Source organism: Eleutherodactylus coqui, chromosome 13 (genome assembly GCF_035609145.1).
Source record: "Eleutherodactylus coqui strain aEleCoq1 chromosome 13, aEleCoq1.hap1, whole genome shotgun sequence".
NCBI lineage: Eukaryota > Metazoa > Chordata > Amphibia > Anura > Eleutherodactylidae > Eleutherodactylus > Eleutherodactylus coqui.
This window is the reverse complement of record NC_089849.1, coordinates 57,476,657-57,548,745: the sequence shown is the minus strand read 5'-3', so window position 1 is coordinate 57,548,745 and position 72,089 is coordinate 57,476,657. Positions and strand designations below refer to the sequence as shown.

The 72,089-nt window shown below is 44.7% G+C and overlaps 1 protein-coding gene and 1 long non-coding RNA gene across 2 annotated transcripts; both read right to left on the bottom strand.

The window, feature by feature from the left end:
* Positions 1 to 19,096: 19,096 nt before the first annotated feature.
* On the bottom strand, positions 19,097 to 21,680 carry LOC136587812 (uncharacterized). The gene is made up of 2 exons (XR_010787496.1): positions 21,057 to 21,680; positions 19,097 to 20,452 (listed from the first exon to the last, which is right to left on the bottom strand). It is a non-coding gene; the product is annotated as an uncharacterized lncRNA (long non-coding RNA).
* Positions 21,681 to 22,058: 378 nt separating this feature from the next.
* On the bottom strand, positions 22,059 to 64,709 carry SAMHD1 (SAM and HD domain containing deoxynucleoside triphosphate triphosphohydrolase 1). Its single transcript, XM_066586824.1, has 16 exons — positions 64,454 to 64,709; positions 52,504 to 52,570; positions 51,546 to 51,618; positions 46,146 to 46,306; positions 43,344 to 43,459; positions 43,189 to 43,259; positions 42,387 to 42,563; positions 40,562 to 40,662; positions 39,676 to 39,784; positions 32,356 to 32,447; positions 31,671 to 31,786; positions 29,523 to 29,662; positions 29,327 to 29,422; positions 28,860 to 28,964; positions 27,385 to 27,522; positions 22,059 to 26,389 (listed from the first exon to the last, which is right to left on the bottom strand). The coding sequence occupies exons 1-16, from the start codon at positions 64,638 to 64,640 to the stop codon at positions 26,264 to 26,266; spliced, it is 1,875 nt and encodes a 624-aa protein (XP_066442921.1). The 5' UTR covers positions 64,641 to 64,709; the 3' UTR covers positions 22,059 to 26,263.
* Between the last annotated feature and the right edge of the window lie 7,380 nt (positions 64,710 to 72,089).

Here is a 72,089-nt window from a genome sequence, read left to right as displayed (position 1 = left end):
GAACCCCCTCCAGTACCGCAACATCCCTCCTGAGCACCGGTGTCCAGAATTGTACGCAGTATTCCATGTGAGGCCTGACAAGTGCCTTATATAATGGAAGGATGATGCTCTCGTCCTTCGCCCCTATACCTCTTTTAATGCACCCCAAGACTTTATTTGCCTTTGCAGCAGCTGACTGGCATTGGTTACTCCAGTTTAGTCTATTATCCACTAATACCCCCAGATCCTTTTCCATATCACTTTTCCCTAGTGGTACCCCAATAAGTGAATATTGGTGACATCCGTTTCTCCTGCCCACGTGCATAGTCTTACATTTTTCAACATTGAACTTCATTTGCCATTTTTCTCCCCAAGCCCCCAGCTTATCCAGGTCCGTTTGTAGCCGCACATTGTCCTCCGTTGTATTAATTATATTGTATACTTTTGTGTCATCTGCAAATATTGATATTTTGCTGTGCAGCCCCTCTACCAGGTCATTGATAAATATGTTGAACAGAGTGGGGCCCAAAACTGAACCCTGTGGCACCCCACTAGCGACTATGGTCCAATCAGAGTACGCACCATTTATTACCACCCTCTGCTTTCTATCATTGAACCAATTTTTTACCCACTTACACACGTTTTCGCCCAGTCCGAGCTGCGTCATTTTGTATATTAGCCTATTATGTGGCACGGTGTCAAAGGCTTTAGAGAAGTCCAGATATACAAGATCAATAGATTCTCCCTGGTCCAGCTTAGAGCTTACTTCATCGTAGAAACTGATCAGATTTGTCTGACATGAGCGACCCTTCATGAATCCATGCTGGTGAGGAGTTATTCCCTTGTTTTCCTTGAGGTACTCATCGATGGCGTCTCTCAGAATCCCCTCGAAAATTTTTCCCGTTACTGAAGTGAGACTTACTGGCCTGTAGTTTCCAGGCTCACTTTTGCTCCCTTTTTTGTAAATTGGAACCACGTTGGCAATGCGCCAATCCAATGGTACTATACCGGTCTTGATAGTGTCTAGAAAGATTAGGTATAGCGGCCTAGCTATCTCATCACTTAGTTCCTTTAGTATCCTTGGGTGTAATCCATCTGGGCCCGGCGATTTATCAATTTTAGTTTTCTTTAGACGCTTCCGCACCTCCTCCTGTGTTAGGTATGAGATATTTTGTGAGGGGTTCGTTTTATTCCCCTGTATCTCGTGTGGCATTTCCTTTTCTTTTGTGAATACACTTGAGAAGAAACTGTTTACTAGATTTGCTTTCCCTTCGTCATCATCAATGATTTCTCCTGCATTGTTTTTTAGCGGGCCAGTGCTCTCCCTGCAAATCCTTTTGCTGTTAATGTAGTTGAAAAATAGCTTCGGGTTGTTTCTGCTCTCTTTGGCGATCCGTCTTTCTGCTTCCTCCTTGGCAGTTTTGATCGTATCTTTGCATATTTTGTTTTTTTCCCTGTACGATTTTAGCGCTTCTTCGCTGCCTTGTTGCTTTAGTAGTTTGAACGCTTTCTTCTTTTCGTTTATTGGCCCTCGTACCGTCTTGTCGAGCCACGTTGGTTTCCTTTTAGCTGAGTTTCTTTTATTTTTAAAGGGAATGAACTGCTCACATGAGGCGATTAGGATCCTTTTGAACTTTTCCCATTTTTCCTCCGTACTGATATTTTTGAGGATGTTGTCCCAATTAATGTTACCGATAGTAGTTCTAAGCTCATCAAATTTTGCTTTACTAAAGTTTAGTTTCTTTGTCGCTCCCTGATAAGGCTTCCTATAGATTGACAGCTGGAAGTTGATTATATTGTGGTCACTGTTCCCCAGGTGCCCCTCAACCTGCACCCCCTTTATTCGGTCCGGTTTGTTAGTTAGTACTAGGTCCAGAATGGCCCTCCCTCTAGTTGGTTCCTGCACAAGTTGGTTCAGGTAATTGTCTTTAATTACTCTCAAGAATTTGTCACCCCTGTGAGATTTGCAGGTTTCCTTCTCCCATGTTATATCTGGATAATTAAAGTCCCCCATGATAATTACTTCATTGCGGTTTGACACCTCTTCTATCTGCCTTAGTAGTAAGTTTTCAGTTTCTTCTGTTGCTTTTGGTGGTCTATAGAAGACCCCTGGTCACCTTAGTGCATGCTAGCCTGATAGCAGAAGGCTTCATACCGGGTAAGCACATAAGTGTGTATACACGTTGATACCAGGGTGTATCCTATGGTGCAGTGTAATTTTGAGACCCTTGTCGGAACTGTAATCTACGATGTAGGTGTTGTCAAAGGCTTAATGCACAGTGTAATAGTGGGACGCGATTTCCCTGTATTTTGGGACTTGTGGGGGAAAAAGATAATCCCTTCTAAAGAGACTGATGCAAACCCAGCTGACCTTACACCTCCACAGGATAGTGGGGTAAATCTGGAGGATGCGCCTAGGAACTTTGGGACAGCCCAGTTAGGGGATCCCACGCTTATCAATGCAAAAGAAAATGTCGTAGTGATAAATGGTGTGTTACAGGAACCAATTTCTGACCAACAGTTCCCCTATTTTGCCATGAATAATAGCTTGTTGTATAGAGTAAGTGGTAGAACAGGTGGTTGTGCCGAAGCCGTACAGGCGCAAGGTGCTAGACTTAGCACATAATCATGTATTAGGACGACATTTAGGAACTGACAAAACGCAGGATAGAATTCTTCAAAGGTTCTTCTGGCCAGGGGTATACAAGGACATAAAAGAGTACTGTGAGTTGTGCCCCACCTGTCAGATCACCACTCCTGTGTCACACTTCCCCAATCCTTTAGTGCCTCTCCTGATTATAGAGGTTCCCTTTGAAAGAATTGAAATGGATTAAGTAGGTCCCATAGTCAAGTCGGCTAGAGAACATCAATACATTTTGGTCGTGTTAAATTATGCCACTCGATACCCTGAGGCAACCCCTTTAAAAAGCCCTACTGCCAAAAACACTGCACGAGAGTTGTCCCTTATGTTCTCCAGAATAGGTCTTCCCAAGGAAATCCTCACAGACCAAGGGACCCCCTTCATGTCCAAAGTAATGAAAGAATTGGGCCAACTTTTTAAAATTGATCAAATATGAACCTCAGTATACCACCCTCAGACGGATGGGTTGGTGGAGAGGTTCAATAAGACCCTGAAGCAAATGCTAAAGTGGGTGGTAGAGAAAGATGGTCAGGACTGGGACCGTCTGTTACATTATCTCATGTTCTCCATACGGGAAGTACCACAGGCTTCCCACCATTTGAGTTGCTACATGGTCAGCACCCCAGAGGGTTGTTGGATATAGACAGAGAAACCTGGGAGACTGAATCTATTTCCTATAGGAGCGTCATAGAGCACGTGGCTCAGATGCAGGACCGCATTAATACTGTAATGCCCATTGTCAGGGAACACTTGCAGAGGGCACAAGTCCTGGTGACCGAGTTCTCCTCTTGGTGCCTACTGTAGAGAGTAAATTCCTCGCTAGATGGCAGGATCCCTACAAAATCATTGAAAAGGTAGGATACGTAAACTATAGAGTGCACCAGCCGGGAAAAAGGAAGCTGTATCAGGTGTACCATGTTAACTTAATAAAACTCTAGAAGGATGGAGAAGCTTTGGCTACCTCAAGCATCAGGAGGCATGTGCCGCAGCCCTCCCTGCCCGATGTTAGAGTAGGTGAGGCCCTCTCGGTGTGCCAACGGCAGGAGGCAAAAGAGTTCCTGCAAAGAAACAGAGACAAATTCTCTGACCTGCCAGGTCGTACGCATGTCATAACAAAAAGTGAGTGGTCAAGTCCCATTGCGTTAGTCCCCAAACAAGACGGTACTTGGAGGTTTTCCAATGATTTCAGGAAGTTAAACGAAATCTCCAAATTTGATGTGTATTCCGTGCCCAGTGTAGGCAGTTGAAGGGTGAAGTTGTGGATGGAGTATATCTCCCTTAGTCTGGACAGGGTGGTGGTCCAGTCCACAACTTCACACTAGTCCTTAGGAAGCTCAGCTGTAGGCACTGACCCCGTTACTGAGGCATAAAAGGCTGCAGCTCCCAAGTAGTCAGTGTCTGACAGCCTGAGGTGGGAATACCACTTTAAAACAGGACCTGGAGAAACCTCAGCGCACCCTGTGTGGTGCAGCATTGCATATGTTATATTGCATGGACTTTTGTGTTGCTGTTTTGTTGCCTGGAAGCGTATGTAAAATAAAGACTGAAGTAAATTTTTATGCACTTTTGAGTCCAGTGTGTCGTTGCCGCCCCCACCCCTGGAGGACACTGTTACATTTGGTGTTTGGACGCGGGCACTATTCCTGACTGCTGATCGCAACAGGACGGCACCTGGTGAATGTCCTGGGTAAAGCCTGCAATTGCGATGCAAGCACCAACCCCAGCTATGGAGGAGCTGTTGGCGTGGATAGACCGGCTAATGGATGTCCTCCTAAAACATCCTGCCTTGAGGAAGGATGGAGCTCCTTCCCCTGGAGGATACTGTTACACTATATACTAATACAAAGATACTCAGGGGCAGGTATACTCATCACTTCCCAGCAGAATGCAGACAGACAGATTGCTATATAGAGGAGCATTGCACAAGTGTAAGTCACTGATGAACAATCGCTCACACAACTCTCACGTATTGGGGGATTGCTTAGTATTACACTTGCTATAAAATAAGACATATAAAGGATGCCAATTTCCAATGATACGTGTAGTGCACCATGCAGGCTTATAACCTATTAATGACGCCACATTTGATTAAGCCTGGTATATTGCCCTGCACTTCAAAGTGAACCACAGTTGACCAAAACATTTATGTGCAAGTACAATACTAAGCAGACCCTTCCCCAATATGTGCGAGTGGTTGTTCATCAGTGACTTGCACTTATGTAATCCTCCTCCATATAGCAATGTGTGTCTGTATTCTGCTGGGAAGTGGTGTATACCTGACCTTGTTTATCTTTGCATTAGTATATATGTGAATATGGCTGCTGGCAGTGACACTAGGGGCTCATGTCCACAGGCGTGTTTTCATTGCGTATTATGCATGCGATGTACACACGCAGTGAATGGAGTCAATGAAAGTAAATGGACTCTTATTAATCCATTCACATGAGCGTGTTGATATGCGTGGGGAAAAAAAAAAAATCGCAGCATGCCCTAAACTATATTCTAAAAATTTTATTAATTTTTTTTATGATAGCAGGGAGAGAAAAACGCATCAATTCTGCCATAGATTTTTGTTTTCTTTTTTCACAGCGTTAATCATGCAGCATAAATGACACAATACATTTTTTTCTGTGGGTCGGTGCGATTACTACAATACCAAAATTCTTATATATTTTTTAGGTTTTTCCACTTTTCTGCAATAAAAATTTTTTTGGGGGGAAATCTTTTTTAAAAGTCCTAAGCGGTATACATACCTATAATCAATACTCTAACCACATTAAATAATGCAAGGTTCTTGGTATATAATTTGATCAAATCATATTGGCCCATCTACCAATGTCCAGGTGATCAAGCTTTCAGATGGGTCCTAACACTAATATCAGGTGGTTTTACCAAATGCTGACCTATTTTATCCTTTTTTTTCTACAAATGTTGTGGAGTCGTGGCTGCCTTCACCTGGCTGTGCAGGCCTGCTGCGCATTTACCTCCTGTCCCTCCTATTGGACCATATAAATGGTATCCTACCTTGCCTGGTTTTATTTGTAGGCTTAGTCCCAAGAGAGGAGCATTCTGAGAGGTAGGTACCCATCTTTCCCAGGTTAAGATTAAACCACCTGATATTAGCTTTAGGACCCATCTGAAAGCTTGGTCACCTGGACGTTGGTAGATGGGCCAATATGATTTGATCAAATTATATACCAAGAACCTTGCATTATTTAATGTGGTTACAGTGTTTATTATAGGTATGTATACCTCTGACAGGAAATGTATTATGAGTGCTGTTGCCATTCTTTGGTTTCTGCTTCTATTGTATGTTGCAGCCATGGTTTAACATGCACCTATAGATTTCTATTGGGAAGTGCTGACCTATTTTATCCTTTTACCTGCATAGCTCCGATGTGTGATGAGGTCTGACATGTTTCTAACAGTATACCAGACAGCGGTCTGATGTCAGATGCTGCTCTGTGCATAAATGTCATGCATTATTTAAGAAGTACAAAAATTCAGATAGGACTATATATGTATTCCAGGAAATGCTCAATCCCCTCCCGCTTCCCAAGAACACGGTGTGTCCATGAACGTTTAACCTCTTAAATAACAACTCTAACACACATTTTAATACTTTCACATCTTCCCTCTTTTGGATTACACTTTTATTCCAAAACGGTGCATATCCCATGGGCTAGTCCCACAGGTGAGAATTCAGCGTTTCACCTTCCTGGAGCTAGCCTCTAAGGAGGACTTGTCTTCACTCCATTCCCCAATTTGAAAGCTCCTCGGGGTTCGAGAAGCCTTGAGTGCTGAATGATGTAGAGTTTAGTTGTAACAGAGGAGGAGTATCTTCACATGGGTGTTCCCTAGGAAGTACAACTTAATGCCCTTCATTAAGCTGTCGCTGATCTTTCAGCATGCTGAAAGATCAGCTATCAGGGATTCACAGCGGGGTACAGTTGATACTATTGTTTCAGCTGTATCTCGCTCCCTGATGACAGGTGGGGTATGAAGAACAGAGCGGTCCAGCTCTGTTCTCCCTACCCCGCTGGGAGCGCTCGGCTGTATAACAGCCGGGTGCTGTGAGCGGGAAACAGCTGGATGCAGAAGACAAGCAGGGCCACCCTGCTTATCTTCTGCATCCTCCGCTCGGAGTGCAAGGTGATCGCTCAACGTTTGAGTGATTACCTTGCGCTGTAAAAAGAACAAAGCAATTATCGCTCGAAAATCGCTCAAAAGATTTTTTAAGGGATAATCGTTGTGTCTAAACTAGCCTTTACGTAACTCATTTGATGTGTTTCTTACACATTGTAAGCAGATAAAGTATACAAACCATTACGATTTTAAATGCAGCACAAACAGCTTAGCATAGCAATAATATTTGGAACACAGCTTGAACTACACCCAACACTATAAAATCTGGTCATCTAGATAATCAATGGCTTCTACTAATTCATCCCACATTTGCATAAGCATTAGATAGAATTCAGAAACAAACAGCACAAAGGTAAAGATAGTTTAAAGGGGTTGTCCCGCGAAACAAAGTTGGGGTTATACACTTCTGTATGGCCATATTAATGCACTTTGTAATGTACATTGTGCATTAATTATGAGCCATACAGAAGTTATTCACTTACCTGTTCCGTTGCTAGCGTCCCCGTCTCCATGGTGCCGTCTAATTTCAGCGTCTAATCGCCCGATTAGACGCGCTTGCGCAGTCCGGTCTTCTCCGTGTTGAATGGGGCTGCTCGTGCTGGAGAGCTGCTCCTCGTAGCTCCGCCCCGTCACGTGTGCCGATTCCAGCCAATCAGGAGGCTGGAATCGGCAATGGACCGCACAGAAGACCTGCGGTCCACCGAGGGTGAAGATCCCGGCGGCCATCTTCGCAAGGTAAGTAAGAAGTCACCGGAGTGCGGGGATTCGGGTAAGTACTATCCGTTTTTTTTTTTCAACACATGCATTGGGTTTGTCTCACGCCGAACGGGGGGGCTATTGAGAAAAAAGAAAAAGTTTCGGCGCGGGACAACCCCTTTAACATTGATTTCTCGTCTTATAATGTTATTAAATGCCCCGGTCCTTGTGTAACCATTGTTTGTGCATAGCCTCTGATGAGTAAAGGCCTAATGACCCTTATCCTCTGGATGATGAAGATAAAAGTCTTATGTTGTCTATTTGGAATACACTGCTTTGTTGGATAAGATTGCCATATCAGACACACTCTCTGATCGTCTTAAGGCCCATTTAGACACAACGATTATCGCTCAAAAGCCGTCTTTTGAGCGATAACCGTTGTGTGTAATTGCACTGACATTGTGCAGTTTTCATTACGCTGTCGCTTGATCATTGTTTTTCAGCATGCTGAAAGACAACGATCAGCCTTATCAGGGATTCACAGCGGGATACAGCTCATACTATTGTTTCAGCTGTATTCCGCTCCCTGATGACAGGCTGGGTATGAAGAACAGAGTAGTCCAGCTCTGTTCTCCATACCCTGCAAGGGACGCTCGGCTGCATAACAGCCAGGCGCTCCGCGCAGAAAACAGGAGGACACTCCGCTTGTCTTCGCATCCTTCGCTCGGACCCAATTTCATAGTGTTTGACTATAAATCGCAATTAAATGCAAGAGATTTATACCATTCTTCTGTGCATACCTTGTGTCTGTTGTGGGAGACACAGCTCTGTACCAGAGGCCTGGCCAAACAAAATCTCAAAGGATTGAATGACATCTTTCCATGGAGTATAAAGTAAAGGCCCTTTTACATGCAACAATTATTATTTGAATGACCAAATAAATTAACAGCTTTTTTGCATAAAATACTGAACATTTAAACATACAGATAATTATCCTCTAAAATCCTCTCCATTTACACTAACGTAAACACTGTATCTGTTGTTTGGTCAGGTGGACATGTGTTTATGGGATGAAAACGCTGGTTGGGAGGTTTTTAATAAGTGTGAAGAAAAGGCATTGTCTCTGATGTCATAAGTAAACCAGTAATCATTGTCTTTTAGCAGGGCAAACAAACCCTGCTCCCCACAAGTTATTGAGACACATAAAGACTGAACAAATGCCATTTCAATGGAACGTATAGTGAACTACCTAAAGGTCCTTTTACACACAACGGTTATCGCTTAAAATTCGCTCAAAAGCCATCTTTTGAGCAATAATCGTTGTGTGTAAATGTGCATCCATTGTGGACTTACCGTGCACTTTTCGCCCATCGCTGACTTCAGGTCAGCATGATATCCTCGTCCCTGATAAGAGGGACCGACCGCATGCTGAGTTCTCCGCAGGCAGTGCTGATAACATTCTTTAACAGATGTTAACGGCTGCTGTCCTGCTGGAGAACAATAGCGAAGTATTAACAGAACAGACCACCTACTGTTCTCTTAATACATGCAAATGAAGCTAGTTAGCTACTAAATCTGTTTTTGTGCAATGCGATGCAACAGAAAGAAAGACTCCATAGGGAAACATGGACTACAAAACATTGCAAATCCTGGCTGTATTTTCGCAATGTAGCAGCCTACAAAGCATCACTTGTGTGGAAGAACCCATAGGAAAGCATGGGCCTCACAAACATGCGATTTGTAGCACTGTCACATCACAAGAGAATTACGCAATTTTGTGGCCCTCTTCCTCTTGCCTCCTTTCCTCTTACATGTCTCAGTGAGCGCCTTCAGTTCTACCTCCTCAGTTAACATCCTAGGTTAGAGTGGTTGTCATTGTAGTACTTCACCTTGCATATCCTGTCTTGCATGACCCATCTTTGTAATGTCTGAAGCCATCTTCAAAAAAAAAATTTTAAAAACTACATTAGCAATTGAATTCTCGTTGACATTTCTAAATTTTCCCATTTCATGGATTATATGCAGTCAAGGTCTTTCATCTTTCTTTTTACTCCTCATCATCCCTACCTCCTTTTGGGACCCGTATAGGTGGGTTCAACATAAAACCTCTCATAAGGCCGCCTGCAGACGGCCGGGTCGGATCCGCTGCAAGAATTCTCGCAGCGTGACCCGATCCGAGCGCCTGCAGAGAGAAGCGCGTACTCACCCGCGCCTGCGGCTCTGGCTGTTTGATGTGCCGGCTTGCCGCATGTGCAGACTGGAGCCGGCGGCCGGGGAGTGCAGAGCCCCGCACAGAATAGAGCATGCAAGATTTCTCGCAGACAAACCGCGGCAGTCTGCCTAGGATTGCGTTTGCTAACGCAATCTTATGGCAGCTTCCATGGGTGGAAATTCTGCGGGAAATCCCGCCTGTCTGCAGGCGGCCTAATGGTGGGATTCGATGGGGTTAGGAGATCACCCTGTGTTCAGTGAGCCCAACAGCAGAACGGTACTTACTTTGTGTCTCATGAAGAATTTCCTGAACTCCATTAAGGACCAGTAGAATTAAATCTGTGGCTTCATCTGTGAGAGATGCAGCAGCAACTATGGCACTAATAGAAGAAAGGCACCAGCGTCTAGATGTCCAGCCATAAACCACCTATCTATGGCTTGAGACATGACACCTTCAAATAAAAACATTACTTTGGCAATTAAGTGCACATATCATACATGGAAAAGATGACAATGGTTCTTATTTGTCATCAGACATTCAATCCAAGGAAACTGTGTTAAGGCCCATGTAGACACAACGATTATTGCTCAAAAGATGTCTTTTGAGTGATAATGGTTGTGTGCCTTTAAGCGCAAACTTTGAGCGATCACTCTGCGCTCCGAGCAGGGGATGCAGAAGACAAGCGCGGCCGCTTGTCTTTTGCATCCAGCTGTTCTCTCCTCAGAGCGCCCGGCTGTTATACAGCTGTGTGCTCCGTGTGGAGTATGAAGAACACAGCTAGACCCCTGTGTTCTTCATACCCCGCCTGTGTTCAGGGCGCGGGAATCAGCTGAAACAATAGTATCAGCTGTATCCAGCTGTGAATTCCTGATAAGGCTCATCGTTGTATTTCAGCACGCTGAAAGAAAGATCAGCAACTAGTTAACGAAAACTGCACGATGTCAGTGCAGTTACACACAACGATTATCGCTCAAAAGACTGCTTTTGAGCGAATTATGAGTGATAGTCGTTGTGTCTAAATGGGCCTTTAGTTGTGATGTGTAGTACATATAAATAAACTTATTGGCACGTATTCAATATAAACGTCTTAATCACTTGTGTGTTAACAAGATCAAAAATGTAAAACACCTTAAGTAAACACTTAATCTGATTCTATTTGCAATGTACTTAGACTTGTCAAGTACACAATTGTCTCATTACTGTTTTAGCATCATAATTCAATAGTATTCAAATAAGTGTGTGTGTGTGTATGTGTGTGTGTATATATATATATATATACATATACATGCGCAATGTCTGCGTGGGGGGTGGGGTCGGCGACAACACAGCAGCATGCTTAGTCCATGTAAAAGGCCAAATTACTTTTATTTTTACTCAATATCCAGTGGTAACAAGGAAATCCTGTGCTAACACATCAGCCACTGGCAGGACATACCCTTAGTGCTCTGAAAAATAATAAACACTTGCCGTCAAGGCGCTAACTACACAGTAGTTCCCTCACTACTAACGCAGTGGCCTAACCCCACTACACAAACCTAACAGGGTATCAGTCTGGAGGCATCCTTGCCCATCAAACTCGTGGCTGTACCACAGCCTGGTCTCCCACAGATATCAGGCTTTCAGCCTCTCTCTCAGAGTCTGCCCTAGCTCTGGCATTGAGCTCTGCTCTTTCAGCAGCAGCTCTGGCTTCCAGCTATTCAGCACCAGCTTGCAGCAAGGAATTGAATGCGTCTGGTGATTTTAGCTTTTCCAAACACACCCACGAAGCTGTCCCTGCTGATTAGCACACCTTCAGTACACAGAAGGCCTTCTTACAGCCCCTTTCAGACCATTCTGTGCATAGCCTTGCCACAATCAAACTACTAATGACCACTTGTCTGTTAGTATGTGAGTGATTCTTATGCTCTTCCCCCTTGCGCCATCATAGTCCTGCCCCTGGTGACATCATAGCTCCGACCCTGGCGCCGTCATAGCTGGTACTAACACACAGAGTACAACTAAGCTGTTATGTCAGACACAACAGTCCTTACATGAGACACCGACCTACTACCACCACCACAGAGATCAGGCGGCAGTGCGTGAGCGGTTGCGCGTGTGGGCGGCAGTGCGTTAGGAGTGTGAGCAAGTCTATCTTCACTACCTCCACAAGTAAATTGTAGATCCCTATTTGGATGAGCTCCATGCCTGGCAATGTCATCCAATGTGCTACTTGTAAATGAGCGACTTGCGACACTGAGATCCATTGACAACATGGAAAGGAGTTTGCTGCTCACTGAGCAGGCACTCAGTGGGGTACAGGTGGGGGATGATGGTAGTACGAAAGAGCAGGGGGCACAGGCAGCTAGCTGGGTGACCGTTAGAAAGGGTAAAGGGGAGAAAAGAACCAGGGAGGCTAGTCCTGAACTGGCACAACCCAACAAGTTTGCAAAGTTCGCAGATGAGGGTGATGCCATTACAGAGCCAGCACCGCTGCAGCACAACATGCCCTCTGAACGTCAGGGAGATGACTGCTCCAGTGAGATGGGGACGGGACGGGAAGGGCAGGGCAGGGCAGGCTAGACAGGTCCTTGTGGTGGGGACTCAATTATAAGGGGGACAGATAGGGCAATCTGCCATAAAGACCAGGATCGTTGAACAGTGTGTTGTCTTCCTGGCGTTCGAGGTTGACACATCGCGGATCAGATTGACAGATTACTGGGAGGAGCCGGTGAGGATCCAGCGTTCATGGTGCACATTGGCACCAATGAACAAATCAGAGGTCAATGGAGGACCCTCAAAAATGATTTCAGGGACTTAGGGGCCAAGCTTAAGGCGAGGACCTCCCGGGTAGTTTTCTCAGAAATACTACCTGCACCTAAAGCCACACTAGAAAGGCAGCGGGAGCTTAGGGAGGTAAACAAGTGGCTCTGGAGTTGGTGTAAGAAGGAGGGATTTGGGTTCCTGGAGAACTGGGCTGACTTTGCTGTCGGATACAGGCTCTACCGTAGGGATGGGCTGCATCTTAATGGGGAGGGTGCAGCTGTGCTGGGGGAGAAGATGGCTAGAAGGCTGGAGGAGTGTTTAACTAGATACTGGGGGGAAGGGCAAAAAGAGAAACAAGGGGATAGTCAGTGTAGCTAGCGACCTGGGTCTAAGTAATGGGAATGGGGGTCGAGCAGGGGGTGGGATTAATACAGTTAGAACTGTAAGATCAGCCAATAGTACCATTAGTAGCAAAATGAATTTAAAGAACAAAAACAACCGTATAAATTGTATGACCACAAATGCAAGAAGTCTGATCGGTAAAGTGGGTGAGCTGGAAGCAAGAATGACCGACGAAAACTACGATATAGTTGGAATGACTGAAACATGGCTTGATAAGTGCAATTGGGTGGTGAATTTACAGGGTTACAACCTCTTCAGAAGAGACCGTGGAAACCAGAAAGGGGGAGGGGTATGTCTGTACGTGAAATCCTAGTTAATACCGAGGCTACAGGAGGATATAGGGTCAGGAGAGGAACATGTGGAATCTCTGTGGGTAGAAATACAGGGAGAAAAAAAAAAAAAAATCAAAATCCTGATAGGTTTTCTATAGCCCACCAAAACCGACAGAAGAAACTGAAACCTTACTATTAAGGCAGATAGAAGAGGTGTCAATCCACAACGAAGTAATTATTATTGGGGACTTTATCTGGATATAATATGGGATAACGGGACCTGCAAATCTCATAGGGGTGATAAGTTCTTGAGAACAATTAAAGATAACTACCTTATACAACTTATGCAGGAGCCAACTAGAGGGAGGGCCACTCTGGACTTAGTATTAACTAACAAACCAGACCGAATAATGGGGGTACAGGTTAAGGGGCACTTGGGGAACAGTGACCACAATATAATTAACTTCCAGCTGTCATTCAATAAGAAGCCTTATCAGGTAGGGACAAATAAACTAAACTTTAGTAAAGCAAAATTTGATCAGCTCAGAACTACTAATCGGTAACATTAATTGGGACAACATCCTCAAAAATATCAGTACAGACGACAAATGTGAAAAGTTTAAAAGGATCCTAATCACCTCATGTGAGCAGTTCATTCCCTTTAAAAACAAAAGAGCTTCAAGTAAAAGGAAACCAATGTGGCTCAACAAGACTGTCAGGGGGGCAATAAATGAAAAAAAAGAAAGCATTTAAACTTCTAAAGTAAGAAGGCAGCGAAGAAGTGCTAAAATCATACAGGGTAAAAAACAAAATATGCAAAGGAAAGATCAAAATTGCTAAGGAGGAGGCAGAAAGACTGATCGCCAAAGAGAGCAAAAATAACCCTAAACTATTCTTTAATTATATTAACAGTAAAAGGATTAGCACTAAGAGTACTGGCCCTTTAACAAATAATGCAGGAGAAATCATAGAAGACGATGGGGGAAGGCAAACCGGTATTAGTGTATCTTGACGCCACCAGGATGAACTGGTGGAGTCAAGATTGACAGGGGGTAATGCCCCCTGTGCCTGATTGGCTGCAGAGCTGGATGGGTTGCAGGTCCTGGCAGCTAAGCTCATGGTGCAGCTGCAGTGATTAGTGACAAGGATGGAGGGTTAGGGTGAGGGATAAGTGTAACAGTGAGCCTTACTGTAATAACATAAGGCTGACTGTTACACTTACCCCTAACCCTTCATCCCGGTCAAAAATTGGCGGACGCTGTGGTTGCTTTTTGTCACCTATGACAGTCGTTCTAGGCTGAACTAGATGGACATAGCCTTCATTCGGCCTTACATACTATGTTACTTCCAAAGGACATTATTTGTCCATGAGCTTTTATCTCCTTAAATAACAAGTGTAACAGGCCATATTAATACTTTCACAGCCCTAATAATTTCCTGTGTACACATGCCAATATACTAGCATGTAGGTATATGCCCTCGTAGGTAAAAAATAAAAATCTACATTTCAAGTTCTGCTATGGGAATTTAAAAATAAAAGAGCAAATGATTTACAAAAAAAAAAAAAAACACAAAAAAGTGCACCTTTTGTAGAATAAACTTTACTAACGGGTTGTCTGCTCACCGTAGGAAGGTTTTACATTTTGGTATGAAGACTGTTTTGACCCCCCAGTCATGTGACACATTATATCCAGAGCTTCGTGCAGGGACATGACTTTCACAATCACTGGGCTCCATCACATTGCCGACACTTTAGATCTGCCCCCTCAGACAGAGCAAGCTGGATGGCGATTTCTGCAAGCACCGGCTCAGTGTATTCCTCACCTATAATGTGAGCTTGTTGCACCTGAAGGGAAGGGTCTACTCACTTGACAAATGCTCCATAGCATGAGCTGAAGCATTGCATCGTTACCTGTGTGAATAATGAAGCACTTTTTGGACTGCATTGGAAGTCTGCGATTTTAATCAAGAACTCTGCCGGCAAACCTGTATTTGTTGTTTGGACACAATGCTGTTTTTTTTTTTTACTTTTTTGTATTTGTTTCTAGTCTACACTAAGAAATAGCAATTCTCTACATATAACTGGTTCAGGTGGTAGTGAACCTATGGCTATGGTTAACCTAGGGATAAAAGCTATCCCTAATAAAAGCTAGGGCTCTAGGAATGCAGATGTAGCTAGCAGTATAGGTGAAACTAAATGCGTAAGTAAAACTAATAGCAGAGGTGGGGCTAACAGACAGCCAGAAAACAGGTGGAGCGAACCGGTTAGCATCGTATGAGTGACATGGTTATGCAAATAATGTTCCTATAGTAGGTGGATATCTGCAGTTCTGCACAGGCACTCTGTAGCCTATGACTGACTACAGTAGAGTTGGAGCCAGTGACTCACAGATGACATTGCAGCGTCCGAGGAGCAGGCCCCAGCCTAGGAGACAGCGGGGTAGAGTTTGGGCCTTGTCACAGTGGCTCTACCATCTCCCACCCAGAGGGTAACCGGTGACACGTCCAAGGGGCAGGCTATTAAACAGGGGAACCCAGTAATGGATTACCTTAGTCCTTTGTGTCACGTGTGACGCCACCGGTCCATCCTCTGCGGTGAATCTGATTGTTGGTAATAAAGAGTCCACAGACAGGGGATTAACTTTCTTTAGGATGCTACAGTGGTTACAGCTGTCAGGGTCAATAACAGTCCACATGCTCACAGTGGGGTACAAACTGGAATAGAAGCGTAAAAGATGTTCAGGGGCCCTGACTATTTGACTGTATGGGGTCCACATAATCTAACTGGCAAGCTTGCTTTTCTGGATACACATCAGGTCGTAGTCCTTGAGAGCTGGCTGATGCCATGCAGGGGCAGAACACTAAGTGGTGCATGCAAGAGAATAAGCTGAATTTAGGGACTTCAAACTAAAGCTTGCTCAGTGCCCGTCACATGTCCGGCATGTACTGGCGCTACCTGAAAGTAAGACGATACAGTCAGGAGCCTGAGGAATGTGCAAAAGTTGAGCAAGTGTTTGCTTTTTTTTTAACCAGAATAAAGAGGATAGAGCTGTAATATTGTGATGGGGACCAAGAGAGGGGCACACAATGGAGATTTACTATTGAATATTCTTTAGATGCTTTGTACCACATTTATGATGATGTGCAAGAAACTTTTAGATAATTTTTCCAATGGGTTGTGCTCAGGGTTCTCAGATGTGATTCTACACTGTAGGGGTGCTATTATTGGAGCACGGATTACCATGTCACCCCAGCAATTGTCAGGAAAACATGGAGTGCCGGCACTTGTGTAATAGCACCTCAAGCACAATCAGCCTACGGTGGCTGACTCCATTACTGAAATGGTACAAACAACCAGCCCCCTGCAAAAACATCAGACAATGGAAAGGTGAAGGAAAACTTGTAACCAAGTGATCCGGTGTTGGGACCAAACCGGAAGTGGCATTGTCACTACTGCTGGATCAGGTTAGGTATTTTGGCTGACTGAATAACCCCTTTAGTGAAGCAAGACTATACTGTAAGCCTTATGTCATTTTCTGGATACTATTTATGAAAGTGTCTGTATAAGACCCTCTGCCGAGTAAACCACGTTGTTGGAAAAAAAATTCTATATTACACATCCATACATACACACAACCTACAGATCTGATATGCTGATGTAGTAAATCTAATCTACTGAAAGCTATCACAAAGACTAATCCTCATCTTGACCAAATTGTAAGGTTATCTGCCATCTTCCTTGTATATTAGAGCCTCCATGTCGATAACAGTTTTTCACTGCAAGTTTTATCTGAATGGCCTCCATGAACCACGGCCACTGTAGGGAAGATGTCCAGCTGATCGATGCTGGGGACCTGGAGGGATTAGATGGGGACAATTCATCGGAACTCTATGGGTGGATCAAGTCTGAGAATCTCCTGCCGCTATGACACGTAGGCCAACGGAATGAACAGAAAACAAAGACAAAGGTTTGGTAAGGTGCCTCGTTTTATTTGGCTACAATCTTAGGTCTTTTTGTTTTAGAATATAAAATGCAACAATCACTATAAAAAAAATAGAACAGCAATAAAACCAACAATGTGGGAAGGAATCCATTAAACACAGATTCTTTGGTTATCCACTATAATGAATATCATTTATATATTGTCCCTTATAGGCAGCAGTAAAAGGTTTATAGTCATCAAGTCATAGGACAGAAAAAAGGAGCTACAGAAAATGATTGTATACAATAAGCCAGAGTCACGAGCGGCACATTATATACCGCATATATAATACTTATTTGTAGCATATGGTCTGTAGCAGAAGACAAGAGCTCACACTTTAAAGCCCCCCTTGGCCTTTTGGGCGGTGAAAGAGACCCATTACAGAGAACCACAGAGCCCCTTTCCGTTCATAACATGAAGCTATGAGCTCTTCCATGGGCGAATACTTCCTTAATACGGCATGTGATTAAGTTTGCTGCAATGTATTTTCTATTAGATTCATATTCAGATGGGGGGGGGGGGGGCAGACCCTCAATGTAACTGCATGAAAGAAAGTATTAAGGGGAACATTGGAGCCCAATGCACCTCTATGAGTGTCTCTACAGCTCCATAGGACTCAAGATTGCTGTGGGGAGGAAAGCTCTCACATTATTAAACATTTTATTAATAGGCTTAGCAATAGGATGTGACAGATTAATTTGTTAATGGAGGCAGATGTCGAACATGTTGAATTTCAACAGCCAACTGTTATTGTGTCTAAAAGGTAGCCATACATAATAGATGAACATCAACTGAACTAGTTCATTTTGGCAGGCCCCACATCATAGACGACCATATACGCTAGCAGCCATTTTGAACACCCTCCGCCCCACATAGACCACTTCTGAATGTTCTGGACAGTATAATTACCAAGTTTTGTTCAATTTCCCCCAGTAGATGTATCTCGACATCTCTGGATGGGGATACTTTAAAATTATAATTGATTACCCTGCAGGTTGATGGCTAAACAATCACCTGGTAACGATACATTTTGCAGATGCAGCCACACATTTTATTCCCTATTGGCCATTACTGTTGTTCAAACTGGCCATAGATGCTCAATGACACCGGGTAACAGACTAATGAGCTTTATGGGAACATTCTTTCGGAGAAAGACTGTTCATCCAACTCTCGGATGAACATTTCAGACTCGGCCAACTTCTCTCCATACAACGAAAACAATCGTTCATTGGTAAATTTCAGCTGTCAAAACAACACAATTAGTCTAGTGTGTGCGGGCTGCATGACATTTCAGGAGGTCTGGCAGATCATCTAACTTGTATGAGGGGGTCCCAACTGCCCCCGATGGCAGGTATTGGACATGTTTGATTTCAACGGGCTTCATTATTGTTTGTTCATGGGAAATAGCTGCAGAGGTGCAGCTGCTGTCTGTGGATGGCCATCTTAGGAGCAAGTTTAATAATATTAGATTGACTATACTATATTAGCAATTAGAAATTAAGCACAATTATAAAATAGAACTGATTAAGACTGTAGAATGTTTTTTCTTTTCAAACACATACCTTTCGGTAGTGGCCAGTAGATGAAATGCACCCGACCCAGACTGGTAATTAGGTCGCAACAACCAACCTTCAGCCATGATTCTTACAATGCATGTGATGTGTAGCATTTAGTATTTCTAGACCAAAAAAAAGTGTAAAATGTATTTTGTGTTTTTTTTTTTTTTAAATGACTAATAGAGATGAGCGAACGTACTCGGTAAGGGCGATTTCGCAATCGAGCACCGCGATTTTCGAGTACTTCACTACTCGGGTGAAAAGTACTCGGGTGCGCTGTGGGTGAGTGGGAGGTAGAGGGAGAGAGAGGGCTCCCCCCTGTTCCCCGCTGCTACCCCCCCCCACTCCCCTCTGCAACCCCCCGCCCCACAGCGCATCCGAGTACTTTTCACCCGAGTAGTGAAGTACTCGAAAATCGCGGTGCTCGATTGCGAAATCGCCCTTACCGAGTACGTTCGCTCATCTCTAATGACTAACAGTCAGGGAGAAGGTTCTGGTAAAGGTTTACTGACCAGAGTTTTCCCGTACCTCTGCGAATGCTCAGCTTTACAGAGGGGAACATTGATGGGCCATATATACCTGTGCTGCTCAACAGTGAGCAGCCCCCCTACCCTCACTAAGTGCTAGCGTTCAGCAGAAACCACACACTATGGTATCATCACTGGTAAGCCTGATGGGAATGGGCAGATAGTGATACCCCATGGGGTATTAGGAGCATGCACTTAAACCATTCTACTTGTGGTTACAAAGGGGCAAATATGATGTAGGAGGATGGCAAACAAGTACATGCATTCCAACACAGCACAACAGAATTGTCATGGTTACCTAAAGATCAGTCACATTGGTGGGACACTAACAGAGGTGGATACTTAATTGTAGGAGAAAGGAGCAGAAAAACACAAGAAATGCAGAGTAATGCGCCATTTTATGCAAGAATAAAAAACTTCAAAAGCAAACAAGAATAAAAAGCAGAATAAAAAGCATGTAACAATATTATGTTATAGGAATCTTTTTTACATTCGATATAGTATAATTTTTAACCAAAAAAACCTTCATAGTTAAAAAAAATATGCAGACCTATAACTCTAGGAACCTCGTGATCTTATCTGGTCTGATAACTCTAAATGTAGAAACCCTCTAGAAATTAAAATAAAACATAAAAAAGCTAAATAAAAAGCGCACACACACTTTTTGCATTTTCCAGTGTTGCAGCGAGTGTATCCGGGCAAGAAATAAGCTATTCCCTCCATGTTAAGGGAAAAGACATCATAACCTATTAAAAGGTGATTGCATCTCTGTAGGCTTGGTTAATGCAGTCCGGTCCTGAGTATGAAGGGGCCACGGCTCAGATATTAGGCAGTCTCTGCCTCACAGCTTCTCCCTGCACAGTGGCACTCTTGGTCGCCAGCTGTACTGTAAACTGCAACACAGCTGCAGTCCCAGGATTGGTGCAGGCCTACAATAAGACCCCACGGTTCACAAAAGTAATGGCATATTCCAGCCATCACTTTCTAAGGGTGCTTTTAGGCAAGCCTACTTGACGGGAGCAGATGCCCGACAGGTCATCTCAGTGGTAATCACACAGGAACGATCATCGCTATTGAATAGAGGCACAGCGGGCTGCAGATCATTCCGTCCCACCTTCCTCCATTCACAGTACACAGGCAGTCCTTCATAAGTGAACGGCTGCCGGCTCACATGGGCCGATCCCTTGTTCAAATTTTGGATGTGTAGACACTGAACGACGAGCAAATTAATTCTCATTCATCGTTCAATCAGTGCCTGCATTTATAGTGAACGATTAGTGGCCCGTTTAGAAGGCCCTAAGGGCTCATGTCCACGGGCAAAAGAAGAATTAAAATCCGCAGCAGATTTTAACTCTTCTCCTGCCCGCGGATCCGCACCCCATAGGGATGCATTGACCACCCGCGGGTAGATAAATACCCGCGGATGGTCAATAAAAGGGAATAAAAAAAAAAATGGAGCATGAAAAAATCTGGACCATGCTCCATTTTCGTGCGGGTCTCCCGCGGGGACGGCTCCCGCGGGCTTCTATTGAAGCCTATGGAAGCCGTCCGGATCCGCGGGAGACCTAAAATAGGAATTTAAAAGAATTTACTCATCCGGAGCGGGCGGGGAAGGTCTTCTCTTCCTCACGGCCGGATCTTTCTTGCTTCGGCTCGGCGGATGTGCCTGGCGCATGCGCGCGGCACGTCGGCGACGTGCCGCCAGCGTGACAAGTTCATCCGCCGGCCGAAAAAGAAGATCCAGCCGTGAGGAAGAGAAGACTTTCCCTGCCCGCTCCGGATAAGTAAATTCTTTTAAATTCCTATTTGCAGCGCTCATGTCCGCGGGGCAGGAGGGACCCGCTGCAGATTCTCCATGTAGAATCCGTAGCAGGCCTGATTTTCCCCGTGGACATGAGGCCTAAGACAGGAAGGCCACTTTAATGCCTGGCCTAAACCAACAAAATCAGAAGTGATTTGCAAACATTAAAAAAAAGTCATGATTTAAAGTGTAGTATGGGTAATAAAGGCCCATACATTCCCAAATTGTAAACAAATGGAGAAAGCTTGTTAAAGCTAGATAAGCAACAACTGGCATTGATACTATTTATGATTTCAGGTAATGAAGGGGGTCTACGATCCACCCAACACTGGGCAATTTTTAATCTGATAGCTGCGATTGCAGAATTTTTATGCTCATGTCGAAAATCATCCAGATCAAATTGATAACAGGCAATGTAAGGGGGTGAGAGATCCATTATAATCACATATTTGTGATAACAGATTTCCAAAAGGTTAGATATTACTTTACATTCCCACCAAATAGGTTTCATATCTGCAATTGGATTGTTGCAGCATCAACTTTCGGGATTCTGACGTAAGGGACATTTCTTGTAAGTTTAAAGGAAGCGTAAAATAACATGTATAAAATATGTATTTCTAGAAATCTCAAGTTAGTTCACACATTTAGGCGTTGTGCACATTATAACAAAAGGGTTCTTATTAGAGATGAGCGAGCATACTCGGTAAGGCGATATACTTGAGAGCATCGCTTTTTTCGAGTACCAGCTGGCTCGTTCCTGAAGAGTCGTGGGGGGGGGGGGGCGGGGGCAGCAGGGAGGAGAGTAAGAGAGATCCCGCTTTCTCCCGATCCCCTCTGCAACCCCCCGCTCACCCTCGCGGCCCCCCTGAATCTTCAGGGACGAGCCAGCAGGTAGTCGAAAAAGGCGATGCTCTCTCTCTCTCAAGTATATCGCCTTACCGAGTATGCTCGCTCATCTCTAGTTCTAACCATTAGTCTGGGGAAATAGCAATCCACAGATCCTTTTCCAGTTTTTGGGTTAAAGGAAGGAGAATCCTGGTGTTCTAACTCAGAAAGATGCAGCAGCTTAAAGATAAGCCTCTAATTGAAAAAGAGGAACTAAACCATTTTTTTTAGTATGACCAATATCAGTGATTCTAACTGCTAAGAATTTAAAGGAAAGTTTTAGATCTGTATGTAACAGGGGGATGGGCTGAACATTACTTGGTCTATCTGGTCATTTCCCTGGTGTAGGTGGTGTAACTAGAAAAGCCTGAAGCATATGCTGATGGATGCTACCAGAGTTCCCATCAGGGTACTTGTGGGTTACCGGTCACCACTTTAATATATACACCAGTCAATGCTGTTGCCACGTTTAAACCACCTAAATAATAGTATAAAATAGGTTTTGGAGAAAGAGTGTTTAAAAAAAAAAACAAAAAAAAAAAAAAACACCTTTATTCCTTAAACGCATATGTATTGGTGAAACACTTGTGCAACTAATTAAAAAAATGGTGATAACCCACAACAGATGTAAATAATCTTTGTCAAGTGAGGAAAACATAATTTAGGCCTCCTTCACACGGGCAACACCGCATCGCTGCAAGAAAAATTGCTGTGATATGGCATTGCTGCACCGTATGATATCGCAGCGATTTTCTCGCAGCAATACCGCGATTTTGTAGCGCTACAAAGTCGCATGTGACGCTACAAAATCACGTGACTTTGTAGCATCTGCTACTGTCAAAGTTGTACCGCATCGCATGCAAACCGCATTTTCGTGCGATGCGATGCAACAGGGAGGAAGGCTCCATAGAGAAACATGGGCTACAAAACCTAGCGTGTCGAGGGGAAATATCGCCGGACCTGCGAGGTTTGTGTGTCATTTTGTAGCATGCTACAAAACATCTCATATGTGAAGGAACCCGTAGGAAACCATGGGCTTCTCATACATGCGATTTGTAGCATTGTAGCAACGCTACAAAATTGCGCGAAGGAGGCCTAAAAGTTTTATAATATTCACTTGAAAGTCCATCCGGACTGGGGGACTTTTTTTTTTTTTTAAAGAACTAAAAAAGGCGCAAGAGATTTCTAGGGGTAAACTTACTTTTTTTGCATAGTAGATAAAAAAAATGTATTTTTGTTTACAAGCTTTAGTATTTAATTTTTTGGATAAAATGGCTCCTGTTCCATCTCCTTGGCAATAGAATTTAGCCAGCGAGTTCCTAATATTATATTGGTATAGTTGGTAAAGTTGATATCTTAGGCCTTTCAGATCATTATATAATAGTGCAGATAAATTGCTTTCATGTAGAGGTTTCTAAGGGTGGCTTCAGACCAGCGTGTATTTTGTGCGCACACATGCACAAAAACACGCGTCTATTAGCCACAATGCATTCCCTAAAATCCCTTAGAACGCTGCCTGTGATTGGCTGAGCACCTCGGCCAAATCACATTCAGCTCTTTCAGCAGGTGGGGATTTTTAATCCCCGCCTGCTGATAGATCAGCACCACAGTGCAGGGGACAGCAGAAGAACACAGAGACTGAGCTCCAACAGCTGAAGCAAGGGAGTATTTTTTTGTTTTTTACAGCACTTTTACTGGATTTTCAGGGAAGGTCTTATATTTTAAGCCCTTCCCAGAAATGAATTGAAGGGGTGCAGGCAGCAGAATCCTCTACCACAGCTGTCAGATGTAGCAGCAGGGAATTCTTTTTACTAGCGGGGATGAAGGAAACATCTGCCACACAGCAGCAGCGGAGAGGTAAGTTTTAATACACTAAAATTTTTGTTTTTCAGGGAAGGGCTTAGGCTTATATGTAAAGCTCTTCCCTGAAAAACAATGCAGGGGTGCCAGAAGACCATTGTTTTCAGCCGTGGCTCCATTGAAAACAATGCACGGACCTGCATTCACGAGTGTTTTTGCATGTACATGGGTGCGGACTTATGTACGCACGTATGTACGAACAAAAACACGCTCGTGGGAAGCCACCCGTAGTAAGATAGTCTGTTACTGATTGTTTTAGAAAGTCTGGCTGTTTATTCTTGGGCTGACAATTATAGAAATGATTAATAAAGTATTGGGTGAAATTCCTAAGCTATCATTTAATAAAAAAAGGATTCTATCAGAGTGTTCTTTATTTTTTTCCTTTTATAATTAGGGTTGGTTGGCAGATAAATATATAATTTCGAAAGGGGGTTTAGGGGTTTGGTTGCACTGTTCAGATACATAGCAGGAAACTGGGGCATGGTCAGACCAGGGGGTAGATCCTATGTGAGAGGCAGTAATTCTCTGAGACACTTGTGTTCTATCATCAAATCAACCCTAGAATAGGATTTGTGAGTATTGGCATAAAATGTATAGTTGCATGCCGAATCTTGCTTTACTCTGCATGCATCATATAAGTCTTCTTAAGGAAGGGCATTTAATAAGATTGAGTCATTTTGCGTATTTGAAATTATCTAAAAACTGAGAGAATCTTGTTAAAATCTCTGCAAATCAGCAGTGGGCTTGTTTTATAGAGCAGACCAATGTAAAACAGGTCTGTTACAAATGTATATAGATATATATTGGGAGCGCAAGAAGACACAAAGGTCTATGTGATATTTAACGAACATACCAAGACTACATATCTGACTTCTTTGTCAATTAGAGTCAAGTAATTACAGTAATTAAGGCTACTGTATTTCTAACTGCTATAGTGACACCTCTTTTGTCTATAGCCCGTGCAGAGAATACATGTCGAAAGATTTTAATGGTTTAACCTAAAAGTATCTTCCTGATTCAAATGTGTCTCTTGGATACAAATAACATCAGTTTTTAATTCTTTAGCCTCCTGCCATACAAGTGATCTCTAAAAAGGGCCCTTGAGGCCTTTATCATTAATGATGGAGAAAATAAAAAAAAAAGTCCATAGTATCTATAGTAAAATGTAAGCAATTTCCCTTTAAGGTGGTTTACCATAGATAACAACCCAAGGATATGGAATACTAAGTTACCCAGTATATGCGCCGGGACCTATGCCGTCTGAACGGGTGTAGAAACGTTTGATTTGTGTGCCCGCTCACCAGTTTTAGCTCTCCCATCATAGCATGTATCGGCCTTGCCTTTATTAAAGGAAATCTTATATCTTCACCCAGCGGAATCAACTATCATTGTTGAAGAAAGCCGATGGCATCTTTTGGAGAAAAACAAAATATGAGAAACACCACGTCTACTACTAATTAGTTGGATGGGATATCCTTATTTATATGGGACGGTTTGGTCTCCTAGCCCTTTTGTGGGTGGCGCAAATTACCTATCTAACATCTATTCAGATGTTGCGGCTAAGTCAGTGAAGACTGCTATTGCGAAAGCGTTCTGGCAGTAGCATCAGTTTTAACAATCATTTCCTTAAAGTGGTAGAAGTGGAGCCTAGCAATAACATCTCTGGGTGTTACACTGGGGACACTCTCATAGACTTATGTATATAATATACTCCATCTATTAGAAGGTACCTTTGTTCAGTGTTAGGTAGAAGAGTCACAAAGAAATCAGAGAATCATTCAAGGCATCTGCATCAGTACTTTCAGAGATCCCTTGAAATCTTAGATGTTTCCGTCTTGAGCAGTCCTCCAAGTCTGCAGCTTTTAATTTTAACGTCATCTTCAGCATCGTTATGTGCATCTACTAACTGATCGCGCGTCTCAGGAAAGTCATCCATCTTCTCTTCTAAGTGTGCTGTTCTGTTTCCAATTTGAGATAATTAATTTTGAAGAGTATTAAAAGCAGATGAAATGTCCTTCTGAATGGACCGCCTCAGATCAGACAGCAGTTTCCTCAGGTTTTAGTGATGGGCCGAGTTCACTGATAAGAGGTGTCTGCCTGAAGTTTGGAGGCTGAATATATATTTTTCCTGATGGAGAATCAGAGGTTGTATCATTTGCTTGTGGCAATTCTGAAGTTAGAACACAATTAGCAGCTTGCAAGTGCGGAAGATTGGCTGCTTGTTTCAAGGCCTGGATGTCTTCCCGCAGGGATGCATAGGACGGACGCCAGCTTGGATATTCCCTATTGCAGAAGAAAGGCAGTCAGGGTATTGGGATTAGTTTCCCTCTTCCTCGTTCTCCCCATCATGAAAGGCAAAGGTTCCAGTGCTGTGGGGAAGATCTGGAGAGAGCTAAAAAAGGTAAGTGTGCCTGAAGTGAACCAGTGATCGGAAGTATATAAATTACTGTAAACTACCTGCAATACTGAATGGTAAAAAGGGCAGATTAACGACACACAAGGTTGTTAACGTAATGCTGCCACAATTGTAAAACGAACACAGTAATTAAAAAAAAAAAAACTTAGTTGAACAATTTGCCCCTTCGTTTGTGCACAATGGCTCTCTGCTCTGAATCATTATCTTCATCATCATTTGAAACCCAGCTGGCCTTCTGTGGGGTCATGTCTGGGGCTACAACATCACAATCCTGAAAGAGATACAAAGCATGTTTATTTATCTGCAACAAGAAAGGGTGTTTATATGAATACAGCACACACCTATACAAAGACACCTATTATAGACACCTATTATAGACACGCATGCCTAATTAAAACATGTATTTTATCACAATACTAAAGCTATAGTCTCCGGGAAGCATATATTTATATCACTCCCCAAATCTGCACCATTCGCAACCTGATTGGTTGTTTGGATTTACTCATTCCTGGTGATTGGTTATTTGGTTTGGCTGGTTCACAGTGATTGGTTGTTTAGGTTGGCTCATGTAGAAGTGGGGAGTAATGGGCTAATATGCCTCCGGGAACAATACAATTGTAATTTCTTATTCTAGCCATTCATCCCTCCCATATCCTGAATGTACTCATTTTCCTTTATTTTCTTTCAGCACCAAGGCATTAATGGCCCATCAAAGAAGTTGACTGCACGTCTAAACACTCAGCGGGAGGAGGGTTACCCCCTCCTGCACCCCCTGCGACACAATCGGGAGTTGCCAATTGGCTAGTATAAAAGGGCAGAGCCTATGGAAGTCTCTCAGGGCTGCATCCCCTGTGACACAATCGGGAGTTGTCAATTGGCTACTATAACAGGGCAGAGCCTATGGAAGCCTCTCAGGGCTGCCATGCATAGACACCTATCAAGTATGCCCTGCGCAAGCTTTCAATCACCCAGTGGATGACATCTACATCATCCACATCACAACACAACTGAGCAGTTGACAAGCATTAGCAAGAAATTAAAAAAAAAAAAACATTTATAAAAAGGAATGTTTCCCTCTGGATTCATGACCAAAATACATTTTTTGAAATCCGCTCTAACTCAGGGTTTTATTGTTATGGGCCGGTTTCTATGCTCAGAAGGGCTGACAGCTTCCCTTTAAAGCCAGCTGAAACGCTACTCTTTTGAGCAACTCCCAAATGTGAGGAAGGAGCGGAGACAGAGAGATAATCCCCCGCAGTTGCAGACCTGAGGTTTGGAGAAATTCCTGTTTATACACCATTGCACAAAATATCTCTTAGCAGCTCTCAAACTCTTTTCATCGGTTTTCTTGCAGTAGACGCGGATGCTTTGCTCTGCAAACTTCTCTGGGAGCAGCTGTGAAACCTGGCGGAGATGCAAGTAGACACATTAATGGTCACGTAAAAAGATACCCATCTCCCTGATTGAGAAAACATTTTCCTTGTTTCCACTCCACTAGCTATTTGATACGTAACGCTTTATGTACATTGTAACTTTATACATGCACTTCGTAAATAGAGGGGGAAATCACAGGAGAAAATTCGGAGACTTGTCTACACGTCACAATATTTAGCCACTAATTAAAAGTTCCTGGATACCCAAAATAAAATTATGAACATCGAGGCCCATGCTGAACTCTTAGTGAGTTTGCCATCGCCCTGTCCTCAGGCAGAGTTCTATAGTTTCACTGCTCTTACAGTAAAGAACCCCCTTCTATGTTGGTGTAGAAAACTTCTTTCCTCTAAACGTTGAGAGCGCCCCCTTATTACGGTCACAGTCCTGCGTATAACCAGATCATGGGATAAATCTCTGTATTGTCCCCTGATATAGTCATACATAGTTATTTAGGTCCCCAAGTTTTACCTGCACTTTTAGAGATTCAACAACATTGTACCCATCCACAGGACAGGTATCAGAGAAGGAAGGGATGGTCGAACACCTCGAGAAGGTGTTCAGACTAGAGACATGACTGGCATACACCTAATGATATCAAGACACAACAGGACACATTTAACCCCTCAATTTTCCTTTAAGGTAGAGGTCTCAAGTGCTGGGTAATCTACATATTAGACATGTATAACATACCTTAGGGATATGCAAAAAAATAAAGTCTGCCATGAGAGAACCTATATAACATGATCTGTTTATACCCAGGACTGTGACAGTAAAAAGGGGACACCCTCTGCGTCCAGAGGAAAGAAAGTTTCGACGCTGACATTGAAGGGGGTTCTTCACTGTAAGAGCAGTGAGACTGTCATCATCATCATCACGTCCTTGGGCAGAGTGTTCCAAATTCGATGAAAGAGTACAAGAGGGGCCTGGATGTGTTTCTTGAGCAATACAATATTATATCTTATAATCATTAATAACATCAGACGGGTCAGTGATCCGGGGATTATTCTGATTGCCAGATTGGAGTCAGGAAGAATGGGGAAAATTGGCTTCTACCTCATAGGTTCAACTGGATGGACATATGTCTTTTTTGGCCTTACAAACTATGTTAAATCTGCTGCAGTGAAAGCAATGGAAGCTCTTCTGAAAAAGGATTACTGACCAAAACCAGACTTGCTGCAGCCAAAGCAGCATGGCTTCACCCTCTGCAACCATGTCAGCCATATCTCACTCATCTGCTTAGCAAGGTACGCAAGTTCCAAATTCACTATTCATAATCTTTAATGCGACATAACAGATTGTGATCCTACCTGGTCTTTTGTGATTTTTATAGCTTTAGTCAGATCACTCTTGCAGTAAAATCGCATATTGTTGACTGGATTTTGCCCTTTCATTCCATAATCCATACGAATGACCTACACAGATATAGAGATGAGAAACATATAGACTAATATGTAAGATCAAGACTCTACAGCAGGGCTTGCTCAGCTTTTCCTGGTTTAAAGGCCACGTTGTCAGTTGGAACCAATCCCAAGGGCCACTATAAAGTTTACTGAATACCAGTACAGAAGGTCAACTTCCCACCATTGCTACTACCATAAAGTCTGCATATACATTGACTCATACCAAGATTTACTCAACTGCAATGGTTTATGGAAAAGTTATTCAGACTGTAGAATCTGTGCACACGTGGTAATCTCCATGATGAAAACTAGCGGAACATTCGGTTAGGATCAAACCTGTGCGTCTGTGGCCAGTAGAAGAAATCAGGACTTACATCCACTATAAAGTCTTCTGGGTTGAGGCTGATGCCCAGTGCACTGGTCTCGGGGATGGAACGTGCCAGGTCAGCCGGCAGTTTGTCGTACTCATCCTGTAACACACCGCAGACCAGTTAAAGAAAAATAGAACTATACAAAAGAAATTTAAAAGCGTGGAAGTGGTAAACAGAAAGCACAAAATTGTGATCTCACCGGCCTGATCATAGCATCTCCATCTGGCTGCGTCTGTCCCACGTACTTGTACAGTTGCCGGCGTTCTACCTTACGCAATATCTCTCTGGCTTTAGACAGTTCAGGATCTCTGGAGTATAAGATCTCATGGAAAATATTATCTGGCATGGAGCAAAAGGAAGAAAAAAAATGAAACAAGGAGGGCGATTACGGACAAATGTTGTGTGATTAGGTATGTAAACCTGGTATGTAGATGGATGTCAGCAGCACACTTTTAAACACCCGCAAGGGACGGACACACAAATGCAAGAGCCACCTTACAGATCCTGACCCGATCAGATCCAAAAGTTCCAAGGTGAAATATAAAGCGATGGCAGCATACACGGTGATTTCAAGATGGTTTTTCCTTTTATTTCCTTCACAGATGGTAATACAAAGTAATGGTAATATAAAACGTTGTATCACCATCTGTGAAGGAAATAAAAGGAAAAACCATCTTGAAATCACCGTGTATGCTGCCATCGCTTTATATTTCACCTAGGTATGTAAATCTAACAGATGTGCAAAACTGTTGTTGCAACAGAGACTGCTCTATCAACAATACAGAAATTAGATACATCACGCTTTTGTATTTTGCAAACAATCAGATTTACATTCTAAGGCCTCCTTCCCACGGACGGATTTCCGCCGCGAAATCTGCTGCTTTGCCCGCAGATATTAGGTTCCATTGAACCTAATAGCTCAATGCTCACAGTGTGGAATTCCATCGCGGAATTCCGCACCGTGAAATCACCCATCCTCACTCGCGACATGCTCTATTTGCCGCGGCCGTAGCCCATTTACGGGATGTTACACGCTTCTGTAGCCAATGAATGATGTCAGAACCCTGAGATCTTGAACTGACTGTGACATCCCGTACACAGACTGACTACAACTTGTAACTGGGCACACAGGACAGAGCTGCGTCAAAAGGCTTGCAGGGAGCCAAAGGTAATAGCAGTTTGACGTTTTAACAAGGGGGTAAGCCAGATTAAAAAGAAAATAAAAATGTAACTCCGACAACCCATTTAAATACACTCCTCCCCACCCGGTCCACCCCATGCTACAGCTATTATTCAGCAATGTTGATGACGAAAGATGGTGGTTAAAGCCAAGTTTTCTAATTTCAGTAAATAAAACTGCTCCCCCAATTCAAAAATCAGCCAATCAGAATAAATCCCTGGACCAGCAATTCTGTATTTTCCCTGTAATTACTTCAGCCTTCATAAAGGCTGTAATAAATCTAAGAAATCAACATAGAATCATAGAAAGGTAGAATTGGAAGGGACCTCCAGGGTCATCGGGTCCAACCCCATGCTCAGTGCAGGATTTACTAAATCATGCCAGACAGATATTTGTCCAGCCTTTGTTTGAACATTTCCATTGAAGGAGAACTCACCACCTCCTGTGGTAACCTGTTCCACTCATTGATCACCCTCACTATCAGAAAGTTTTTTTCTAATACCTAATTGGTGTCTCCTCCCTTTCAGTTTCATTCCATCGCTTCTAGCCTTTCTTTGTGCAGATGAGAATATGGCTGATCCCTCTGCAGTGTGACAGCCCTTCAGATATTTGTAGACAGCTATTAAGCTATTATGATTTCTAATTTATTCTAAGGTGTATGTGGTTTATATAACATAAATGACATCACAGGAAAAGTACATACCTCCAAGATTATTAATAGTACATGATAGGGTATTACTAAAATGATTAACATACAATGAAACTGTAATGAATTCAGTGAAAAGGAATGCAAGGGGGGGGGGGGGAGGAGGGGGAGAGCTGAGAGACTGTCTTATCTCCTGTCTGTCTCTCCAGTACCATGCAGGGGTATAGAAAGGTTTGGTTTAACCCCTTCACTACTTATACTAGCATCATGCTATATCTTTCTAGTCTACAATCCAACAAAAGAACAATTAACTGATACATTGATCTACAATTTTCTTAACATACACTAATGCCAAAGATTTTACAATTCTACACTTCAAGATGTGAACCTCCATATTGACAGATGAGGGAAATAAACTTTTACCCAATTATATTATATTGTATGCATTTGGCTCCAGTGGTCACAAAACAATCTAATATCCTTCCAGTTAAAAACTATCACCAATCTTCACCTAAACTCACCTGTGAGCTTGGTGTAGGCAACCATGTCATCCACCGAGCCAGAGATTGTATAGTAATTCCCATCCGTTCCTTCTATCTTTATATGTGGATCAGCTTTCAAGAAAGCATCTGTAATCCTGGTTGAAAAAGAAAAGAAAAAGACAAAACTATGAGATGAGCAAAACAAGACATGAACTTTCCACCTCATTTTAGGATTGAGTTTTCTCCTTACTAATAGCGGCACCATTACGTTTCATTCATTTTTTTCTCTTTGAGCTTCCCAATTTCTCCAAGACTTCTAACAGCAACAACTTATTGTAATGCAACAATCAGATTCTAAACCTTCCTGGTGTCCTTCAGAAACAATGGTTCATGAACGGCCTTTTTATCCCATCTGTCAACACAAACTTATTTGAACTGCTGTTCAGCAAAACATAGCTAAGACTTTATCCATGAGGGAATGTAAAAGTATTGCCTGAGGGTATCCAGATATGGAGACGGCAGAGCCGAGTTTATAAAGTGTCATTTTGCTCCAACTCAGTTTTGTTATCTCAAATTGGGGGCTTAAAACACAAATTCAGCTTTGGTATATGGAATTCTTTATTACATTAATCATATTACTCCGGCAAGTACAGGTGTTTGTAGCTGTGGTGCAAGAATGCACAAGGCTGTTTTAGCATACTCAAGTTACAGTAACCTGCCTTACATTGTTTCAATGATGTTGCCAACTTTATGCTGGTACGCCCGTCGATGGAGGCAGTTGCGTGTGTGGAACATATCATACAGATTTCCAACCTCCTGTGAAGAAAAGGGAGGAGGGATACAAGATATGAAACCGTACATACTTACATATAAAAGATGGAAAGTAGATTTTAAGAAAAATTTAAACAAGAAAAGGTTACAAAAAAGGTCCTTCTTTTCACTTTTTAGACGCCTCAAACCCCCCCCCCCCCCACGCACCTGGCTATTACAAGTCTCTAACTGCTCAAAATCTCTGCAGTCACTGAAAATGAAGTACCGTTTCTCCCCAAAAGCAATCATTTGAGGGCTGACACCCACTGGCGATTTATTCTCTCTTGCGCTGACGGCCCTATTGAAAGCAGTGGTTTGTGGCAGCCCCGGCAGTATGATTTTTGGGGAAGGGCTTGAAATATAAGCCCTTCCCTGAAAATCATCATTAGCTGGTAAAAAAAAAAAAAAAAGTTTACTCACCTCTCCGCCACTCAGACGCGACCTCCGGTCGGCTCCCTTGCACTGCTGTCCATTCATGAAGAGCTAAGCACTGGCTGTAATTAGCTGAGTGCTCAGCCAATCAGCACAGCCCTTTCAGGAGGCGGGGATTTTTAAATCCCGGCTGCTGAAAGTGCTGGACAGCAGCGCAGGGGAGCCGGACGGAGGACGCGTCTGAGCGGTGGCGAGGCGAGTAAACCTTATTTTGTTTTTTCTTACCAGCTAATGATGGTTTTCAAGGAAGGGCTTATATTTCAAGCCCTTCCCCGAAAATCATACTGCGGGGGCTGCCACAAACCACTGCTTTTAATGGGTCCGAGCCCATTGAAAGCAATGAAAGAGCATGCTGGACTTCTGCCATAGCTGTGGCAGAGGATTCCTTCATCCCCGCGGGGATGAAGGAAACTACTGTAACAGCTGTGGCAGAAGTCCGCGGTATTCTCCCTATGTTTTCAATGGGGCTAGCGCTGCTCCCATTGAAAACACTGGTGATATTACAGTGTTTTTTTTTCTTGCGCTCCGAGGCGAGTGCTTTCATTTGCTCTCGCAGCGCAAGAGAGAATAAATCGCCAGTGGGTGTGGGCCCTAAGGCAGACTGCAATGCAGATCTTTTCGGACCACCTACCACCATTCATAGTAAGTAGGTAGTCATGTGAGGGTATATGTATATATTGCCATATGTTTTTTATGCTTTATACCTATATGCAAGTTCTATTCAATTCCAAATGAGAAAAAACTTAATCTGTCGCCTTACATCAGATATTCCAAAGGCCTTGCAAGGCTTGAACAAAATGTATTTTAAAACCCAGCAAAGGAAGAACCAGACACAAGGACGCGTACTTGGCTGTTTTTCCAGAGGCGCCGTAGCAAGATAACGACTGTTCAACTATGCATCTGAACTTTCACTGTCTCAGGCCGGAAATCCGGACTTCCCATATATGGTTATGCTGTGAATTTTAGCCAATGAGCCCATCACCCATTCCTGGTGATGAGACAAAAGGGTATAAGATCTCATGTAATCTGTAATAAAGGAGAGCGCAGTCATGTCCCCGTGTGAGGAACGATACCAGACCTCCGTGTGGTGTTTTCTTCTTTACCGCCAGCAGTGGGGCAAGTGGGGTGGGCCTGATTGGTGCTGTACTTAGAATTTTACCCTGACAATTTGGCGCAACCAACTGGGGCGACAAAACCGGAGCCGTACAACGCATTCCACCCGGATCCACGCCACGGAGAAGCCGTCCTGCTGCAAACCGAGCCTGATCAACTCACAGAACTCCAGGTAAGACCAGCATATATTTATGTTGTGTTTTACGCTGAGAGTCTTGCAGCAGGAGGGACTATCTGTGTTTTGTGACCGGACGGGTTGGGTTAAGAGTTCTACACGGTAACTCGTGGGCTTCGGGTTTGCCGTCATGGACCACTGACCGTGATATGCGCACCAATCACTCACCCAGAAACTAGTCTGTAGTCTATTTGTACTTTGAAGTCCATGGTGTTTTTAATGATAGTGAAGGTTGTTGTATCTGCAGAATTTTTTTTCTCTTTCTTTTCATTTAGTCTCACAAGAGAAGGGACCCTCGGTTGTTTTTCCAGTATATAAGGGGCTAACAATTTGAAAATTAAGAGGGATGCATGCTGAGAGGGATGCATTTTGTGAGACAGGTTTCATAAAAGAAGGAACCCTCGGTTGTTTTGCCATATATATATATCCCAGGCTGACGATTTGATTTTGAGAGGGATGCATTTTGTGAGACAGGTTTCATAAGAGAAGGGACCCTCGGTTGTTTTGCCATATATATATATCCCAGGCTAACGATTTGATTTAAAAGGGATGCATTTTGTGAGACAGGCTTCAGAGGAGAAGGGACTCTCGGTTGTTTTGCCTTATATATGGGGCTAACGATTTGATTTCAGAGGGATGCATTCTGTGAGGCTGGTTCCATAGGAGAAGAGACCTTTGGTTGTTTTGCCGGTATTCAAGGGGCTGACAATTTGGAAATTAAGAGGGATGCATTCTATGGAGCGTGTTATTATTATTGTTGTTGTTGTTCTAATATGCGTAAGATCTTATTAAAGAAGACAGAGCCCCTTATGGGCTGCTGCCGTGCGGATGAATTGGTGGAGGAGGGTCACAATCTGTAGAATGTAAGAAAACTTATGAAAATGTGTGACATCGACCCGCACGGTAGATTACAGCATGGTGTCTGGGAGGAGGTCTTTAGGACCAAGAAGCGTGCCTTGAAAGACCAAGGTTTACTAGAAAGTGCTGGAGGGAGGAGGAGAGAGAGAGACAGTCAGAGAAAGTTAAGTATGTACACATTATTTGTTTAAAGGTGTATAATACAAGATAGATAATAGATGTATATGTGTGTATATATATGCATATACTGTATGTGCAAATAGTTAACTGAGCTTGCTTTTAGATGAGAAAGTTTGTTTACATGTAGCTGCAGTCTGTGTCTCGTTTTCAAGGTCAAGCGATAACAAAGCAGAAAGAATGCAATAATAACCCTGGATAATATCTTTGCTTGCTTAAATGGAATGAAAGCTTATAATGAATTTAATTAATAATACTGTCTTAGTAGGCAGGAAATATAGCAATTTCTAAGGTATATTCTTTCTTATACAGGGGTTGAAAATGAATGTTGCAAGGTTCCAGGATATGTGTTACTTATGAGTTCAAATGCAGGGCTGTTCAGTCAGTGAATGCATATTCAGAGATTTATTTTGAAAAGGTGGGGGCTTTCAGACTTCATTCTAAAGCTCAGGGTCACAGAAACTAAAATACTTCAGCGTTTAATACAGCATATAATAGCTTCAGTACATAAGAAAGATAGAATGTCTCAGTCACTCAGCAAACTTTTTTACATAATTGTCAAAAATAGCGCTCATTCACAATCTCATCTCAATAGAATCATGTACTTTATAACATTATAGCACTCACCTCAATGTTTTTCAACTAATGTATGTATGTTTGTCAAACTTTTTTGTCTGTGCATCTGCATGTACTGGGACACCTTCAATGGGGGGTGACGGAGCAAACTTGAGAGCATGGATGGATGAGAGTTAGTGACCCGTGTTCGGGCTGTGGTGAGTGTGTGATGCAGGTAATGACTGGGGATAAAAGTCCCCCCCATGCATGGGATTTTGCTTGGTTGAGATGTGGACGTGTAGACTGTTACGCTGAAATGAAGGTTTGAAAAAAGACGCACGCAGCCAGTATCGAAGGGGTGGAGCTAGATGATGTAAAAGTACGTAATGTGTTTCATCCCTCTTGTCCACAAGGGAGGGGGTGAGAATCTTGAGCAGCTAGTAAAAGTTTTTTTTGTTTTTTTTTCCTCTCTCAAATTTGATAAGACATTGCAGGCAGGAACAGATTAATAATGAATTTGCTTAAAGGAATATCACATTTCCAATATTAATAGGTGTTTGTAGATTATTCTGCCCCGATGTAACTCATGTCTCTGTTATTGGTGCTAACATTTTACAGGCCTTATCTGCATCCATCAAATCTTTTTACAATGTTGTACTAACTTGAACCCGGCTACTATTTCTTCCAATTGAGTACCCTGGTTCAAAGGGGGGGGAGGAGAAGGCATAGGTGATCTAGGTATTGCAAGTCAGCCATTTTTAAATTTTTTTAATTTTTTGCAACAAGATTCTGATCTTTTTCAAATAGAATACCAGCATGATAGTCTAGCATTGATGCAACAAGAAAATTTAAGTTTTAAAAAGTTACTGAAAGCCCTTGTTAACAATGCATATTTTGAGTTGTTTTTTATAGATGGTACCAGGGTGATTGACGACTCCACACTGGATATACAGTGGTTACACAACAAGATGTCCTAAAAGCAGAATGTCTCCGCATGTCGCAGTACAAGAAGCGGAACTAAAGGCCATCACTGAGGCGTGTAGAGTGGAGGAAGGTAAGACGGCAAACATTTACACTGACTCCCGGTATGCATTTGGCATAGCTCATGATTACGGCCCAAAATGGAAGGCCAGATAGTTTTTTACCTCAGCAGGACAGCCAATTAGGAATGATGCAGCGGTGCAGAGTCTCATGGAGACCCTACTTCTACCTGACAAAGTGGAAAGCTCACACCAATTCCTACACCAGAGAAGCGAGAGGCAACGCCATCACAGACCACACAGCAAAGGCAGCGGCCCTGAAGCCGTGGAAGAAAAGAAGAAGAATTTAACAATAACTTTGGACTTTTGATAAAAACTTGGACTTTGATAAAAACTTTGGACTTTGATATGCTAAAGACTTTACAGTTACAAGCCAGCAAGGAAGAAAAAGGAAAAATGGACCAAAAAGGGACGGTGTATGGCGAACAGTCAACAGCACTTGCCTACCACGATCCCTGTGCCCCATGATGGCCCAGCTGATGCACGGAAAGATGCACCTCTCAAAGCAGCAATGATGTCGGTGCTTGAACAAGGACGGGTGGCTCCTTGGTTTTCTGTAGCTGCTGCATCATTTGTCCAGTTTTGCATGATCTTTGCCGTAAGCAACAGGGCAGAAGTAAAATTTGCCACATAACACTTGCCTAGACCACTCTACCCATTTCAGGGATTGCAAATTGGCTACACTCAGCTCCCACCTGTTGGGAAGTATGAATATGTGCTTGTTGTTGATTTCTTTTCAGGTCGGAGACCTACTCTGTTACCAAAGTAAATAAGCAGGTAACCGCACAGAAGCTCATGAATGAGGTAATCTGCAGATATGGGGTACCGGAAGTGATTGAGTCAAACAAAGGTACACACTTCACAGGTGAAATAATGCAACACATCATGTCTGCTTTGGGTATATTCCAGGCTTTTCACACACCCTACCATCCGCGGAGTAGGGGGAAAGTAGATACAAAAGGCAATGAAGAAAATGGGCAAATTTTGAATTGAGTGTCTTCCATTAGTTTTTTTTTTCTCTGGAGGATACATGCCACAGTAGCTGAGTTTGGGGAATGATTTTCTTGTTAATTTTGTCCTAGGCCTCTCCAAGGAATTGTCAATAATGTATTCTGTAGTCTCTGCTTTTCTCCCAGGTCCTACATATGAGTGTCACAATCTAAAACCAGGTGACAGGGTCTAGGTGAAAAAGTTTGAGAGAGAGACCCGGTTTAAAGGTCCTTACCAGATATTGCTCACCACCCCAACTGCAGTCAAGCTCAAAGGAAAGCCCACTGGGATCCACACCTCGCACTGCAAGAACTCATGATCCTGCATATCCTTTACATGCTATAATGTGGTACAATTCCTCTAACACACACCTTTGACTACTGTACACTAGCCCCCTGTTTCAGAACAAATTAATACAATCAAATGTGCAATATGAAGACTACACTGAGGGTGAGAATCCAACACCGCATCGTGCTAAGAGAGAAGTTGACGCTCCAGGTGGTAACTTTGATCCACATGTACACATAGATGTAATAGGAGTGCCAAGGGGGGTGCCAGATGAATATTAATTCTAGAGATCAGGTTAAAGCAGGTTTTGAGTCCTTATTTGCTATTGTCACTGTTAATGATAATGTAGATTGGATGAATTATATCTATTACAATCAGCAGAGGTTTGTAAACTACACCAGAGATGCTTTACAAGGGTTAGCTGACCAGTTAGGGCCCACTGAATCCATGGCGTTCCAAAATAGAGTAGCCCTGGATATGGTTTTAGCAGAAAGAGGTGGTGTATGTAATTTCATGTATGTGTATTTTCCCTTTGATCAAAAAGAGTATGAGTAAGGGACTGGACAATGTGACACCAACGTTTCCCTTGTTTGAAAAAGATGAAGAGCCAGTTCCGATAATGCCAACCAGATACGTTACCAGAAGAATGGAGAAATGTACTAGTACTGCGCCTGTCCCGATCTCCTAAGATAGATTGTCAGTGGAATTCCCATATGCCTAGGGACAGTGCAGAAGACCTTAGGTTCCGGCGAGGGCACACCCTGTGGGGTGTTAACTTGTACAGAGAGAGGGTATGGATGCCCGGAAATAAGCCCAGGGAATCCATGGCCTCCTTCTGAGGTGAGGTAGGGATCCCCCCCTCTTAGGAGTAGGGACTTACGGGCAGTGGAGGAACCCTGACGCAAGGGAGAGGCGACCGAGGAAGAGTGCAAGGCCTGGTACTTGATCTCCATATTAAGTTTTTTAGGGGGGTTTGTGAGGGTATATGTATATATTGCCATATGTTTTTTATGCTTTATACCTATATGCAAGTTCTATTCAATTCCAAATGAGAAAAAACTTAATCTGTCGCCTTACATCAGATATTCCAAAGGCCTTGCAAGGCTTGAACAAAATGTATTTTAAAACCCAGCAAAGGAAGAACCAGACACAAGGACGCGTACTTGGCTGTTTTTCCAGAGGCGCCGTAGCAAGATAACGACTGTTCAACTATGCATCTGAACTTTCACTGTCTCAGGCCGGAAATCCGGACTTCCCATATATGGTTATGCTGTGAATTTTAGCCAATGAGCCCATCACCCAATCCTGGTGATGAGACAAAAGGGTATAAGATCTCATGTAATCTGTAATAAAGGAGAGCGCAGTCATGTCCCCGTGTGAGGAACGATACCAGACCTCCGTGTGGTGTTTTCTTCTTTACCGCCGGCAGCGGGGCAAGTGGGGTGGGCCTGATTGGTGCTGTACTTAGAATTTTACCCTGACAGTCATTCACAGTTGAATGAATGCCTTTTAAATGGGGCAAGAGTTGCTTGCTTCTAAGGTGAGCTAAAAACCATTTGATACCCAGAGTAGACTTGTATTTTTGTCTTTTATTATAGATGATTACCTTCTCTCGGGTGCAGACCTGTTTCTTTTTCCCAACCACACAAACTCTGCAAAACTTGAGAAATCGCTTATAATCAAAGTTGTTTTGAATTCCAAGATGATAGCAGTCCCTAGTCAAAAGAAATACAAGCAAAAAACACTAAAAGTTTGGAAAGCCTATGCTGGCCAATATATAAACAAAGTCTGAGATGTGCCCTCAGAATGCTGAGACAAGTATTCTGTTTGGGCAATTTATAGGGAATTAAGCTGGAGTCTACATACAGCAAGACTATGAGGATGGGAATAGATTATCAGAAAACCACATGTTTAAATATCCAGCATCTCCATACAGTATCCTAATACGGCAGTAACATGTATAAGGAAATGCAACACTTCAGCTCATAAGAGCCTTAATTAAGCATGACAGATGTACAGTAGAGATTGATGACTGTCTTGATGTTCCTCAAGTTCCTCCACCTGGTAAGAACATATTATTGAAGGAGGAGATATAGTAGGGGCCAGTCTCAGCACTTCCTGCCTCCTGTGTATTATTCTAGAGGTCTAGAGAAGCTCTGGGCACATTGAGGGCGACGTTTACACTGCGTAGTGACTTCTATCAACTTCTACAGAACACTGTATTGTAGAACGTACCTCACTTGACACTATAGACCTAGAGAAGGAGGCACCATTCCCATCAGATGAGGTCAAACAAAGAACTATATGGTCTCCATTTGTCAAGGTTTCTCACTTAAACCTATGGTTCCTTCCAGGGTTTTGTTTGAATTCAGTTTTTGGTGACACAGACAGAACCCCAGGATGGAAGGCCACAGTGGAAACAAAAAGGCTATGTGAATGGTCCCCAATATACTCCTGAGTACTTAAAAAAAAAAACTTAAGACGACAAATACCTGGCAAAGTAGTCCCATTTATCCACATCAATACCATTGCGTTTGTTGGCCACAATCTCATAAAGAAAGCTTTTGTCTTCTGGCCGACCTTTATAAGGCCACTGTAAATGAAAGAAGATTTGTGTTTGGAATGGAATTATGTCCTGATGATATACACCTTTAAATGGTCACTAATTTTCAAACAAACTTGTTTATGATCGCCAATGTGATAACCAGTAAAAAGTACAAGTCACTTTATTTACCTAAAATGACTTTTTTTGGCTGAACAATCCCTCTTAAAGGGTCGCCTTTAATTCTAATTTGCTGTCCACTGCCTCTTGTCAAGCGAAGTCCATCTTTAGTTAAAGAGATAACAGGTAGTGGAGGGAGCATTTCATACAAGTCTATGGAGGAGGAAAGGCGTAGGGAAATAGTAATAGACTCAAACAGACACGCTGCTGCAGTAATGGTAAGTGACTTAGTGTGTTCCAGCTACTGATAGCATATCTGCTCAGTACTAATGTACACTGTCCTCCATGATGATAGGTCTCTGTGTTCGCTACAGAAAATTGGAGAAACTACACGTTCGGCTCCCTATGAGCAGTGTATGGAGCCAACATAGCTTGTGAATGGAGACTAACTGCTATGGAACGACTGAAAACTAGAGAAAGAGCCTGCAGAGGGAAAAAACTAGTGAAAAAAAGCATGATACAAAACATATCATTGCCAGAAATAGGGTTATTCTGCATAGAAATATGCAGCTTATTCTCAAAAGTCTTGGAGAATAAAAAGGTGAAAAACAACAGTAGCGATAATTAAATAAGTTATAAGGACACTGTTTGTCCAAATACGTTGACCATTCTCTTCACTTTTAAAGAGTACCTGCCCTTTCATATTTTAGCGCTTCTGCTCTGTTGGCAGTTTTTGGCAGCTGAAGATGGCAACATATAGCACTATTGGGCCGCCTTCAGTTGTCGGAAGAAGCAGAAGCGCTCCGAAGGTGAAAGGGCAGGTACTCTTTAAATAAGAAAAAAAAAGTTACTGGATTTTACTTATCAATGGTGCTCGAATTTCATCTTCATTCCCCGACATCCACAAAACTCTATGGTCCATAAATGGCCTGTAAACCACCACAGGATATTCCTCTGGTTTGTATATGTTTACCGAGGTCTCACATGGGTGAGCTAGCTGTAGGTGTCAGTATTCTAAAAAGTCACCTAAAAATTAGGTATGCTTTACACTTTATTTAATAGTCACATTTAATTAGCCAATGCTGGCCTTCGTAACAGTAGACAGCCTCAGAGGTGAGATCTGCATCTATCAGACAGTTACAGCTTATCTTGTGGATGTCATAAGTTTATATAATTGTGATACCCCCCTTCAAAGAATAAGGCCAGCTTAGAAAGTACTTAGTACTGACACATCCATGAGGAATCAGAGATTGTGCAGTGATAAGATATGAAAAGAAAGAGTCTCTTGACATTTTCCACTCGTCATTGTCATGGGACGATATATGGCCCTTGTCAATAATAAAAAGGGAGACAACAAACCTGATGATTTAGCCTTCCACTATGTGTAATACTTCATACTATCGCTCACATCTGTAGTACAGGTGTATTCATTTTCAGAAGTGTAAAGTGGCATAGGTGTGGTCTTCATCCATTACCATTAATTACAGTTAATCCATGACCAATGTTTAATCAAAACTGACAGGTAGGACATTCTAATGACAGCATGTTATAAAGATACTTTATGGTCTAACATTATTGTCCTTTACTACATAAGGTGTGTGCATAGTGTATATTATAAACCCCAAATACGTACTTGGAGAATAAATTGTACTTACAGATGTGTTCTGACTAGAACTGAAACATTCTTCATCTTCAGGAGGTAGAGGACCCTTGATCTGCTCCTTTATAAATATTAGATCGTCAGGCAAGACGAGGCCGTAACTTGTCATTACCTTCTCCAGGTTATTGGATTTAATAAGGTGATCGAACATCTTTACAGAAGCAGCCTCGTGCTAAAAATATAAGAAATCATGTACAGTTCAACATAAGTGTTTCTTTACTGAACTTCCACAATAGTAACGGGGGGGGGGGGGGGGGGGGAACAAAAAAAAAAAAAAACACACACCACAAAACCCACAGGGTTATTACAAATTATCGTCCCAATCTGAAGTAATCCTATCTTATGTTTAATGACACTCAGATATAGACACTTCATATTAATGGAAACAAACTCAGAAGTTTCCATTTAGCAAAACGGTCTTACTGTTACACAGTTTTGCTAAATGAGGCCCAAAAAGTTAGGGGGATATAAGACGAAGTAGCTGCTAACGAAGACAGGAGAGCGTTTTATTAGTGTACAGGGTCATTTTTGAACAAGGGTTCAAGATCCACCCAGTGGGCCCACAATTCATAAGTGGCACTCCAATTGTAAGTGGAAGCAGCGGAGCGTGTGCGTTTCATACGAAGTCCTCAGAAATCTGCCAGAGCAAGCAGAGAATCGGAAACTATGCCTGTAGGTTGTCCTTCATGTACGTTTAAACATATATGCTAAGTGTACAATAAAACATAATATGAACAGCCCCTTACTAGTCAACAACAGAATCAGGACAGTACAGAAGGAAGCCAGCAGGGACATACCTTGAACTCTTCTTGCGGGCGTGCAAGAGGCATGAATCTTCCATCAAACATATGAGAAAATGGTCCATGACCTGAAAGAATAAGTAATACAAGGCCTTTTGACAGTTTTCTCTCATTCAGCTGGTGAAATTATTGCCAATCTGCATGATATTTACCCAAGTCATGGCACAGGCCTGCGATCTGGACACACAATACATCTCGTCGATTTATCTGTAGATCCGGCTGTCTTTCCTGCAAGGTCCGTACAAGGCATCCAGCCAGATGACCAACGCTGGGCAGATGACAAGAAAAATATACATATATTATACACACAGAGTGTAACCTCTTTGAGATAGAGAATAGGACTAAAAACTGGCAGTGGAGAAGGCGCAACACTCCAGGTTAAAGCAAGTAGGAAGTGACCAAAGGTGTGGGAAACTTCTCCATTTATTTAATAAAGTACGTGATGAACTTATGAAAATGTGTTTCGGGGATAACCCATCATCAGTTCGGCTGCTGTTTAAAATATACAAGTCATTGGTGGGTCCCAAAAGGGTTAATAACGAGATCCTGTTTGCCTGTGTAGTGGGGGTCAGCCAGGGCAGGAGCAGGAGAAGTTCTCCTCTAGCTGACAGCTTTACATAATACAGGCATTGTTTCTACAGTTACATTCAGATATTGTTCCCAAATTTCTATCCAACATTGTTGCAGAAGTTACAGGTAAGCAGGGTCCTCGGCAGGGTCAGATTCCGCAGCGGCGTCTGGCATGCTGAATCCATGGACATGAGGCCTAACTCATCTGGATGGTGCCCGTCATTTGTGTCTTACAAGACACTGCAGAGTATAGATAAGGACATGTTTCGACTACTCCCTTTATGTTAAACATCGGACGTCAGGATATCCCAAGTGTTTGATATTATGTACTGCACACATGCTCGGAATCTTCTGTGTAGCTGGCTAAGAAAAAAAAAAATCTTAGTCTCTCCTTAAGGCTGGTTTATACGGCCCAATGATCGCTCAAATGACGGTTTGAGTGACAGCTTTGAGCGATCTTTTTGCATAAAGTAGCTACTCAGTTACTTAAATACCAAATGAAGCCTTCACTGAATACAGGTAATAACCTGCAATAATATAATAATTATCTGCGCTCAGATCCTTTGTTCTCCAAGGGGAAACAATGCTATCAGCATTCCCCCCTCCAATGAAGAACTGCTGATTAGAGCGATGGAGGATTTTTAGGTTAGCTTGAATTTAAGGATCAGCTAGCAGTACCCCAAAAGCGCATGATGGGCGCACATTTACACGCACCGATTATCGCTAAAACGATCGCTGATTAGCGATTTTTTTAGCGATCATCGGCTGGTATAAATAGGCCTTTATTGCTAGTGGGCATGCACCGCCCTTTGGGATTAGAGTCTATGATGTGCAATGTTCTGCAGAGCAGCACAGCTGAGCAAGCGCCAGCATTTAGTAGTTTTCTCAGCACTGGATGTTGTCCTATGGGTCGCACCCTTTTTGTTGATCAGGCAAACTGCTGACTCTCAAAAACTTGACATCTGATATTGCAGTGGCCTTTGGTCTGCCAGTTCTGGCAGATTTTCCTTTAATTTCCAACTGCCTTTTGATGGTATAGGAAACTGTACTGGCCGTAAACTTAGCTTTCTTGGCAATTTCTCTGTAGGACAGACCTATACTTCTAAACAGTTATAAGTCATCTGCCTTTGGTCAATTCTTTTTTTTTTTCTGCCATTACGATAGCAATGCATTCTGTCCAAATCCTGCCCTAGAGGGTGTTGTAATGCAGTCTGTTCCAACACTGGTTATATAGGATTAGAGGTCTTTGAAATTGGATGCAAACTATTCCTACAGGTGTCTTAACTTTTGTAGATTACTTTCAAACCATATGGGATATTTATAAGACAATCTTAAACAAAAAAGGTCTATGCTGCCCATAGCAACCAATCACAGCCCTGCTTTCATTGATGTGTTCATTAAAAAAAAGCCCTTTAGTTAAAATCATAATTTCAGACTATTGCTGCCTTTAGGTTAAAATTTCATAATATTTTAAGGTTTTTCATTTACCTTTAAACCATTTCATGTTATTTGCTGTACTTGAACTGCGATAGGGCTCTCTCACATGAGTGTTATTTGTGGGCGTATCTCCCGCATAGAAATGCCGTGCATTGTGTTCTGTTGCATGCCCACAAATCCCCATGTACTATCTTGGAGTGTATACGAGTGTAATACGTGCCAATAGAGCATGTTGCGTTCTTTTTTTTGCACACGTATTTCATGCACTGAGAGGCACCATTGAAAGTAAGGTAAAGTTTATTAACGCGTATTACGTGTGCAAACCCCGCAAGCATAACACATGGTAAAAGCACTCATGAGAGAGTTCTAAAGTGTTCTAAAACTTTTGACTGGTAGCGTAAATAAAACAGATATTCTTACAAGCCGTGTGGCTGTCACTACCGTGCGCTGTCCTCAAGCAAGAAGAAAGGTGGCGACAGATCCCCTTTGAAAGGATACTCAATAGGAAAAGGATTTCTTTAATATTTTTACAATTTTTTACATTTTTTCTCCTAGCCCCCTGTGGCACTTGAATATGCAATCAACTGTACAATACACTGCAATACTTTTGTACTGCGCTGTCAGCATGACCCTATAGTAAGATGGCAGTGTTGTGGAAGTTGGTTAGGCCTTCAGCTGCACTCCACAATCAACACCTGGGATTGGGGGGTACAGAGGAAGCCCCCTTCCTCTATTGATCGCAGCACCTAAGGGATTGAATGGCATACATTTGGATACAGTTTTTTTTTTTTGCTTTTTTTAAAGGGAACGATAAATGTAGCAGGCTGCACTTTTCTGTCTTAGCAAAATGAGTATTGAGGTGTATTGGCTTCTCGAGAAGACAGAAGTGGAGAAGCTGTCACAATAAAAACAGAAGTACAACAAATGAAGATAAAATGGTGACATACCCAATGGAATGCTCAAATCTATTGTTGGAAGCTCCGGGGAACACATAGTAGCAACCGCCAAGCTGTTTAATATATCGCAGACGCTGGAACTGAGGCGTGTCTATAATGTGGACCAACAGAGGGTGTAACTCAATATGTCCATGTATTGGATCATTGAAGACCTTAAAGTGCAAAATAAGAACATTAAAACAATAAAGAAAGGTTATACGTTCTAGGAGCCTTTAAGACGGCCCGTTTATTGGCAAGAAAACCAACGATGAAGCAACAAATGAGCAAACAGTCACGTCTACAGTCAGCGAGCATATTAACGGTTGATAGAAAGACAGAGGTGGAAGGCGGGCGTATGCAGATTTGTGCATAGAGCGTTGCGTATTTGTATGCGCAACAGCGTTTTTTTCCTTTACTTTGTGTGCGCAAAAGACACCGACGCTCTCAGCCAATGAAATAGTTTAGTTTAATGCGATAACGATGCGTTCTTTTCCCGTGCAGATGCGCACATTGAGCGGGCTACTTTTTTCGCAACACAATTCGGCACACAAAACACACGTTTGTGAAAGAACCCAGTGTAAAAACGGGAAACGACAGGGTGGCGAGAGAGAAAAATCAGTCCCTGTGTTACAGTTCACTGAAACAAAGCGACTAGTGAGAGACTTCTCGCTCAGTGTGAACAGGCAGTCGTTCATCTACCAACCACTGCCTGTTCACAGTGAATGGAGGTGGGCGGCTGGTAGAGATCTCCGGCGCGCTCCGCCTCCATTCAATGAACGGATATTGCTCCTGTGTGAAAGCACAAGCGTGATGATGGCTGGGACGGCTGGCAGACGCTTAAGCACCAGACAGCCGCCCCGTGTCCAAGTAACAAACTGCACCCCAGTTACAAAGAACCAGCTTCTGTATGGGGAACTTTGGGAGAGAGAGAAGAAATAATCTTCTAGGCAAGTAATATCAATTACACTATACTCTTATCTGGGATTCTCTTGGGAACCTAATTACCGGCTGTGTGATTTTCAATGACCTTGGATGGAAAACTTCTCTGTAAGCTGTGTTGTATTGCCATTCTAATACTCCGCTCACATCTTTTTGAGCTTTTCCAAGTATACAAGAGACTTCCAGATGTATACCAACAGATACCGCTGTGTGCCACCCATCAGCTCCAGGTTACATGGATTATATATGGAATACATTTATGTGAGGTCTCCACATGGAAGTGCATATTAAACTAGGCTTTTCAATAAAGTTGGGAATGGGTGAGGGGGGGGGGGAATATACCAATGTATATCGCCTCAACGGAAGTAAAAAAGGACACATTTTTAGCATCCATTTGGGTGAATGGGCCCCAACATCCCACACTTGGGTCTATCCTGCACGTCCCATTTTAATTTAGTTGTAAGTGTCATTTAGAAACCCTGTATACAGAATTTTTTTTCCTTTAATTTATTAAAGGGGAAACAAGGATGAATGCCAGCACCGCCACCCCCCACGAGGTGTACGGAGGATCAGGTAATATTTGCATCTAGCTGTAGAGTGGCCCAGGAGTGAATTTTACTGGTCGGCCCCAAATTCTCACACGCCTTTATCCAGGGATACATTTTTTTCCCCCATTTTGATTTTCTAGCAATTAAATACCACTTTTTAGGCTTAATAAAAGATAATAATTGTGGGTAGCCCTCCAGACAATGGAATAGAGAATATGATATCAAAATGGGATTTATGTACACAGGGCACTATGAAAAAAGGACTCGCCCGTAAAAACAGGCTCCGGTACTTCAAGGTCCAAGATTGCGTAGTAAATCACAAGACGTAGATTAGATTTTCTTTCACTGGTCATTGAAGACATCTCATGGAGAGCGTCATGGTAAGTCCCAGAAGTGGAAAAGGAACACCACGGGATAAACAAGGCAGATAGATGAAGTACAAAAAATACCAGCGCTCCAGTGTTTAAAGAAGTAACAGACAGATAATGTATATATGTGGGGATATTGAACCACCCAATTATGCGGCATATATCACTTACTTCTCAGGGGTGCTTATTGAAAAGTATGGCATTACGCAATTTGTAAATCTGTAGGAGTTATTTGGCCACAGTCCCACCTAATTACAATAGTAAAACCATTAGACAGATACGGAGGCAAATAGGTGATCACTTGGGTGACATCAGGAACAACAGGGACAAACCCCAAGCAAAACATATTAATCATATTCATCGAGGTGACACTAAGTGTTTGGGTTTTCAGGTGATTGGATGCATCTCCCCACCCCGTAGAGCTGGCTATTGGGACAATATAATCTTGAAGAAAGAAGCCGAATGGATCTTTAGGTTGCAGTCTATGCAGCCTAGGGGCTTGAATGAAACACAATCCTATTCATGCTTCCTATAACGTGTGATGGGTATTAATATTTGATAGTAGTTTCCCTGACTTAGTCCATTTTTTACAGGCCGATGTTTCCATCTATGCATACTAATTCTCAAGATTATATCCTTAGTGGTTTTTCCTAGCTGGTTTTCCTTCTTATGGTATCTTTAGTAGCTTTGATATAGGTTATCATATGTCAGTCTCTGTTTTACCATCAATGCCTCCTGTGTTTTACATCACAGGGGGGGAAAGGAAGGTCTCCGTGTCTTAGTACATACTGTGTGAGCCTAGTGTACATTACCAAACCTCTATTTTATATTATTTCTCTATTTGCCTGTGTTAGTTTCCAAAGATCGTTCTCCACTCGGCTTCTGTGTGCTGACTGCTGGTTATAGTCCTATTCAGCTTTGCCAAGGGAACATGATAGCGTCCCGTTAGCCCCGGTTTCTAAGGGACGAACCATACACGCATGAGTTGATGATGCTGCAGACATGTGACTGGGAAGCTCCCGATGACGTGCTGCTCTCCAATTTGATGATAGCGTCATGTTATTGGAGAGGCGGGGCTTGGACTTTATACTATCCATTTCACTTATTCATCTACATTTTACTGGCTAGTTAATAAGTTATATGTATTATTATCAGTGGTTATCTACCATTTTTAATACTGCCAAGCACTTTTTCTGCCTAAAGTTTTGTTTTTTTCAAAAACATTGAAAAAAAGTTTTTAAACATCTCAAAACGGGTGATGCATTTTTTTCCCAGCATATATTCTACCCTATGATATATAACCCCTGATGAAACCAAATGTGGTGGAAACCTTTTGGGTGTTTTAGAGGGTTATTTTTGTTCCATCTGGCTACTTCTCCCCACCCTTGTTTTGGGTGTGGTTGATTTCTAGTAGTGGATTTTTGTCCTATATATAGCAACTATTCTTGTCTCAGTCCTTTCTTGACTGCTGAGATAAAAGTGGAACAAGTTTTTGTTTCTTTGCTATAGTTTGTTGCATGTTCATTTAGAAGAGTATTCAACACTTGAGTTTTGTGCTTTATAATTTAATTATCTTAACCCTTTCCAATCCACTGTCTGACGTCTGAAGACATTATGGTTTAAGGCTGTACAGCTCCGATGTTGGAAGACGCCCATTGGAGTCCTCTTACTGTATATTGCCAGCCTCTCTGCTGTCAGAGCCTATCCAACATGTCACCTCATGCAGTACTGGCTTTAGCCAGCATATAGCGTTGTTCTATAACAGCAGAAAAAGAGTAAGCCCTCTTTGAACCAGGATTCAAATTGGATTAGAAAGGGTTAATAAAGGATTGGGTTTTATATACTATAGTCATATAAAGCCATGTTTGTGGTTAGGCTGCAGTCTATCAGTAGTCAATACATATAAAAGGACTTTGTTAAGCTGATATGATAAGTGTGGGAACAATTCTATTTTACATGCTGACAAAGTGTGCGGAGAAGGAGGAGGCGATACCTCAGTGATAACAACTCAAGGTTGCATAAACTACATGCAAGTGCCAAAACAGCTGAGGTAGAAACTACAAACAATCCAGTGTCAATAAAGCCTATTTACATACCAGTGGCAGAGAAAATCATTACTCCAGCAAATTTTATGGATAATAAGGCATATGCAAGATTGCAAAAGCAGGTGAACTCAGAAAATTCTAAAAAGGTAATAATTAGAGATGAGCGAACGTGTCCGTAACGGACACATCCGCACCCGGACACCGGCTTTAGCGAACACTGGAGTGTTCGCGCGTAAGTGTCCGGGTGCCGCCGGGGGGCGGGGAGATGCGCGGCGGCGCGGGCGGCAGTAGCGGGGAACAGGGGGGAGCCCTCTCTCTCTCCCTCTCCCCCCCACTCCCCGCCGCACCCCCCCGCGCTGCCACGGCGGCCCCCGAACTTTTTCGCCCGAACACCGAGGTGTTCGCAAAGTTCGGTGTTCGGGCGAAAAAGGGGCGGGGCCGAACGTGTTCGCTCATCTCTAGTAATAATGATACAAAATGCCAACCAAAACACTTGCATGTGAAGGAGGCCTTGTTATGAACACTCTCAATCCTTGGAAGTTACACCAGACTGCATCGATACATTTCCCCTTTTAGGCCTTGTTCACACGGGGGACAAAGTCACATGATTTTGTCACGTTGCTACAAATCGCATGTATGAGAAGCCCATGCTTTGCTATGGGTTCCTTCACACATGCGATGTTTTGTAGCATGCGACATCCCGACACAAGAACCTCGTGGGTCCGGTGAGAAGCCCGTGACTCGTGAGGTTTTGTAGACCGCGTTTCCCTATGGAGCCTTCCTCTCTGTTGCATCGCATAAAAACGCGATTTTCGTCCGGTACAATGAAACTTTGTGGACAGTAGGAAATCTTACTGTCAAAGCCATAACCTAAGCCCAAGCAACAGGAAAAAATTTTTAAAAAATACACATACATTACCTTAAAAGCGCTGTCAGCCCGGCCGCATCTTCTTCCCGAGTCCCCAGCACTAATCTTTTTCTCCTCCTCTTCTGGTGGGGGTTTGAAAAATCCCCGTCTCCTGAAAACACTGGCTGTGATTGGCTGACTCTTAACCAATCAGAGCCAGCACTCGATGAATGGCTGTGATTGGTTCATCGAGCGCTGGCTGTAATTGGCTAAGCGTCAGCCAGTCAGAGCCAGCACTTCCAGGAGGCGGGGAATTTTCAATCCCCAGCCAGAAGAGAAGATGATCAGTGCTGGGTTCCGGGGAGAAGATGCAGCCAGACTGAGAGCACGTCTAAGGTGATGTATGTGTATTTTTAAATTTTTTTTCTTCTTCAGCCACAGCTTATTTTCAGGGAAGGGCTTATATTTCAAGACTCCCTTGAAAATCCTACAAAGTCGTGGTTCACTGCGAGAAACCATAGCGATATCGCACGGACCAGCGATGCGATATCGCTGCGATTTTTGCGGCGATGCCGTGTCGCCCACGTGAACGAGGCCTTATGCTGAGAAGTCTTGGCTGGCACAACATTCCTTAGCAGACATGCAATAACACTATGGCGACATACCTTCATATTGGGACAGGTGTTCTGGCACAGCAGACGTACAATGCGTAGCACATCCAGCCTTTTTGCTACAGCGCTGGTGGGGGAGAGAAACAATTTTTGTAAATAAAAAAAGCCATTTGGCGTATTAAATTTATTACATACATTTTTGTAGCTGTTTGATAAAAATGCCGTTGACCCTAGAAACACCACAATTAAACTTCTGTGTGTGTAGACAGTTTCATCTTTAGCTATAGACTCACATGTGGCCACAGAATTTTATAGGCAAAAAAGTGGCAGACACTAAAAGATAAATAATTAATAAAACCTGCCGTATGCGAAACCGATCTAAGCGCTGTCAGGACTCAAAGTGAGCCCACACAGAGCGGCAGCGCTGCGAGAGATAGAAAGTTGTCCAGCACTGCAAGGTTGGAGCAGATAAGACTAAATCAAATCACGAGAAACCATGTTTTCTCAAGATCAAAATCTAAGGAAGCAGAGGAAAGGAGTCCTCAGTGATCCGCTTTAATAAAATGTATCACGGGTGTTTTCCAAGTCAGTATTGATCGGGATGGTTAAGCTAGGGTCACATTAGCAGTCAGGCTTTTAGTCGCTCAGTTCCGGCTAATGAGTAAAACAGAAAACCGGAAATGCTGAAACTCGTATATGCCCGGCCAGGTCAGTACAGAAGAGACCCCAATGACTATAAAAGGGGGTCCATCCGGCTTCCGGAATCTGGGCAGAGGTTTTCCCAGACGAAGCACAACAGTATGCTACGCCATTTCATCCAGTATTTCAGGTTGGATCTGTGCCAGAAGCTCTGAAAGGAGCCTGAGACGCAGATGTGAACATAGCCCTACTCTCAGTTATAAGGATTCATACGTTTCTTCATGGCACAAACTGATCAAAAAACTAAATAAAACAAAGACATGGACTGAACTACTCAAGAAAATAAAAAATCTGAAGCAACAGCTGAGCTTACTCGATGTTCATTTCTTTTAAGTGGTCTTCTGTGAGGTCCTGAAGATGTATTCCTTTTACTTCATTTTCTAGGAAGAGAATAAAAATAGGGGTAAAATGTTGCATGGAGGTAAGAAACCACCAAAAAGCCTAAAACGCAGCTGAATAAAAGGCCCTTTATACAAAGCATGAAGTAGGATTTAGGCACTGGTTAGTAGTCACACAATAAGTACTTCCTGGAGCTCACTTGTCAGCATTGCTGTAAAAACTAGGAAGTGTCAGCTGGCTATAATTCCCCCTAGTGGCAGTGTTGAGTTCTTGAAGAGTTCTACAAATTAAACTAATGTCATTTTGAAAATAGTAAGTAACTTGTTAATGGGGTTGTAACAAGTTATAAAGTTATCTTCTACCCACAGGATAGGGAATAACTTTACGCTCAGACCCCCATTGATCCTAAGAGCGGGGTCCCAAGGGTTTCAGGATGAATAGAACAGAGTTGTTATCAATCATCAGAGCAATCTTAACGCACAATTCCAAAAGGTTTTCTTTACCATAGATGTCTTAAAGGGGTTATCCCGCGCCGAAACGTTGTTTTTTTTTTTTTTCAATAGGCCCCCCGTTTGGCGCGAGACAAACACAAAGGATGGGTTAAAAAAAAAAGGTTTAGTACTCACCCGAATCCCCGCTCTGCGGCGACTTCTTACTTACCTTACCAAGATGGCCGCCGGGATCTTCACCCACGATGCACCGCGGGTCTTCTCCCATGGTGCACCGTGGGCTCTGTGCGGTCCATTGCCGATTCCAGCCTCCTGATTGGCTGGAATCGACACACGTGACGGGGCGGAGCTACGCGATGATGCATAGAAGGGGCGGAGCCAGAACGCCGCTCGTGCCGAGACCCAAGAGAAGGGAGAAGACCCTTCTGCGCAAGCGCGTCTAATCGGGAGATTAGATGCTGAAATTAGACGGCACCATGGAGACGGGGACGCCAGCAACGGAGCAGATAAGTGTATAACTTCTGTATGGCTCATATTTAATGCACGATGTATATTACAAAGTGCATTAATATGGCCATACAGAAGTGCTTAACCCCACTTGCTTTCGCGGGACAACCCCTTTAAGGCCCATTTAGACACAACGATTATTGCTCAAAAGATAATCGTTGTGTCAAAATATGCCCATCTTTCAGTTTTCTGACGAATGGTGGAATTAAGTTCTGCCTGAAATCCATCCTTCAGCAAAAGAGCTGAGAAGACGGACTGCACACTGTGTTCTGCCCAGGGACCACTGATAACAGCTGATTACATTGTCTCAGCTGTCAGCCCCGCTGCCAGAACAAAGCGAAAAGTATTCAGCGAACAGTGGGAGGTCTGTTCCGTGAATACAGCTCCCAGTGGCTCACACGCTACTAATTGGTACTGAAAAGGCATTAGTACCAATTAGTAGTTTATGCAAAATGATCGCTCAAAAGCCATCTTTTAAGCACTTATCTTTGTGTCTAAATGGGCCTCTACTGAAGTTGTGTGGTGCGGAAAAAAAGGCTTTATCTGTTGTTCCACTGAAAATCACCGGCCAGGAGCCCAACACAGAGGATATGAGTAAATAGGCCATAGGCAGAGCCGGTACTGGTGCCCTATGTCTCCACCAGAATAGTGGGTGGAGACCTGGTTTGGCAGTCCTGAGTTGCAGGAAACGCCCCAATTGGATGATTGGCTGACGCAGATGTGCCCTCTTGAACTTGACCTCCTGGTTCATCGTCCCGGCCCCCACACACACATGCCACTGGAAGCTGGGGCGGGCCTAAAGATGTGGCCATTACTAATGCTGGCTGGCTGCCAGCTCCTTCATTATGCCCCCCTCTTCCGCCAACGTGCCACGGACAGTGACAGTGCTCCCCTCTGCAGCGGCTGCATGGGGAACCGTAGCGGAGGCTAGATATGAGCGACATGCTGTAGCGAGGATGACAATCACAGTTGGGCCGGCTGCAGAGGGAACGGGGGAGAGTGACAGCTGGGGAAACTTTAGCAGAGGCCATGTATGAGTGACGCACCAGAGCGGGCACGAGAGTCACAGCGGGGCCGGCTGCAATGTCCGCAGAGGGAATGAGAAGAGCGACAGTGGGGCCGGCTACAGCCGCAGCCACGTCGGGAGCGGAGAAGAGGTCTGAGTGTAGCGCCGGGGAAGAGGGGTGGGGGTACATGCAAGCTCATATGGCAGTCCGCTGGGGACATTTGTGAGCTACCAGGGTCATGTCACAGGGGATGCGGGAGCTGAGGGGGGTGTGCCCTGCAAATTCCCTGTCAGTAACACCGACTAACCCGTGTGCCCTGGGAGTTCCCGCTCACTGAGAGCTGCCAACCCATGTCTCCACCCATACATCCGGTGGAGACATAATGCACCAGTACCGACAGAGCCTAGAGCCTGTAAGTTAAAGGCAGATCATAGAGTCATAGGTAAGGCTCAGGAGCCACAAGCTTATAGGCCAACATGCATAGGTGAGGGCCAGAGGCCAAAAGTCCTTGTCCAAGCACAGTCGCTATTAGTACCTAGGTCCGGCATGGAGGTCCTAATTAAAACACAAAAGCTCAAAGCTATAGACCATAGGTAAACAATAAAAATTAAAAGGCCAATGCCACTAAGCCACAGGACAAAAGCCAGAAGGGCTATTGACAAAGCCCCAAAGCTACAGGTAAAGTCATGGAAGATTTTTAGGCCATACAGCCAAAACCAAAAAGGCTATAGGCAAAGGCCACAACCGACCATAAGGCCACCGGGCTGCAGGCAGAGCCATAAAAAGACTGTAGGCAGGTCCAGAGGCCATAAGCGCCAAGCAACGACCATACACATCCTTCATCTGATTGAGCCCACATAAAGCCATGCCCTTACATTTTACATTCATGAAGGGTTAAAGGCAAAGGCCGAATTGAATCCCTTATGCAGGGTGATTCTACTTACTGGGCTAGCTGCAGATCTTCTCTCAGCCCCCCTGCTCCAAACAGTGGTTACTAGTCACCGACCGGAGTAGTACACACCTGAACTCCATCTGATGATAAAAGCGCCACAATCCTCCGGGCCCGGTACTACAACCTAGGAAGTATATATATATATATATATATATATATATATACCCCCACTGAAGGGTTCTCCCACAACTGCACAAAAGTAGAGGAGTGAAATAAGTGGGTGAAAAACAATTCCTGCGCTGTAATTGGTGTCGGTAGCTGTTCTAAGTAAAACAGCTTACTTACATCAGAAGAGATCACAAGCCAACGGGTCTCCTCAATTATCCTGATCCGCTTTTATTCTATATGCAGGTCAATATAAAATAAGCATAATAGAGGAGGTTGAGGCTGTACAACACGTTACAGAGGACAAAGGCCTCCTTTTACTAGTACAAGGGTATATAAGCCCTCCACTACACAGCTATTTATTGGGAATGAAGGAGTGGGAATCAGGGGTGTAACTATAAGGGACGTGATTGCACCCGCGCCCAGGAGCCTGGGGGGGGGGGGGGGCATAAGGTCTCTCTTCTCCGTATAGGGGGCCCAGTGCTATGAATAAAGCATTATAGTTGGGGGCCCTGTTACAGGTTTTGCATTGGGGCCCAAGAGCTTTAAGTTATAGCTCTGGTGGGAATGATATATGGCTGGTTGCTCATTGTACAAAGCATAGAACATCTTCGGTATTAGTGTATCTTGTTGCCACCGGAAGCTAGGGGTTTGACGCCCCTGTCACACCCCTAGCTCACGATTGGCTCAAGAGCTGAAGGTGCTACAAGGAGCTAAAGTGCATGTCTGTGTAAAGGGCCCGTTGCTTAGCTGTAGCGCTGTGACATCAGGTACCTGTCTTTCGCCCCCGGGCCTGGCACTCTGACCTCCGCCCTCCCTGCTGTCCTCCTCCTGCTGTTTTTGCCAGCTTGCCTCCGTAGTGTCCTAAACCTGTGTGCGAGGGAGGCATGCCAGTCAGTGTCCCGCGGCGCTGTAGTGTACCCACAGTGAGAGTCTGGAGTCTGGGGCTGGCAGTTCCATTTGAGGGGGATTAGGCACTTGTCAAGCGGCACCGCCGGCAAAGCTGCTTCACGGCCCCGGTGTGGTCTCCCTACTGCCGAATCCGTTCTGTGCGTACAGACAGAGGGGGGTTCCGGCTTGTGCGACAGTGGACAGGTTGCAGATGGGCCGCTTTAAGTGCAGCCGGGGCCAAGACATTAATACAGCTGTATGGTGTATCTTACTAGGCTGCCAGCACCTGCAGCCCAGGAAAGTATTTGCCCAATCACATACAGGGGGCGTCACCCCCATCTATCTTGACTCCACCAGGACTTCCTGGTGGCGTCAACATACACTAATACCAACATTTTCTGCAAAGAACAAGAGAAATACAGAACTGCAAGATGCTTTTAAGAAGTAAAGGAGCTACTTTTCTGCTCAAAAGCATCTTGCTTCTCTTGATTTTCAGTTTGTTTTTAACAGAAGACTTTAGGGGGTGGGGGGTTGTAACAATTGCAGTACACAGAATGGCCTGCAGAGGGCCGGAGAACAGGCAAACTGAGTCCTAATTAAATGGGACAGCTCAATTGGCACATTTTCCTTGAAACCAAGATGGCCACAGCCAACTGCTCAGATGATGACAGGAAGAAAGTTGGCCGCCCTGGAAGAACACATGGCGGCAGGCAGGAAGAAGATGGCTGTCGCCGGCGATTACCCATAGAGATACCACGGAACTATCAAATAATATGACGGTAACCTTCAGAGTTCCCCTTATTCAAGCGCTTTCCTGGCAGGCAGACGAGTGAGATCATACTGCAATGATGCAAAGCCTCTTAATATTAACCCCTTAACACTACAGGGCATACAGTTACGTCCTGCAGGTTCAGGGGTATGTATGGAGGTGTTTGGGGGTCAATCCCGCTCCATACAATGAGGGTGTCTGCTGTTTCTTACAGCCGACACCCAGCCGCAACAGTTCCGATAAGCAGCGTCGCTCGTCGGAGCTGTTAACACTTTAAATGCTGCCATTAATTCTGACAGTGGCATTTTAAATGGCCCGATCGATGTTTGGGACTCCCGTATTGACCCCCGTGATAAGATCATGGGATGCCGTGCGGTTACCATGGCAGCCAGGGGCCTTCTGAAAGGCCCCAGGGCCATCATGGCAGAATGCCTAACAAGCCGTGCATGTGGCAGGGCTTGATAGATAGCATTACAGTACAAAAGAAAATGTATTGGGTTTTCACCTGAATATCTTGTTTCCAAATGGTTTTAATGAAACACTAGAAAATAAATTTTAATCCCTCCATGTTTCATGTATATATATATTACACACACATATATACACACACACACACACACACACACACACACACACACACACACACACATATATCTAAGGCCGCCTGCACACGGGCGGAAATCCCGCGGCTGGATTTCCAACGGGATTTCCGCCGCTCAAAGCCTGCTTAGGAGGGCATTACAATACACACTCCTATGCAGACGGCCGCGGTTTGGCCGCGCGAAATCTCGCGCGGCAAACAAACCGCGGCACGTCCTATTTTTGTGCGGGGCTCGCAGAGCCTCGCACAGAAACGTCACTCGCCCGGCAGCCGGCTCCGGTCTGCGCATGCGCCGGCTGCCCGGCAGCTGGCACATGAAAGAGCCGGGGCCGCCGGGCGCGGGTGAGTACGCGCTCGTCTCTGCAGGCGCTCGGGTCGGGTCTCGCGGTGAGAATTCTCGCCGCCGGATCCGACCCGCTCGTCTGCAGGCGGCCTATATCTCCATCATTTTGTAATTCTTTATATTATGTTTCTGCTGCTCATGATACATACCCGGATCTTTCCACACAGCTCCCCCCTTTCTTTTTACATAACAGGCTGTTTTCTTTCCTCTTTTTACCCTCCTCACATTTCTATACATTTTTTACATCAAACTTTTATCATTACTAAAATATTTTAAACATTTTAAACCAATTAAAGCTATAAATATACATATTTATATAAAAAAAAAGGAAAAAAACTTATTTAAAAAAATTCATAAAATTGATATGAAATAGATTTAGCGTTTATGTAATGTACTATAATACCTACTTTTGCTTTTTAAAGTCCTTTTCGGTTAGCAATAACTCCAATCATTAACCCCTTAACGCACCCGGACATAAATTTACGTCACATGGATGGCGTGGGATCAGAAACAGAGCCCACGCCATAATGCAGCGAGGCCCAGCTGATACCGCTAGGTGGCCACCCGTTGCAAGAGCAGAGATACTCAAGAACAGCGATCCCCTATGTTAACCCCCTGCATACCGTGATCTATGTAGATCACGGCACGTAAAGGGTTCACAGAGAGAGTGCGCTCCCTCTGTGACGTCATCGGACCCCCGCAATGTAATCATGAAGGGCCAATGGTTTGCCCTGGCAATAGCATGCTAGATACTGGTGCCCGGCTTGCCATTGTCTATGATCGCTATCGTAAGTGATAAAGCACTGCAGTATAAAAGGTAAGCGCCAGGATCCGGCTCCGCCCCGTCCCACCCCTCCCATTGCAAATAATGGCAAGGGGTAGAGAGGAGGCAGAGAGGGGGCGGGAGCTCTGTTCCTGCTCCTGGCTCTTCCAGCCTCCCCCCCCATCCTGCAGACGAGGACACTGTATAACGGCTCAGCATGAAAACCCAGCCGATATACGGTCGTCTGAATAAGCCCTTAAGCTGTATGATTAAAGGGGTTCTGACATGAATAATTTTTTTATGCTTTACCAGCCATTGTTCCCTGGTCTGCCTAATGGACCCAGGGAACCGATGGGTTAATGGCTGCTAAAGCATAAAAAGATAACACTTACCTTGTCTTCTGTTGTTGTTGACATCGGGGGGTCAGCTCCCAGCAGGCAGTCTTCTTCCTCCAGCAGCCGCGCCGGGATCGCGCGCATGCGCAGTGGAGAGGTGCCCTCTGACAAGAGTCAGGATGGGCTGCGTCTCCACTGCGCATGCGCAGCACTCCGGAGTTCAGCCGGACGGACGGGCCGCCCACAGCAAGCACTGCTTGTGACGTGCTTGTTGTGAGCGGTCCGTCCGTTCACCTCGGAAGTGCCTGACGGACAGACCAGAGCAGGAAGCGGTCTTTTTGACCGCTCCTGCTCTGCTTTAAAGGCACAGAAGAAGGTGCCGGCTGGAGGGGACATGCCTGGCGATCGGGCCAGGCCAGGCAAGGTGAGTACAATTTTTTTTTTTTTCATGTCAGAACCCCTTTAAGGCCTCATGTCCACAGTACGCGCAGATTTCCGCAGTGGATGCACTGTGAGTCATCATTAAATTTAAATTGTTTTATTACTTGTGGGAGATCGCGGATTGCGTTTTTTTTCCTGCGCAGAAAAAAAATCCCCAACCCCACCTCCCAGCCTTTTCCCCACCTCCATATTTGATTTTAGCCTTCAAACCTGGAGATGTGTTTGTGAATGCATGGCGGATTGTTAGCTCCTATAGAGATGAATGAAGCTGCTTCAGAATTCTCTCCGCTGTCATCTCGCTGGCTTAGTTTTCAAATCCCCCGCCGTCAGCGCTGTGTAACTAAGCGCTGTGATTGGATCAGGCGCCAGCCAATCAGAGCCAACGCTGGATAAACCAATCACAGCCATTCAGTGATGTCAGCTTTGATTGGCTGGCGCTCGATCCAATCACAGCACTTCCTCACACAGCGCTGATGGCAGGGGAATTGAAAACCGAGGCAGAGAGATGACAGCGGGGAGAAGTCTTAAGCAGCTTGTCGCACCGCCAGGGAGAGTATCGCGCCGGGGACATGGACGCTGGTTGAGAGGTGAGTATTGAGGTTTTTTTTTTTTTACCTCACTCGAGTAGAAAGCCAAAGGGGGGCTTTTTCAGCACATTTTTTGTGCTGAAAAACTCGGCTTATACTCAAGTATATACGGTAGATCATGTTCCCTTTATTATACTTACATGTATGTATTATGTTTTACTGGGTGATTTTAAACCCCTGAGACTGATTCACATTGTGTTCACCACATTTATCTATAAAGTACATAACATCCCTTGGGGGTTCTTGCGTCCACCGGTGGAGAACAGATGTTTTGGATCGCTTCAGGGTGATCTCACTCGCCTATCCAGTGATGGAACGAGCGCAATTCTAAAGCTTACTGTTACGTCATTGGACGGCCCTGTTAGCTCTATGGACAATCGCTGGCGGCATCCATCTTTTTTCTTTGTTTCAAGAAAAACATGCCAATTGAACACGCTCCACCCACTTCCTCATTCCCAATAAGTAGCTGTGTAATGGAGGGCTTCTATACCCTTGTACCCTATTGTACTTTAAAAAGTAAAAGGCTTTTGACTGGATGAGGGTAAGACTACAGCGCAAGAATTGTGTTTACATTTATTTCATTTTTACGACTGAGGTTTCCTGTGCCGATCTCCCTACAGGGATAAGCTACGTGTATCCATGCTCACTGAAGGTAAGCTAGACTAGTGGTGTGGGAGCCCACCGACTGGGACAGGTGAGCCCTCGTGCCATACAGTTTTGGGACTGAAGCTTTGCAGTCCGCCAACTTTAGAGATCTGAAAGAAGCCTTGAAAGAGCAGTGACCTCCTCCTCCAACCTGTCTTACGGGCAGGAAACAGGAACAGAGGTGGTGACAGGTGTGCCCGCATTTAATGCGTTAGCGCTATAGGATGTACAGTCACGTCCTGCAGCGTTGGAGTGTATGAAGAGAGATAGCGGGCAATCTCTCTCCATACAACAAGGGGCGCCGGCAACAACTCTGATAAGCTGCATGGCTGATCAAAATTGTTACCTTTTAAATGCCCCAGGCGATGTTCAGGGTCCCATACGGTCCATTCATGATGAGATCGCAGGTAGCTGTGTGGGTGTCAAGGCAGCCGGGGACCTTCTGATAAGTGCCAGGGCTGTCTTGGCGAATGCCTATCAAACCATGCCAGTGCGGTGGCTTGATAGAAAGCCTGCCTGATCGCAGGCATTACATCATGCTGGTACCAATGGAAACTACAGGACGTCCCAAAAAAAATGAGCCCTCGCACAACTATGTCGATGGAAAAATAAAAAAAGTTATTGCGGTCAGAAGATGGTGGCAGAAAATAATTTTAAAAAAATTAAACATCTTTGAAAAATAAAAGCAGACCTCCCCCGCCCCCAAAGATGACGGGATTTAGTATTTTTTATTCCATTTCACTCCACTCAGAGTTTTTTTTAAGGGTCTTCAGTACATTAAATAGCACCATTGAAAAATACAACTCGCCCCGCAAAAAACAAGTCCTCATATATCTATGTCAATGGAGAAATAAAAGAGTTACGTTTTTTTTTTTTAAAGGGGTGGGGGGGGGGAATGAAAATTGGAGAAATAGAAAAAAAATAATAGGTCATGTCCTTAAGGGGTTAAAGATATCTGGGAGGTTCCCTTTCCTGTCCGGATGGGAGGCTGACTCTCTCACTGTTGTGGCATGCGTACACGTCCGGCCCTCACGGCGAGGGATGGGGAAACGCCTTATGAAAAAGCAGACGTGCGCTGCACAATATCTCCATTTGCCTCCCTGGCTGCCACTTGTGACCCCCTACATCTGCTGCTGCCACCCCAGGAATGACCACCCGCAGCTGCCAATCACGGCTCCGCTAGCTACTGGAACGGCTGCTCCGCTTCCACCAGTAACACATACCTGGAAATCCCTATAACAGCAAAAGTTTTTAAAAAGTTTAGTTACACTTTAGAGAGCCCCTCCCCCGTCCTCCAGCCAGCAGAAGTGCGGCGCACCTTTACAGTCATGTCCACACAGATTCCTCCCGACGATTTATTTTTCTTTTATCCCCCGACTGCTCCAACATTTGTTTCGGGTAGGGTGCCCTTACAGGGGCTAATAGTCGCCCAGGAAATCTCTTAAAAGAGACATTACAGCAGCGGGCGTGACCCGACGAGGGTGAGAACCGCCCACTTGTCGGAGTTGCTTGGGTTTTAGCTCAGCTAAGGACCAAGCGACTATCGGCTCATGTAAACGGGCAGTCGCTCATATATGAACAGCTGCTTGTATACTGTGGATAGAGGTGGGCAGCCGGAAGGGATCTCTGGCACAATCCGCCTCCGTTCAGTGAGCGATTAACGCACCCATGTGAAGGCACCGGTGCGATAGTGGTTGGGGCCGCTGTCGGGCGTTTATGACAGTTGGTCTGTGCAGAGGTAACTTTAGTCTACTGCTAAGTGGGGGTCTCCACGTCATCATGTCTGAGTGACACTGAGTGGGGGAGACCACCCACCTGACAGTAGACTAGCCTCAGGCTTGTTAAGTAACCGGGGTAACTTCAGGCAAATAGAAGAAAAGTAAAGCCATTGGTGGAATCAGAAAAAAGGAATCCATTACCTAGCGGGCTCGGTCCGGGCCCTCCCGCTGCTCTCCGGAGCTCCAGCGCGCTTGCTGCAGTCCTCGGCCGCCCACAGATCGCTTCCTGGTTACGGGATTCATAAATGCCTCTTCCACAATGCAATGGCTGTGATTGGTTCTCGAGCGCTGCTCAGCTAATCAATGCAGCACTCGAGAACCAATCAGAGCCATCGCTTCCTGGAGGCGGGATTTATGAATCCTGTAACCAGGAAGCGATCCTCTGTGGGCGGCCGAGGCTGCAAGAAGCGCGTCGTAGCTCCGGAAAACAGCGGGAGGACCAGGACCGAGCCTGCTAGGCAGAAATTAATAGAAGACAGGGTCTTATTTTGGGGGAAACATGGTGGCAAGCAGTGACAGCGCTCGGACAAGCGCTTCTCACACTCAGTGGGGTCTCGGCACCCGGACCCCTGTGATGAATACTTTGGACTTGTCCCTGTGACCTGTTAAAAGTTTGTAGAACGCAGGGTGACAGTAAGGCCTCCTGCACACGGGCGGATTTCCGCTGCGTAATTTGCGGCGAAAATCCGCTTCGTTGCCCACAGCTATTAGGTTCTATTGAGCTCAGGGCACACGGTGAAATCTCCCGTCCTCACCCGCGGCATGCTCTATTTGCCGCGGGTGTACGCACCGACGGCTTCCATTGCAGTCAATGAAAGCCTTCCGTTCACGCTATCTTCCCCCGTAGCACAGAGGAAGATAGCGTGAAAAGACTTCCCCGCCTACCGCCGCCGCGTCATATGATGCGGCTAGCATGTCATGTGACGTGACCGGCGTGTCACATGACACGGCGGCGGGGAAGCGTCATGTGGGAGCGAGAACGCCGGATCCGCAGGTAAGTATGGGGTCTCCTGGGGGGCGTCGTGACGGGCTCCGCCGCGGAATTTCGCGGCGGAGCCCGTCACGACCGTGTGCAGCCAGCCTAAGTGTTGGCTTACCTCTGTCACACCATGTGGTATACATGTGTACCTCCTACAGGCGGCTGCGCCCAGGGGTAAGGCGCTGTGTGCTGCCGGCAGTCGTGCAGCGCACAGCAAGTACACACAGACCTCGCGTACATGCTGCGGGCCGCTGAGTGCCATGTGCCAAGATAGAACGCGCTTCGAGTATGTCGCACAACACGTGTGATCGGCAGCATGAGAGCCGACGGCCGATTCGTACAGCGGAATACGCTGTAACAACACGGTTGTGTGCAGGAGCCCTGTGTGTGGGATTAATATGGCGCAGGCTCGGCAGCGGCGCTTAAATGGGGGTCCAGAACGCTGCGACAAGACGGCACAGCGGCATCATGTATTCATGCCAGTAAGTTACGCTGTTCGTCCTGCACGGACGTGGCAAGTCCCCGCAGAATACAGCGCTCCACGTACTGCTCCTGTGGGCCGTAACGCGGATCAACCGGTACACCGCCACAGCATGATCTCCTTGCACAGCGGCTGCATTACGGATATCACCTGCGGTTACATAAACCCGCAGTCACAAGCGCAACGCCGCGGGTGATTCAGTCCCAGCAAGCAACAGGAGCCTCTTCAGCCGCTGTAGTACCACAACTCCCAGCACGCCCAGCACTAGAGGGTCTATGGCTGCAGTCTTACCCCTGAAGGTGTCCTGCAGCTCCCCCAAGCCCTTTCTCTGCAGGAACAGGCAGACGTCCTCCACTCCCCACTCCTCATAGTCCTCGACCGCCGCCTCCCGCCACCGCTTGGCCAGCTTCTCCGGGGTGACATAGCCGGCCTCCTCTATCGGGGACCCCTCGGCACGGCCGCGCTTCGTGACGCTCATTCTCGGGAGGAGAAGCAGCTGCAAAGGGGAGGAAGAAGAGCCTGAAACAAGGAGGGAAGCAGCCGGCGAGTGACGCCCGGGGGACGCCGCCCCGATCACCTCCCAGACCAATGGCGGGCAGCCACCAGCGGGGAGGTGACTGCGGCTCGCGGGACGTCCCTCACCGGCTGCCCTGTGTGGTGCCGGCAGCCATGACGCCCCATACTGATAGCCTCTCCTCGGCTCCGGCCTGAGGCGGTTACTACAGTGTGGGGCGCCATAGGCGGAAGCAGCATGGCGGCCATTTGAAAGCTATGGCGGTGAAACTAATGCTGGAGAAGGCGGGGAGGCTGTAAGCTAGAAGGAGCCATGGTGGAGGTGGCATTTATATAGTGTCCCCAGAGACCCCCTCACATCAGTCCCCCCGGGACCCCCCTATGTACCGGTATACATGTCCCCAGAGCCCCCCTCACATCAGTCCCCCCGGGACCCCCTATATACCGGCATACATGTCCTCAGAGACCCCCTCACATCAGTCCCCCCGGGACCCCCTATATACCGGCATACATGTCCCCAGAGACCCCCTCACATCAGACCCCGGGACCCCCTATATACCGGCATACATGTCCCCAGAGACCCCCTCACATCAGACCCCGGGACCCCCTATATACCGGCATACATGTCCCGAGAGACCCCCTATATACCGGCATACATGTCCCGAGAGACCCCCTATATACCAGCATACATGTCCTCAGAGACCCCCTCACATCAGACCCCGGGACCCCCTATATACCGGCATATATGTCCCCAGAGACCCCCTCACATCAAACCCCAGGACCCCCTATATACCAACTATTGGCCCTTGTTCACACAGTTATGGCGGCTCTGCCACGTGTTTCCCAGCAGCTTCCTGCACAGTAACTGGCGGCAGCAGCGAGGATTCTGTCGCGGGTGTAACCGCTCCATCGTGGCCCACATGTATCCATCGCAGTTGAATGGGATATAACAATGGTTAACCCCTTAATGACGCCGCCCGTTTTTTCCTCCTTTTAAAAAATCGTAGCTCCTTTATTTCTCCATCACCGTCGCTGTCTGAGGGCTTGTTTTTTGCGGGACGAGTTGTATTTTTCAATGGTACCATTTAATATACTGAAAAACTTTTAAAAAGTGGAGTAAAATGAAAAAAAAAAAGAAAAACGAAATTCCGCCATCTCTGGGTGCGTCTTGTTTCTATGGCGCATAACCTGGGACACAGATGACCTGATACCTTTATTCTGTGGGTCGGTACGATTACAGCGATACCAAACATAGATTTTTGGCAGCACTACTTATATATATTTTTCTAAGATACTTAATTTTCCAAAATGTTTTTCTGCCGCCATCTTCTGACCGCCGTAGCGTTGTTTATTTTACCATCTACCTAGTTGTTAGAGGGCTAATTTATGGCGGGACGTCCTGTAGCTGTCATTGGTACCGTTTTGGAGTCCATACGACTTTTTGATCACCTTTTATTACATTTTTTTTCTTGGAGACAGGGTGAGCAAAAAGCGCAATTGTGGCATTGTTTTTTTTCTTTTTCTGACGTCGTTCACCATACTGGGTAAAAAATGCGTTACTTTGATAGATTGGCAAACAAAGCAATACCTAATAAGTTTTTAGGGTTTTATTATTTAGATTATTTTATTATAAATAGGGCAAAAGGGTTTTTTAAAAACTTTTATCTTTTACTTTAAAAAAATAAAATAAAATAAAAAATTTTTCAACTAATTTTTACTTTTCCTTTTTAGTCCCCATCGGGGGCAAGAACTTGTGATGGTTTGATCGCTCCTGCAGTTGGCATGGCTTAATAGACAATGGCACCCCAAGGACCTTTCAGAAGGCCCACGGCTGCCATGGCAACCCACAATCTCATTGTGGGGGGGCAGTGCAGGAACCCTGAACATTGATTGGGACATATAAATGCTTCTGTCAGAATTTACAGCATTTAAAGTGTTAACAGCTCCGATGAGCGACGCTGCTGATTGTAGCTGTTGCAGGCATGTGTTGGCTGTAAGAAACAGCGGGCACCTGCATTGGGTATTAGTGTATCTTGACGCCACCGAAAGCTAGGCATTTGACAGGAGGAACGCCCCTGTCAGACTCCTAGCTCCCGATTGGCTCAAGAAGCAAAGGTCCTGGAAGGAGAAACGATCCGGGGACGCATATATTTATATTCCGCAACACTTCTCGATTCATCCCAAACAACCAATCACTGTGAATCAGCCAACCCAAACAACCAATCAGGTTGTGAATCGAGCAGAAGTGTTGTGGAATATAGATATAGGCCGGGGATACTACTTATATTGCGGGGGAGCTGAAGTGGGAGCCTTGCAGCAGGAGGAGTGGGACCCGGGGACAGCACTTACAGCGCTCCCAGCTGCTTTGGCCGCTGGGGGAGCAGAATCGGCTTGCAAATTTTCTATTCCTGCAGGAGTCGTATCCTGGAAAAGCAGCAGCGATGCCAGTAGCAGGTGTCCCAGATTCTGTGCCCGCAGGGGCAGCGGAAGAGTCCTGTGCGGGTGCTGGGTGAGTGACAGGAGGGGACAGCTGCGGAGACGCCACTGACACCACTCCCGAAGCGGCAGCGGAATACTTCTTTGGCTGTGCTGGATGCGTGAGAGCAGGGGACAGCTGCAGGGACGCAACTCACACTGCTCCCGCCTGCTTCGGCCGCAGGGGGAGCAGTACTGGGAGCAGACACTGCTGGAGGGGGGGGGACTGTCATAGGTGACGAATAGCAAAAACAGCGTCTGCCAATTTTTAACAGGGATGACGGTTAGGGTCAGGGGTAAGTGTAACAGCCTTATATTATAACAGTAAGGCTCACTGTTACGCTAACCCCTCACCCTAACCCTCCATCCCTGTCACTAATCACTGAAGCTGCACCACGAGCTTAGTGGGCTGCCAGGACCTGCAGTCCATCCAGCTCTGCAGCCAATCAGCTACAGGGGGCGTCACTCCCTTCCCCCCACTCCCGTCAATCTTGACTCCACCAGTTCTTCCTGGTGGCGTCAAGATACACTAATACCCCTGCATTGTATGGAGCAGGGTCGACCTCTTAACACCCTCCATACAAATCGTGAACCAGCAGGACATAAATGTACATCCTACAGCATTAAGGGGTTAATGGTGGTTTCTTTAACCACTTCTTAGATGTTAGAGAAATGACAAATGAAGTACATTTTATTATTATTTATGCGTGATAGAAGTTTAGCTCCGATACATATAAAATCTTTTATGAGAAACAGTTGGAATGCTCTGCAGAAAATATCTACATCAGACGCGAGGCCTGTTACTTAGGCCGCCTGCGCCCGGGTGGGTTGGACCCCACATGCGAGATTCCTGCAGCAGAGGTCAACCTGGTGCCCGGCTGGTGACCCCAGCTTACCGCTCCGCCGGTCTGCTCCTCTTTAGCGAATGTGGCTGCCAGAGTGCCGGCTGGCACATGTGCCGTACAGAGGACGCCATGCCGTCGCAATGGCGATGACGCAGCCTCCTCTGCTGTTAATGCTAGGAGCAGGAGCGCCAGGACATACGCAGTTGAGAGGACGCTGTGCTGTTGCTATGGCGATGACACGGCTGCTGCGCCCATTCTACAATGATGATTACAGAATGGCCGAGGGACGAATGGCTTCCATTAACTTCAATAGAAGCCGGTCGTGCGTAGCCCGCACAAAACCTAAGCATGCTACCATTTCTCTCCCGCGAGCGGAAAATCGCAATTTATTTTCACTCGTGGGCAGGAAATCGCGTTTTCTCATAGCATGCCATGGGCTGGATTTGCTGCAGAATCCGGAGGTGGAATCTCGCTCTGGATTTCACAATACAAATCCGCCCGTGTGCAGGAGGCCTAAGTGATTCACAGCCCGATATCGCACTTGCCACCATGTGAAAGCCCCGTGGATGCGAGGTGTTTTTGTGTCAAAACAGCGTCACATCAGCTTGGGGATGCAGGGAATCCCCACCACGGCTGTCACAGCCGCTGCAGAGGATCGCAGAGTTCTCCCATTGTTTCCAATGGGGCCAGCACGGTTGCAATGTGTTTTCCGCATAGCATTGCATCACGGTACCGAGCAGGAAAACATCGCTCGTGTGTACGACCCCATGCAGATGAATAGGGTTCATAGTTCTGCATCTCAAAACACACAAATCTCACTCGATTTTCTCGGCCGTGTGAAACCGGCCTGAGGTTGGGGTCAGAGGTGGTGGAGCAGGGGGTAGCAGTGGGGAACTCCCCCCCCCACTCTGCAACCCCCCGAATCTTTTCATCCGAGTAGTCAGTTACTTGGAAAAAGCGGTGCTCGAGTCCAAAAACACCCGAACCGAGTACGTTCGCTCATCTCTATTCCTTATCTAATGAGTAAAGAGAGAAGTTAACATAAAACTAAGGCCCCCCTGTCCACGGGCGTCGCGATATCCCATGGCGGAACTCCGCTGCGGGAGCCACCGCCGGGAAGCAGGAGCCAGAGGACGGATCTGATAGATAGGCTGATTGTGGCAATTCGCAGCATGCTGCGCTTTTCCATCCACGGAGCTCTAGGAGGACTAGTTTTTTGTGGGATGAACTCTAGTCTTCATTTATCCAATGTTTTGAGAACATACAAAATTTTGATTGCTTTTTACTCCATTTTCTCCTTGAGGCGAGACTAACAAGTTCTGCAATTCTGGCATGTTTATTATTTTTAATGATTTCACCGATACCAAATTCATATAGGTTTTTCTTTTTTTTTGAAACTTTTTCACATTATTTTTTTGTTTATTTATTCAAAGCCCCCTAACATTTCTGGGATATTGGCTCACACGTTTCCCATTGACACGTCCTGTTGTAGTTCCTGTGACAGCCGGAATGCTTGTTCTTTCTGGTTTCCTCCGCAGTGAGGGTACATGCGTCATAGCACCAGTCTCCCTGCAGAGGTCACGAGCACAATATTTTATTGCAGAGATTGGGCCCTGCATGTGCTGCGCACTCCCACGTCCGCCGCTGTATGATAGGGGAGACTGGGCTGTGCATGCACTGTGTGCCTTAGAACCTCCGCTGATTGACAGGAGCCGCGTGTACATGCAGTCTGACAGCTGAGCGCTTCCCGCAAGGGCTCAGCCGTCAGACAAATAAAAGTTTCACTGAACAACCAATTGGATTTGAAAATAGTGTTTCTTTATGATTGGTGCCCATCCTCCCTATGAAGGGCACACAAGTGCCAATCTCCTCATCCCTGAGGTGTTTGATAAATGCAGTGAGCCACCTGTCTATAAATAGTGTAATGTATAGGTAGTTTCACATGTACTGGATTTGCTGCACATTTTCCACACTGCTTGCTGGGGGTCTTGTTTTGGGTCTGCAGCAGATTTTGCCCGTTCAGTTCAATTAAATTGAATTGGCAAAATCTGCAACAAATGGCACGAATTTCTCAGCAGAGAATCAGCAAATCTAGCATATGTGAACACCCCCTAAGGGCTCTTTCACACGAGCGTCCTTTTGACACAATGCAGGCACGCCAAAAAAATTGTGCCTATTAGATCCAATGGTTTCCTATGAAAAAAGGTAGACAGAGGAATTTTAGCTGCGCCCAAAAAGCGTTCTGGCCCCTCCCGTCCTCACTTAACCCCTTAGTGACGGAGCTTTTTTCCATTTTTGTTTTTTCCTACTCCCTTTTAAAAAATCGTAGCTCCTTAATTTATCCATCGACGTCGCTGTATGAGGGCTTGTTTTTTGCGGGACGAGTTGTATTTTTCAATGGCACTATTTATTGTACCATATAATTTACTGAAAAACTTTTTAAAAACTCTTAGCGGAGAGAAATGGAAAAAAAATGACATTCCACCATCTTTCGGTGCGTCCTGTTTCTACAGCACACAAATTGCAACAAAAACGACCTGATATTTTTATTCTATGGGTCAGTACGATTGCTACCATACCAAACTTGTATAGTTTTTTTTTTTGCTGTAGTACTTTTTTAAAATTTTTTAAAGATTTTTTTTCAATTATTTTCTGCGGTCATTTTGTGCGCGCAATACCTTTTTTATTTTTTCGTCGACGTAGTTGTGCAAGGGCACATTTTTTGCGGAATGTCCTGAAGTTTCCGATAGTATCAATTTGGAATACATGCGACTTTTTGATCGCTTTTTATTGCGCTTTTTCTGGGAGACAGGTAACTAAAAAAGTGTATTTCTGGCGTTCTTTATTTTTTTTTTCAGACGACGTTCACCGTGCAGGAAAAATAATGCACTACTTTGATAGATCAGACTTTTACGGACGCAGCGATGCCAAATACATTTTTATTTTATGATTTTGATTTTTTTAATAAGGATATGGCAAAAGGGGGCGATTTAAACTTTTATAACTTTTTTTTTTAACAATTAAAAAAAACTTGTTTTTTTTTTTTTTACATTACTTTGAAGTCCCCCTGGGGGACTTTAACATGCGATGCTTTGATCGCTCCTGCAGTATGATGTAATGCTATTTGTGCGGGACCCCCGAACAGCGGCATTTAAAGGGGTAATAGCCGCGATCGGCCGAGCGCAACTATTGCCCGCGGGTGTCAGCTGTAATAAACAGCTGACGCCCACGCTGTATGGAGGGAGATAGCGGCGCTACCTCCCTCCATACACGTCCTGCAACAGCAGGATGTAGTTTTATGATAGGGCTGTCACTAAGGGGTTAAATCAACCATCTGAAGGGAAATCAGGTCCCAATCATTTGGAAGGTTCTTTCAGATGTGGCGTTAAGAGGTACAAGTGTTGCCCGTCCGTTCAGCAAGACTGTTGACAGTCCCAACAAGATTCCATTATCTTGAAGCAATTTTTAAATCATATGAAACATAATTGATTGCATCCAGTATGTTGTACGTTGGTTTAGCTTTTAATGTTGATAAAGTTGCATTTCAAATCACATGATGCCATCACGCTTATGGGCATTGCACTCTCCACTACAGGCATAGTCGAATGTATAATGCGTTCCAATGGGCAGCCATCATTGACAGTGCGACTCTTCAGCCTCTTGGCTGAATGCTACAGTCTTACTGGCTAGAAACGGCACCTCACCAAGAAAACCGCGGATATGGAATTGCTACGGTTCTTCGTCCAGGATACCAAGCAGGCATTTAGCGGGTTTGGTGGGAGTGGCACCCATAGTAGTTGTGGAAGTCTGTGACCTTCCTCTAGGAGTATATCATTGGGCAACTCCACATCAGATGGTTAAAATTAGCGCTGGGTGTCTGACGGCGATGACATTGCGTATTAGGAGTTCTATTCATCAACGTCTGCTCAGGTTTCAAGTACCATTGATATATAATATGTAATGGAATCAGCTTGTTAGCTGCTCCCGAGACCGAAGTGTAGGCGGACGTTGCAGTATTTCACGCCTCTTCGGAGAGAGAGGGGATTTTTTCCTCACCATTTGTCCAAGACACCTAGCTCTGCATTTGAAATTTT

Coding starts and splice junctions, on each gene's coding strand:
- SAMHD1 (XM_066586824.1), bottom strand. CDS start 64,640: ATGAGCGTCACGAAGCGCGGCCGTGCCGAGGGGTCCCCGATAGAGGAG. Junction 31,787..32,355: donor GGCAACATCATTGAAACAAT/GTAAGGCAGGTT, acceptor TTTTTCAACCAG/GATTACAGATGCTTTCTTGA. Junction 26,390..27,384: donor GGAATTTCTCCAAACCTCAG/GTCTGCAACTGC, acceptor TATCTCTTTCAG/GATTGTGATGTTGTAGCCCC.